Source organism: Saccoglossus kowalevskii, chromosome 2, assembly GCF_978046115.1.
Source record: "Saccoglossus kowalevskii chromosome 2, keSacKowa6.1, whole genome shotgun sequence".
Lineage (NCBI taxonomy): Eukaryota > Metazoa > Hemichordata > Enteropneusta > Harrimaniidae > Saccoglossus > Saccoglossus kowalevskii.
This window is the reverse complement of record NC_140642.1, coordinates 20,757,126-20,829,214: the sequence shown is the minus strand read 5'-3', so window position 1 is coordinate 20,829,214 and position 72,089 is coordinate 20,757,126. Positions and strand designations below refer to the sequence as shown.

At 37.0% G+C, this 72,089-nt stretch overlaps 4 protein-coding genes across 4 annotated transcripts in view; 3 read left to right on the top strand and 1 right to left on the bottom strand.

The window, feature by feature from the left end:
* The window catches only part of LOC100368032 (retinol dehydrogenase 13-like), a 7,063-nt gene extending 6,650 nt beyond the window's left edge, over nucleotides 1–413 (top strand). The window contains exon 7 of the mRNA XM_002735839.4: nucleotides 176–413. Coding sequence (XP_002735885.1) covers nucleotides 176–275 — 100 coding nt within the window. The 3' untranslated portion in view covers nucleotides 276–413. The remainder of the gene's footprint in view (nucleotides 1–175) is intronic.
* A 20,832-nt stretch (nucleotides 414–21,245) lies between these two features.
* Nucleotides 21,246–25,532, bottom strand: LOC100371911 (uncharacterized). The gene has a single exon (XM_085505249.1). The coding sequence runs from the start codon at nucleotides 25,530–25,532 to the stop codon at nucleotides 21,246–21,248; it is 4,287 nt and encodes a 1,428-aa protein (XP_085361375.1).
* A 5,096-nt stretch (nucleotides 25,533–30,628) lies between these two features.
* Nucleotides 30,629–36,416, top strand: LOC100370050 (retinol dehydrogenase 12-like). The gene is made up of 7 exons (XM_078007506.2): nucleotides 30,629–30,728; nucleotides 33,173–33,291; nucleotides 33,651–33,806; nucleotides 34,159–34,263; nucleotides 34,652–34,864; nucleotides 35,414–35,609; nucleotides 36,274–36,416. The coding sequence occupies exons 1-7, from the start codon at nucleotides 30,667–30,669 to the stop codon at nucleotides 36,371–36,373; spliced, it is 951 nt and encodes a 316-aa protein (XP_077863632.1). The 5' UTR covers nucleotides 30,629–30,666; the 3' UTR covers nucleotides 36,374–36,416.
* Nucleotides 36,417–38,876: 2,460 nt separating this feature from the next.
* LOC102806346 (mitochondrial import inner membrane translocase subunit TIM50-like) lies at nucleotides 38,877–71,791 on the top strand. Its single transcript, XM_085505243.1, has 11 exons — nucleotides 38,877–38,904; nucleotides 39,877–39,947; nucleotides 40,391–40,541; nucleotides 41,505–41,536; nucleotides 48,238–48,318; nucleotides 64,157–64,276; nucleotides 67,487–67,594; nucleotides 68,674–68,772; nucleotides 69,685–69,841; nucleotides 71,020–71,123; nucleotides 71,264–71,791. The coding sequence occupies exons 1-11, from the start codon at nucleotides 38,877–38,879 to the stop codon at nucleotides 71,348–71,350; spliced, it is 1,038 nt and encodes a 345-aa protein (XP_085361369.1). The 3' UTR covers nucleotides 71,351–71,791.
* Nucleotides 71,792–72,089: the final 298 nt, after the last annotated feature.

Sequence of the window (72,089 nt, the reverse complement as noted above, 5' to 3'; positions counted from 1 at the left end):
GCAATACAAAGAAGAAAATCGTGTACAGTATACGTTTTTCATTAAAATGTACACTGAAGCACATTCAACTAGCATCTGATTTTTTTTTTTTACCATTCGTTTCTGTTACTTACAATATCAGTGATAGTATCTTCCTACTTATGATATGGATTTACATGTTTTATTGAATTCACAGTGACTGTGTTCCCAAGCAGCCAACCCCTGCAGCACAGGATGATGAAGCTGCGAGGAAACTATGGGAAGTTAGTGTAAAGATGGTTGGTTTAGAAGAATAGGTTTTTGCAAGATCTGTAACAATCATACTCGATTTATGGATGTCGGCTTGTAAACGATGTACATTTAATATAGAGAATTATTCCATACAGTAGAGAGGGAAATATTTACTGGGTTACATTTTAACGGATTTAATGTTGCAGGGATATTCACTGGGTTTTAAATCACTGGTTTGTGAAGGAAACAATACATTCTGTTGTTAAATTTGCATATTCACTGCGTTTTAATTTGGAGCACTTGGCTGTTAACTAATAAGCGAAAATTAAACCCAGTGAAAAATTAAGTCATATACAGTATATCAATACATGCATTGCGCATCCTACTGTAAATGCATTAATTATTCACTGGGCTTTAATTTCACTATTTTCGCTGATAAGTAAAATCCGCTAATTTAAATTAAATCTAGGTAAACATGTAAAATAACAATAAAACTCATTGTTTCCTTGACAAATTCTTGAAACTAAAACGCACGACAAAAATAGTTTTACAGTATTTTAGCATGTGTGATTTTGAGGATAAATGCAATTCTATGAAAAAAACTATTCAAGTAATGATTTGGTAGATATTATAGTATAATTATTCAACAGCAATACTCATGTTCTAGCTTTAATCACTTGCCCATGTTAAAAGGTTTTTAATGTATATTCGATTTCAAAAATATAATATGTAATAAATTTTATATAAATTTAAATTGTGTAAGATAATTTATAAATCACATTTACAAAAATGTAGATACTTTAATAACTATGCTAATTAACACGATTCGTGTTTAACTCCAACCTGTTGATTTTTCAATAGGAATGACATTTGATGATGATGCTCACGATTGAAGCACAATGTGATTAGATGTTGTCTGTGGACAAGCTTGGTCTCCTTGTTGACAGATTGCAACATTTCCTCCAGGTTAAGTAAATACACATTGTTAGTATTTCCTCTATCACTGGCACGTGTGATCTTTTTTAAAACGTCTTTGTTGAGCATGAATTATTCAGCTTCATATTTACGCCCCCTCGAATCATCATATTACATAAGACACGTATACATTTGAAAGTAAATCATAATGTTTCATAAATTTCTCGACAAAACATCAAAATGATGGTGATAACTTCTATGATTTCTTTAATAAATTTGATATGATTTCTTCTGATTTTGAAACATTTTGAGTTTAATATTTTATGAGTTATACCGGATTCGGCTGATACCCCGCCCATCCTTAACCCCGCCCATGGGCGATGTTTCAAATAGTGGGCGATGTTTTGGTCCACACATTGCCTGACTGAACCAACAAACATTTTTACAGACCCCAATTTTCCCGTCCGACATCTTGTATGAGGGGAGGCAAGGGGGGTAGCTGGTACGGTTTTACGGGAAATAAAAAGGGCTTTTCACAATTTACGAAGAAAAAAAAGACGTTTTTACAGTGTTAACAAATGGAACATTGAATGGTCTGAAGAGCTCTCCGACTCAAATTGTCCGCCATTGCTGCGCCGTGTGAAGAGACGCATGCGCATATTACCCTCGTAATGCTCTTCATTCGGTTAGAGGGCCTTTTACGTCTTGACATTAAATTTTGTAGTGAATTGTGTCATCTAGTCGTTTTTACAGTTTCTAAAATGTAATTTCCCTGGATTATTCTTTACGATTTTTTTATTTGGACGTGAATTTTTGTACGTACGAGAAAAATGACACATTTTTACAGTGTACGAAAAAAAATATTTGATTACGTTGTACGTCTAGCCTGTGATTACAGAATTACGGAATTTATTTTTTCTATTTACGTTGTACGAACAAAACAATATTGCAATTCGTTGAACGAGAATAACCCTTGCCCCCCCCCCCGCTTGTATCGAGCGCGCTATTTCAAATATGACGCTAAAATAATTCACTGTGAAGCCGAAAAGCATTAAAAACTTCAATAAAACCAATGCTGTATACGAATTGTTGTTGCGTATCATTACACTCGAATAAAGTCTACGCTTGAAAAGAATGTTATTTACGAAGTTTAAAATATCCAATCCTTCCTGGTTCGAGCCTCTTGGTTGTTATCAGTAATGTTTAATCTTTGTCTGTATCGCATTCCAGACAAAATGTCGGTAAACAAGAAATGAGCGAACTAAAATGTCTCCTGCACAGAGTTAAGCGGTCATGTACGTTCTATAAAGCTAACCTTCTACACATAATCTTGTACTGACGTGTTTTTCTCCAAAAAAGACGTTCTCTTTCAGTTAACCCCCAGTTAGCTCTTCGCGTTCATGGTATTTGTGAGAGTTGAAAGATTTTTTGAACACATGACAAGTAACTATATTGATTTACGTACGTTACGTCATGTACGTTCTATAACGCTAACCTTGTACACATAATCTTGTACTGACGTGTTTTTTCTCCAAAAAAGACGTTCTCTTTCAGTTAACCCCCAGTTAGCTCTTCGCGTTCATGGTATTTGTGAGAGTTGAAAGATTTTGTGAACACATGACAAGTAACTATATTGATTTACGTACGTTACGTCATGTACGTTCTATAAAGCTAACCTTCTACACATAATCTTGTACTGACGTGTTTTTTCTCCAAAAAGACGTTCTCTTTCAGTTAACCCCCAGTTAGCTCTTCGCGTTCATGGTATTTGTGAGAGTTGAAAGATTTTTTGAACACATGACAAGTAACTATATTGATTTACGTACGTTACGTCATGTACGTTCTATAAAGCTAACCTTCTACACATAATCTTGTACTGACGTGTTTTTTCTCCAAAAAAGACGTTCTCTTTCAGTTAACCCCCAGTTAGCTCTTCGCGTTCATGGTATTTGTGAGAGTTGAAAGATTTTTTGAACACATGACAAGTAACTATATTGATTTGCGTCAAGCTGGGTGGCCCGAATTTTAATATCAGTGCGTGAACTCAAACGCGTGGTTATTAGAGTTCAGTCGAAATGTACGTGAATATTGCGATCGAAGTGCGCTGTCCAGAGTTTATTATATTAAAGTAAAATTTAACTTGACGCATGGTATGGTTTATATTACATGTTCACTTCATTTCGAATAAAAAAATCACCATTGGAACATTGGTGAATCACAAGTATTTAAACTATTTTCTCGACTTTCCGTAGATACCCTACTATCATTTTTAATGATTTAAATGCGCCAATGTTTATGTTTGCGTAATTATTACGAATGCAACGCATTATCAAGTCGGTAATATTGAAATATTCACAGACCCAATACCCCTGGTCAGTGCCCTAACAATAGTAAAAAATTAAGTTGAGTTTGCGTAATTATCATGAAAGCAACATTTAATACAAAGTTGAAATATTCAGAGCTGGTACAATATTGTAAACAAATTTGCGTAATTAGAAAAGCAGTGCACTAAGTAAACGACGTTGATATATTCAAAGCCAGTACAGCGTTGCATACAAGTAGCGTAATTACAGTACCGTCGGATATAATAAAAATTTTACTAGATCGACGCGCGGACCGCAAAAGAAAAAGGTTGCTAAGGTAACGCGCCAGTTCAGCGCGTGACTTGGGGTCAAACTTCGGTCAACACACACTTGATGCCAGTGTCATGAATTTGTTTTTGCGTATCTGTTGACCGACTTAATTAGCTGATTATTAGCTGAATTGCTGTGTTATGTCCGTCATCGTTTAGGTCTATTTGAAGTTTTGGACGGAACTTGGCTCAGTGATTTGGAACTAATTACCAGATAACCGCCGCCTTTTAGACTACTCATTTTGACAGTTTATATCCGTAGTTATTAATGTAGTGAACGATTAATCAAAAGATATGACGTATTCAGTACTTAGTTTGATTGGCTTTATGATTGAAGGTTACGCCCTAGAGTCTTTTTACTGCTTTGTAATTGGTTAGAGTTGTGAAAATGAATAAAGAGAGTTTGAGTTGGTCTTGACGAACACAGCACGATAGACGCAGTAGAGAGAGAGTGCAGTCCTGGAGAGTCGAGAGTCCAGTCCAGGGGCGAGCCTTGAGGCAGTCCAGTCTTGGGCGAGTCTTGGTTCAGCCTTGTGAAAGTCTTGGGGACATTTCCCCAGGGCGCTGTGTCTTATAGAGTGCTCCAAAAGATCGACTAAGACGAGAGTTGAAACGTATTTCGTTGTGTGTGCCTTATTTGACTGTAAAGTTAAAGTGACTTTCCCGATCCCGTACCTCAAGGGGACGAGATAGAGAGACGAGACGAGTTTCCCCCCTGACACGTGTAGAGAACCCGGAAGAGAAGATTTTTCCCCGTGATACGTTTTGGATGAACCCGGGCAGGTGTTTAACACACATTTACATCCGTTGAAGTAAAGTGAATTGGCGAAGATGTGTCTTTATTGTGAACCGAACTAACTGGCTCGATGGCAGAGACGAAACCGCGCTTGACGACTAACGCCTTTACCAGTATGACACCGATGTACAACGCTGAAGAGATGAAGATTTCAGAACCCCTTATGAAGGACGAATATCGTATAGGACTATATAATTAAGAATTGAGCGACATTAAAGACAAAAAGATGATAAAGAACGACCCGGACTAACGCGACAAGAGAAGAGACGCTTATAGACTTTGATTAGAACTTTAGCTATCTGTGTATTGCTTAGAGAACTGCTCGCTAGACACTGTAACTGACACTGTGTAACTCAAGGACGTTGAACTCTTTTCACAATCACAACACTATTGCTCAGTAATGTAATGTATTGCTGTTTTTTTCTATTGTTTTTACCGTTTTTTTTTGTGATGTTGAATTGTATGTGTGTAAGCGCCCAGATCTTTGTTTTGAAATGATATTTAGTGACGTGCGAGGTCCTTTATTTAAGCGCGTTTCAGTGGACAAGTATTTGCAACACAGTGTTTTGAGTTTTGTGAAGTTTAATGGTGTTTTAATGAGTTTATGAGTACGGAATATGATGGGAGGAATGATGCCCCCACGTGTTTTTTTTAAGAGTTTTGAGATTTGTCGAGTACAGAGATACCGACGTTTTAAGAGTTGTTGTTTTTGTTTATGTGTTGTTTCCGGAATACTTCTGACGCTTTTTGAGTTTAGAGCACCTTTGTAACGTTTTTTTATGTCTTTTTGAGATGAGAGTTTGGTGCGCTTATATACGTATTGTTTGATAACGCAAGCTTTTGTTCATGATTGACAGGATTATATGTAACTCAGTAGTGTATATCGTTTTACTTTTCCCCGTCTTTAGTGCCAGAGAAGTAATGTGTTATGAAAGCGGCTTTGTCTTTGCATTCTGTTTCCACGCCGTATGACTTGTGTTTAGATTAACGACTTTTGAGTTCAGTTGAAGTTTATAAGCGTATATGACAGGAGTTTGATTAATAGCTTTTTATTCATTGTTTATTAGTTACCGCTTTGCAATGCTTTAACCGAGAGACGCATCCCTGGTAATCACGTGATCATACTGTCGACTGCAGCGATTGGCTGATCGCTTGGTTATACCGCCACGCCTTAGTTTTTTTTTGACCTTTTGATATATAGATTGTAACCTTAGTAACGGAGAAAGTGAAGCGATGGGTTACCTCAGCGAACCTGTTTGAGAAAAGTGAGTCGATTGGTAGCCTTTCACTTGTTTTTTGATTTATAACCGTTGATATTTGTGACTTTATAACCATTGTATTTAGACTTATAATCAGTTTATTAATTAGTGTGTTTTACTCTTTTTGATTTATACCTTTTCTTAGTATTGTATTTAACCCATATGACGATGAGTGGCTGACGGTATCTTTGATTTGTGAACGTGCAATGCCGAGAGGCATATCTCAGTTTGGGTGAAGGGATGTGTCATGAATTTGTTTTTGCGTATCTGTTGACCGACTTAATTAGCTGATTATTAGCTGAATTGCTGTGTTATGTCCGTCATCGGACGGAACTTGGCTCAGTGATTTGGAACTAATTACCAGATAACCGCCGCTTTTAGACTACTCATTTTGACAGTTTATATCCGTAGTTATTAATGTAGTGAACGATTAATCAAAAGATATGACGTATTCAGTACTTAGTTTGATTGGCTTTATGATTGAAGGTTACGCCCTAGAGTCTTTTTACTGCTTTGTAATTGGTTAGAGTTGTGAAAATGAATAAAGAGAGTTTGAGTTGGTCTTGACGAACACAGCACGATAGACGCAGTAAAGAGAGAGTGCAGTCCTGGAGAGTCGAGAGTCCAGTCCAGGGGCGAGCCTTGAGGCAGTCCAGTCTTGGGCGAGTCTTGGTTCAGCCTTGTGAAAGTCTTGGGGACTTTTCCCTAGGGCGCTGTGTCTTATAGAGTGCTCCAAAAGATCGACTAAGACGAGAGTTGAAACGTATTTCGTTGTGTGTGTCTTATTTGACTGTAAAGTTAAAGTGATTTTCCCGATCCCGTACCTCAAGGGGACGAGATAGAGAGACGAGACGAGATTCCCCCCTGACAAGTGTGGAGAACCCAGAGAGAGTAAAGATTTACCCCTGATACCAGCATCACCGCGCAGCAAGTTTCGCAAAGAAGTACTTCAAGTTCAATTGCGTCCCAAAATTATGTCGCTAATCACTCAGTTGTCGCAGCGTGTGTTGTGTGATGTCCATGATGCACCCCGTTTCGACTTTGACTTGCTTTTCCTTCTTAGTGCATGTTCTTGTTCACGTAAAATGCGACCTCTCACCAATGTATTAAAACACTTTGAATTTATACTTTGCATGATTATATTTGGTCAACGCGAAACATTATTTTTTCTAGACCATTTCTATCAACGCAGGGTTATTTTTTTTAGAAAAGATGGGCCTCGTAATATCTGCCAAAAGACCTTTTGGTCCACATTTTTCTAAAAAAAATCGAATCCTCCATAAGATCGCCCAGGGCGGGGTATCAGCCGAATCTGGTATATTAAGTAAATATACATCGTTAGTATTTCCTCTATCACTGGCATGTTTGATCTTTTTGACTCCCATGTGCGAAACACAAAAAAGGAGTCTTTGCAGTTAGTGTGTCTGTCTGTGTGACTGTTCCACTGATATCTCAAGAACCATACATTGATTTTTGATGAAACCTGGTGCATAGATGCTCTGGGCAAATGCTCAGATTTGATTAGGTTTTGGTAAAAATTCATGCATATTAATTACCTAATTTGCATGATAATTTGCTGATTTTTAGCTGTTCCATGATTGTTCCACTGATATCTAAAGAAGTTTTGGGTAAAAATCTGTGCAATATTAATTACCTAATTTGCATAATTAATTAATTTTTAGCTTTTGATATTTTAAGTAGTAATCATCACATTTCAATAAAACCTGGTACATAGATGTCATAGGACACTGCACAGACCTGATAGTTTTTAGTTTAATATCAGTACATATTAATTACCTAATTTGCATAATTAATTAATTTACAGCTTATTATATTTCAAGTAGTAATCATCACATTTCAATGAAACTCTGTACATAGTCACTTAATGACTGCAGAGATCTGATTAGTTTCGGGGTAAATATTTGTGCATATTAATCACCTTATTAGTATAATTAATTAATTTTCAGCTTTTGATATTTCAAGTAGTAATCATCAATGAGATTTGCTACATAGATCATCTAGGACTATGCAGAGACCTGATTAGTTTAAGGGTAAATAATTGTGGATATTAATTACCTAGTTCGCATAATTAGTTAATTTTTTCAATGAATGTTCCACTGATATATAAATAATCACTAATTGTATTTTAATGAAACTAATGCGTATTCATCATCACATTTCAATGAACCTAGAACTATGCAGAAACCCAATTAGTTTTTAATTAATTAATTATAACACTGATATCTCAATTACTGATCATCATATTTGAATAACATTTGGTACATAAATACTCTAGAACAATAGACAGGCCCGATTAATTTTGGGTTGAAAATTGTTCATATTAATTCTCTAATTAGCATAATAATTCGTTGTGCCGTCACCGGAAGCGCTGTCCCAGCACAAACCTGTGTCATCAATCTCCTTCCCAGAGGCCTTTGCGCTTTACGCAATAGTGCCTCTGCCACAGGCAGCCTTCAATTTTGTGGTCAATCACCTCACTACGCACGGCCAGTAGCTGTAGCTGTTACATCTGAAAACGTACTACAAAAAGTGGAAAAAAACGTATGTGACATCCGAACTATTTATTAATGTCAGACTTCAGTAAAAACGTAAATACGAACCATTTTATCGCGGACTATGTTTTGCGAGGTAATGTTATAGTGGTGAAATGGCGCACATGATACACTGAAATTTAGAGGAAAGAAACGTTCTGTTAACGAATATAGTTGGGAAAGAAACATTAAAGACTAATTTCACTGAAAGGGGTTTCCTAACATTTCCGTTCATCTTGTATTCTGGTGAATATTTCAATACTATTTCTGGCTTGAACGGGTTCGATTTTCCGCGTCTAACTGCCATGGAACACAAAGGTTCTTGTAAATTTATAAAGTTATTTATTTATTGTACAATCTAATGCTTTCTCATCTGGGAAAGGATTGTACGTTTCTAACGCAAGTTATGTATATTTTAATCTAATTAACTGAACATTTTATTCAAAGTCGGGGCGTGAAACGTCTTATTAAAGTGACGAAAATAACCAAGTGACTTACGCATAACTTTGTTAACCGACAGGGTCTTGTAGTTCGAACATATTCGAATATGCAAATGAGTTCTATGCAAAGCTGCTTTGTGCAGTAATGATAAGTAACGCGTATCGAACTGTGCGGAGTTCGCTGTGTCATATGACGCCTTACTAGCCGATTTTGGCTAAAATTCCGCTCCGCCGCCTTTTTACAACAGTGTTTATACGCGGAACTTGATATTGCTTTTTACAATATGGGTTGCCTTTGAATCACATATTTTAGTGAAACATTGTTTATAGAGTGAAGTATTAACAGAAACTAACACATAACAAGTAACCTGTAGAATGCTGTGTGGGTAATATTTTTATTTTGATTTTTGTTGCATTTGCAGCAAATAGTTACCAAACAATGAGAAATCTATAGGATTCGATATACCTCTCAGCTGGCTTCACATGCATAGTTCAAGACGGCCTAACCGGTGCTTATACCAGGATTTAGTTGCAGCACTGTGGTCTGTGGTTACAGCTTCATTTTCCGAGTAATCACAAGAAATTGACATTACAATAGAAAATAAAAGACTGGCACTCCCATACAATTAATAGCAAGTGAAATTCCTGGAATTGAAACATAGATTTTGAAGTCACTGGTGTAGGCATTGAATAACTTCAAGTTGGCATAAAGACGAGGTAGTTTATTTAATCAGTGCTGAACTAGAGGTTGAAATTATAATTAAGTTCGTTGTCATATAATTTGCTTATTTAAATTTCTCCTGAATTCAAATAGAATACACTGGTGAAAGGATGTTTTTGAGGTGTGGTTACATTGTGTATGGAGTGGTAGGGTTGGGTGTCATATATTTTTTTCATTTTCAACTGTCATGAAATCACACAGAATTTCACTTAATTTATTTTCGATGAAAAGTTTTCAAGCATACGGTGTGAATCAAATTTTCACTGTGCTGTGTCAAGTCTCAATAGAGTATGAGGGAAATTACATTTTCACTGGAATTTATTTTAGCGGAAAAATGTTCACAGTGAAAGGAAGTATTCCACATTATTACATATATACTGCAGTTTATTTTGATTCGTCCCTGAAATCAAAATCGGTACTTCCACACCCCATATGCAAATGAGGTCTGAGAGCGAATAAAGCAGTCCGTTCAAGAGTAGCGTTTTTCGAAACATAGCAGAAATAAACAATGTTTAGAAGTACGATACTTTACGTTTGGGTACATGAATATATTTGCCGAGTGAAATGAAATTTGAACTTCTAAGCAGTAACTTATTTTGACTAAAACTAATTTGCATATCACCCATGCAATGATGTTTTTGGTATTTTCACGGTCAATATGCAAATGAACATGGTATTGGCGATTCGCTCCACTTGGATTGCCCTTAAAATCACTTTAATTTTGTGTATCTGTGTGTGTGTGTGATTTCTAGTGTTTTCACGCATTAATTCTTCTGTGTTTTGTTTGCCTTGGCTGATTTCGCTCAAACTTAGCAGGTAGGTCACACCTTCACCCTAGTTATCAGGAAATGTATTTCCTACAAATTTTGGATACAACACCTCAGACATAGCTCATTTTGCTCAGCTTGAGTGTGGGCACAAAGTTACTATTGGTAAAATCTGAAAACAAATTCTGACCACCGTTTCCATGGAAACGGCCAACAACTGAATTTTTTAATACCTTCACGCCAAATGTATCACACCCTACATTTCTATGATTAAAAAGCATGGACGTAGCTCATTCTAATCCGCTTGAGTGTGGGCAACAATTTACTGAGATTTTTTTTGGCTTGGCTAATTTTGTTTATAATTGACAGGCAGGTCGTACCGTCACTAATTGGCAAAACAATCCTGGTCCACAGCTACCATGGCAACAGCCAAAAACTGTTTTTTGAATACTTTCGACCCCAAATTTATTACCTCCCACTAGTCTTGTATTCATGCCTTTTATTTTGGCTATGTTGCATACCGGTAAGAGATCACCGACGCCGACATTGTTACACTGTATCAACGTAATCCCGACGCAACTTTGAACTTTGAATGAACTGTAAATGCTGCCTGCAATCTAGAAAATACTATCGGTTGGAAATAATAAATTTAAGGGATTGTTCAGTTACTCTGGCCTGGGGGGGGGGTCGGCAGATTCCATTTTGTCAGCTGTAAATCTCAGTAGACCCACCCCAATCAACAACAAAAAGTGGGCGACCCCCTAACATTATATTTTAAAACATGCTGGACCCCCCCGAAAAACAAAGAAACATTAACAGTTTTGGCTCTGACATGATTACAAAATGTATGATGTGCATTGAAAATATCGTGGTTTGCCGTAATTTTTAGTGTTTGCATTTAATAGACCAGTCACCTTAGGAGGGGAGGGGAAGCATAAAGCCAAAAAACGACTACAGAAAAGGCTGCAGGAAGTAGGGAAATCTATGCTGCTAAAGATAGTAAATAAAAACAAAGCTGTGGAGTACTCACTTGATAAACGCCCTTATAAGATAGTAAAAGAGGATTTGAATCTAGGCGGTTTGAAAACTAATTTGGATTTAATATATCTTTCATCTCTTATAGACCAGGAAAGCTTTACACCTGAAGCACAGTCTGTGCTTATGAAAACAAAGGACACTTTGATTTTTGTATAAATTTGTGTTGGATTTTGGTATTTTACAGAGCAAAATATGCATATTTAAAAGTTAAAAAAACAAAAAAATATTTATTTATATACATGAATCCATTTAACTTTTTTGATTTGCTGAACAAAAACTGTCACTGCTCTTTGTACTAATTGCTGTGTTTTTCCGTCTCCAGCTACAATTGGATAAATCCAGTAAATATCTTATACAATGGTGACTTCAGACTTTAAATAAAATAATCTGATATCACATGGACTTGGGATGTGTTCAAAACTTAACTGTACAATTGCATGGGGCTCTGCCGTATTGCATAATCTGTTAGTTATTTGTCAACTTCAACCCCAAAATATTTAGCCTATAACATTTTTTGCATCAACAAATTTATAGGCAATATGGGTAATAGTTATTATTAAGAACACATTTGTACGATTAACTTTTTAATCTATTGTTCTGAAATAAAATTTAAAAAAATATATGCATAAGCGCGTGTGTGAATTGTGGAAAACAGGGTGACCCCCCCATTCGCAAAATCAAAAACAGGGTAACCCCCCTACTGATCCACCCCCAGGCCGAAGTAACTGACCAATCCCTAACAACAGCATACGTCCTAGCAATGAAATAAAATGACTTCTAAGGACTGAATGTTTTTTTGCGAACTTTGTATACGGTGCCCGGTTTTAGTTATAAACCGACGTTAGCTTCACGTTCATGTCCTACCATGGCAACAGCCGAAAACATATTGCTAGTTTTTTTTTAGTGGAGTGGATCGCCAACCGGTTTGTTTTCATTGGCAAAATCGTTCAGCAACATGTTTGGCATATTAGGTGTACATCACATGGACTACTACGATTGAGAGAACTTTATGTATGTTGAATGAGTTTTATAAACCCCGAAGGGCTCTTGGAAGATCCACCCGCAGTAAAATTAGCGATTGCCATGGAGGCGCAACCATCAAAATCCCAGGAGGTTTCTGCTGGCAACGTTACCCAGTTCCAAATAAAGATCACCAACGCCAAATAAGCAACATTTTAACCGGTAATCAAGATTAATTCAATCCACGGCTAACAAGCAACATCACAAGTGAAGTTGTAGCGTGAAGGTCAGCGACTACTGCTGACAACGTAAGTCATGCTTGCGTGCCTTCACCATTGTATTCAAACGAATCACGTGGTGTGCCGTTCTCTTTCAAACCCGGGATTCGATCAATAGGGGAGTTTCAGTAAAAAAACACATTGCAAATCATGCAAATTCAACATTTTCAAACCAGTATACTAAAACAGAAATGCTCAGCGATGCAAAAGAAGGATAGATGTTACTTTTCATTATACACATCTCTGTTGATACAATCCCTCACATATTCTATTCCCAGTTATACCTGCGTAAATAGATTAGCCTCTTTTGATGTTGACATTCAGACTAAAATCACGTGACAGGCTGTTAAAATTGGCTGTTGCATACACTTTCGCCGGTCTGGAAAATGTGTTTAGTTAGCTCTCATTCAAGTAACAATGCAGATTTCCCAGTGGGAGTGAAACTATTCGACTCTGCCATTAAAAAATACGAGTGTTTTGAGCAAAAAAACGAATAACTCTGGAGTGCACACAACACACTGAATTTCGGAACAAATCTTGCATTATTTACAGCAGCAGAATACCACAGAAATATCAGAGAAACATGGAAACACTATATATATGTATTTCGGCCTGAACCCTCTCTATTGCAATTCCAGGAAAACAAAACAAAATCTTAATACCACGCTGAAGCGTTTGGTAATAACGATAATCAAATTTGTGTTTGAAGTTCGAAAGTAGTTGCGTTATTTCCGGTTTCAACTAGTTCGAAAATAGAACGTCCTTGAGCGCAATAAAATCACGCGTAGAACTCCATCCGAACCAGACTCTAGCAGCGTAAACTTATTGCAATTTGCGCAATTTGGGCCCAGTTTGTTCTTACAAGTTTTCTAAGTTTCATTTATCATTATTTAGTAAACAGGTCTCTGAAACGATTTAATATATCCGTAAAATACGTGGCAATCGACGATTGACTTCGAAACGTTCGAAATTTCGAACAAACTCCCGGCACACCTAGCGCGATATGCGTCAGATCGGTGTAGCCTCGGACGCGGACATCCGTGCATTTTCACCGCCTGGCAACCTGCGGCGGTGAAAACAAAGGCCCAAAACTCGCAGAAAACGGTACTTTGGGATGACTGTTGAGACTCCTCTGAACAGTGTAACAAGATTAGCCCTACGTGTTTAACATATATAAATTTGGTTGTTCGGGATTACTTCAAAGTTGAGTTTGTGTTGTTTTCTCGAATTTTCACCGGCTCGACCGGCGTTCCACAGCAGCGCGCACAGAGCCCATAGAAATGCATGTACAGTGGTGTGCGTCGTAGCAACGTGGAACGTCCTGTGACGTAGCTCCGCCCCCGAGGAGAAGACGCCGACCTGCAGCGTCAATGATAATATTTTATAATTTTTTTTGTTCTGTTCTGTTCAATAGTTACCTGATTCACATAATTAGTTTTCAGCTGCTCCATCAATATCTCGTGTACAAGTAATTTTGAATTAATTTATAATGTGTCTTCAATACTCTCAGCACACGGGAGTTCTATCAGGGGTAAAATCTTCTCTTCGGGGTTCTCCACACGTGTCAGGGGGGAAACTCGTCTCGTCTCTCTATCTCGTCCCCTTGAGGTACGGGATCGGGAATGTCACTTTAACTTTACAGTCAAATAAGGCACACACAACGAAATACGTTTCAACTCTCGTCTTAGTCGATCTTTTGGAGCACTCTATAAGACACAGTGCCCTGGGGAAAAGTCCCCAAGACTCTCGCAAGGCTGAACCAAGACTCGCCCAAGACTGGACTGCCTCAAGGCTCGCCTCCGGACTCTCTCGGACTGCGTCTGTCGTGGAGTATTCGCCAAGACCAACTCAAACTCTCTTTATTCATTTTCAAAACTCTAACCAATTACAAAGCAGTAAAAAGACTCTAAGGCGTAAACTTCAATCATAAAGCCAATCACACTAAGTACTGAATACGTCATATCTTTTGATTAATCGTTCACTACATTAATAACTACGGATATAAACTGTCAAAATGAGTAGTCTAAAAAACGGTGGTTATCTGGTAATTAGTTCCAAATCACTGAGCCAAGTTCCGTCCAAAATTTCAAATAGGCCTACACGATGACAGACATAACACAGCAATTCGCTAATAATCAGTTAATTAAGTCGGTTAACAGATACGCGAAAACAAATTCATGACACATCCCTTCACCCAAACTGAGATATGCCTCTCGGCATAACACGTTCAAAAATCAAAGATACCGTTTGCCACTCATCGTCATACGGGTTAAATACAATACTAATAATAAAAGGATAAATCAAAAAGAGTAAAACACACTAATTAAGTACAATGATTATAAAGTCTAAATACAATGGTTATAAAGTCTCAAATATCAACGGTTATAAATCAAAAACAAGGGAAAGGCTACCAATCGACTCGCTTTTCTCAAACAGTTCGCTGAGGGAAACCCTTCGCTGCACTGTCTCCGTTACTAAGGTTACAAACTCTATATCAAAAGGTCAAAAAAACTAAGGCGTGGCGGTGTAACCAAGCGATCAGCCAATTGCTGCAGTCGACAGCATGATCACGTGATTACCAGGGATGCGTCTCTCGGTTAAAGCATTGCAAAGCGGTAACTAATAAACAATGAATAAAAAAAGCTATTAATCAAACTCCTGTCATATACGCTTATAAACTTCAACTGAACTCAAAAGTCGTTAATCTAAACAAAGTCATACGGCGTGGAAACAGAATGCAAAGACAAATTCGCTTTCATAATACATTACTTCTCTGGCAATAAAGACGGGAAAAAGACTAAAACGATATACACTACTGAGTTACATATAAACCTGTCAATCATGAACAAAAGCTTGCGATATCAAACAATACGTATATAAGCGCACCAAACTCTCATCTCAAAAAGACATTAAAAAACGTTACAAAGGTGCTATCAACTCAAAAAAGCGTCAGAAGTATTCCGGAAAACAACACGTAAACAAAAACAACTCTTAAAACGTCGATATCTCTGTACTCGACAAATCTCAAAACTCTTAAAAAAACACGTGGGGGCATCATTCCTCCCATCATAATCCGTACTCATAAACTCATTAAAACTCCATGAAACTTCACAAAACTCAAAACACTGTGTTGCAAATACTTGTCCACTGAGGCGCGCTTAAATCGTTATAAAGGACCTCGCACGTCACCAAATATCAGTTCAAAACAAAAATCTGGGCGCTTACATAACATAAAATTCAATACCACAAAAAAACGGTAAGAAAAAAGATAGAAAAAGCAGCAATACATTACATTACTGAGCAATAGTGTTGGGATTGTGAAAAGAGTTCAATGTCCGTGAGTTACACAGTGTCAGTTACAGTGTCCAACGAGCGGTTCTCTAAGCAAATAGCTAAAGTCAAAGTCTATAAGCGTCTCTTCTCTTGTCATCGCGTTAGTCTGGGTCGTTCTTTATCTTCTTCCTGTCTTTAATGTCGCTCAATTCTTAATTATACAGTCCTATCCGGTACTCATCCTTCATAAGGGGTTCAGAGGTCTTCATCTCTTCAGCGTCGTTCATCGGTGCCATACTGTTAACGGTGTTAGTCGTCAAGCACGGTTTCGTCTCTGCCATCGAGCCAGTTAGTTCGGTTCACAAGAAAGACATCTCTTCGTCATTTCACTTTCTCTTCACAGGATGTCAATGTGTGTTAAACACCTGCCCAGGGTTCTCACACCACGTATCAGGGGTAAAATCTTCTCTTCGGGGTTCTCCACACGTGTCAGGGGGGAAACTCGTCTCGTCTCTCTATCTCGTCCCCTTGAGGTACGGGATCGGGAATGTCACTTTAACTTTACAGTCAAATAAGGCACACACAACGAAATACGTTTCAACTCTCGTCTTAGTCGATCTTTTGGAGCACTCTATAAGACACAGCGCCCTGGGGAAAAGTCCCCAAGACTCTCGCAAGGCTGAACCAAGACTCGCCCAAGACTGGACTGCCTCAAGGCTCGCCCCCGGACTCTCTCGGACTGCGTCTGTCGTGGAGTATTCGCCAAGACCAACTCAAACTCTCTTTATTCATTTTCAAAACTCTAACCAATTACAAAGCAGTAAAAAGACTCTAAGGCGTAAACTTCAATCATAAAGCCAATCACACTAAGTACTGAATACGTCATATCTTTTGATTAATCGTTCACTACATTAATAACTACGGATATAAACTGTCAAAATGAGTAGTCTAAAAAGCGGCGGTTATCTGGTAATTAGTTCCAAATCACTGAGCCAAGTTCCGTCCAAAATTTCAAATAGGCCTACACGATGACAGACATAACACAGCAATTCGCTAATAATCAGTTAATTAAGTCGGTTAACAGATACGCGAAAACAAATTCATGACAGTTCTTTCTCAGCTTTCTTTGATTTAAAACATCATTGTCGAGCATGAGTTATTCGGCTTCATATTTACGCCTCCTCGAATCATCACATTACATAAGACACGTATACATTTGAAAGTAAATCATAATGTTTCGTAAATTTCTCGACAAAACATCAAAATTATGGTGATAATTCCTATGATTTCTTTAATAAATTTGATATGATTTCTTTTGATTTTGAAATATTTTGAGTTCATATATTGAGTTTTTAGCGAGTTATAAATTATTAGTGTCAACACTTGAGAGCGCCCTCATCTGTTCGGCTTTGATTAGAGCTATGACATCGCATATCAATTGCCATTTTAAACAAAATTAACGTAGCTTTTAACATCGGCTTCATAAATAGATAAAATATGGCATATGATAAGTAATGATTATCAAACAAATTGATCTAATGTGCGAAATTCGGCTTGGGCATTCTCATCTAGTTACTGAATCCGTGTACATTATGTGCTGTTCGAGCTGTTCTTTTTTTAACAGTAAGGTTGGCGAGCTGCTTACCGTAATCGCAAGTTCGAATACTGCGTTGGATGTTGTAATATGTGTGCGTTCGCTTGTATATGTATACATCTATATCTCTGAGGTCTGTAAATGTATGTTTATCGCATTTCTTTCTTTTTAATAAATATCGCACGTATCCAATTTAAGGATAGGAAGTATTACTGGAAAATACAAGTACAGATGTACAGATATCATAGGTTATAATAATAAACAACAACACGATGATACAACAATTACAATCTTATGATATTGCAACGCATTTGAAAATATTATTATAAATATAATAGTAATGGTCGAATAATTATATAAATCATCACATAGTTTGGTCTAAAGTTGGTTGTTTTGTGTATTTTCAGCTTTTAAAACTCCTTGAAAATTACTTTGTGATATCATTGGTATTTATTGAGTAATTCGTAATTCCACTGCTCTCTTTTTTTGAATTTGTTATTTTTATATTCTGTTTATTTATTAATACTGCGGGTAGTTGTATAACTTTATTCGTATTTAGGCCTCTGACCCATGTACGCAAATAATAATAAATCACTACATTTCTGTCATAGGTTTGAAAATAAAATATAAAAGACTTAAATTACAATTTCTCTTTAATTTTAAATACATGAAAACAAAATAAAGCAACACTTTCAATATCAGTCGGGGTGTCTAATGCCATTATCTTGTGAAAATCCTGCAAGGTGTTTGCTTCATGGTCCTGGAGAGACTGGGGGAGAAATGTTTGTCTGAATGTGTTGAGTTTTGGGCATTTTAGAAGAAAATGGAACTCGTCTTCTATTTCAGACAAACATAGATCGCAAATTCTATACTTTCTGTGTGGTTCTTGCTAATATTAAATATCTTTTACAATATTCTGTGTGGATACTTTCTAGGTGATCATATGTCTTGAAACCCCATATTTCGCTGCCATGTGTAATTAACGGAAAGATAACATAACATCAAATAATTTGAAATAAATATCTACCGGCAGAGCTTCGACATGTTTGAAACATTTTTGAAGGCAGATTTCTTGACATTTAGCGCCAATTGTTTTGTTGTGACTTGCCAAGAGCACTTGCAGGACATAATTAAACCCAAATATTCATATGAGCCCACGGTCTGAATAAGTTGGTTTCCAAAATACCACATTTCATTTTTGCTTAAATGCCCACCATTTCGGTGAACCACTATTTTTGTCTTCGCCATTTTCCACTTTATGGTAAATTCATGCAGAACATTGATGATACGTTTTAAATTTATAACAGTATTTGCCATAAAAACAATATCGTTAGCGTACAAAAGATTAAACAGTTCAAACATGTCATTTGGCAACAACTGTATACCCCTGAGCCCCGAATCACATAAGTTTGATTCTATTTCATTTATAAAAAGCGAAAAATGAAATCGGACTAATTAAACACCCTTGTCGGACACCTCTCTCAAGTTGAAAGTGATCCGATGAAGACCCTCCAATCCCAGCACAAGATTTAACATCGCTATATATACTTTGCAAAATATTGTACATTTTCCCATTTAAACCGTCTAAACTCAGCCTATACATAAGACAATTTCTTTCTCAACGGAGTCAAAGGCTTTTGGAAAGTCGACATATAAGCAATACAACCTCCCACCTCTTCGTGATAGGTACCTTTGAATAATTCCTGCCAAAGCTTTTAGACGTTGATTTAGAATACCAGTGAATATTTTGCTAAATACACTTAGGAGGCTGATTGCTCTGTAATTGTTTGGGTCACGAGTGTTTTTCTTTTTGTAAATTGTAACTATAATACCTCTGGACCACCCCTGTGGAAAATGCCCAGTGTTAAATATACTATTGAAGATGCATTAGAGTATGCATTAGAGGGATGGTTAAGTCACATGAATATTTCAAAAATTCTGGAATTATTATATCAGGGCCAGCGGATTTGTTTTTCTTAAGATTATAAACAGCATTTAAGATTTCACTTTGTGAAATTGGAGCATTCAGTAATAAATTTGGATTATCATCTTGATGTGGTTGCAAATCATCGTTGGTATCGCTACACTTTGTTTTGTACAGATTTTTAAAGTAGTTTGCCCATTCACCAATCTCCAACTGATTTGGAGTAAAGGCATGACATTTTTGTCATGAAATACTGCGGGTATTGGCATTCGGTGGCATTATCATTATTTCTATAGTTTGTGAAGTAAATTTGCAACCAGAATTTAACATTTGTTAGTCTCCAAATTGTGCTTAATGTAATCCCCTGCCAATCATTCTATGGTATATGTTTAAAAAATATTTCACATGAAACAGGCCGTTTTGTAGGGTACAGTTTTCTAAAAAGGTGACTTTTAAATGAAAAAGTTACTATTTTAATTTGTTCAGATTTGTTTATGCGAACGCATAACTGACTGGTAAGGGCAGGCTTGTTTCTTTGCATTTAGGCCCCCCAAATACAACGAAATGGATCCCGACCCTGAGGAAATATTTGATTGCTTCTACCGTGTATTGTTCAGTAAGTATAACCTGAGTATGTACCATGATCTATCGATAAATTAAGGTTGTCACAATGTGTACTTATAATATTGTTACGAACGGGAATACGAGATAGTCTCCCGCGAACCTGGCCGCCAATATCTCGCACTCCAGAACGCAACACTAAAGGTCAAACAAAGGTACACAGTCAGGATATGTCCAATAATACTAATTTAATAATACAATAAGCATAAACCAATAACAGGAGTGATATAAATCACAAACCGGTCAACAATATACATCACAATAAATATGACATTAATGATAATAGCCCAGCTCGGAATTGTCTACCCTACCTAAGTGCAGAACTCGTATTGCGTAGTTTCAGCGATAGTACAGTTAATCACAGCAACGTCGACGGCGATATCAGGTCTACAGCTCCAAACTAAGAGGTCTCGGGGAATGCAAATTACACGACACTGACCGTAATGTTACGCGACTTCCATACCGTCCGTGTAGAGAGAAGACCAAGATCAGCAAACCATACTTTCTGGCGAAACACAGGTCTTTGAATAAAGTTGGTTTTACAGCGTAGAACCACAGCAGGCTGTTTTGCATCTATCAGTCTCACATGCCGAATTGGTCAGGCATTATCGTGAGACATACGTTGGCTGCCACGTTGACACTGCACCAGAGCTGAGCTGAGCTGCACTGCACTGGTCGGGAGCTGGGTGACAACTTGATTAACTCGTGTTCACGTTCGTCTTGCACAAGCACGAACAAAAGAATATTAATTAGCAATGACAATACATGCTGTCTATTCTAATTCCGCAGCTGGGCAAGCCTCACTAGCTAACTGGGCATTATCAAAATACATTCATTTTACAGCAAAAATAGAATATCATAACATCTCCCCCATACAAAAAAGAACGCTTTTCTAAAGAAATGCGTTCTTCAAACTACAAATCCAAACTATTAATGCAATTTGACATAACAAATCTCAAACTCGTGATAAAGCATCAGCTAATACATTATCTTTTCCAGCTATATGTACTATTTTCAAAGAGTATGGTTGTAGCATCAAACTCCAGCGAAATAAACGATGACTCTTGGTTTTAAATTTTTCCAAAAACACAAGTGGATTATGATCCGTATAAATGGTGGTAGGACCATTGCCATTCGTCACATATATTTCAAAATGTTGGAGAGACAATACCAAGCTCAAAGTTTCCTTCTCAATTGTAGAATACTGTTTTTGGTGTACATTTAATTTTCTTGAAAAATAACAAACTGGTTTCTCAACCCCAAAGTCATCTTCCTGGAGCAACACTCCCCCAACGCCAATCAATCGCTAAACTAAAAGACTTGCTGAAATTTGGAGCAGCCAAAATGGGCTCTCTTATTAACACAGCTTTAATCTTTGCGAATGCCTGTTCACATTCATCTTCCCAAATAAACTTCACCTTCATACTTAGCAAATTGGTAAGTGGAGCCACAACCTCACTATAGTTTGCCACAAACTTTCGATAGAAACCAGACATGCCCAAAAATCTAAGGATTTCTCGTTTTGATTTTGGAGCCGGAAAGTTGACAATGGCTTTAACCTTGGCCAGTCGTGGCAACACTTTACCTTGACCTATGACATGACCTAAATAAGTCACCTTAGCTTTAGCAAACTCACTTTTGGTCAAGTTTACAACCAAATTGGCCCATGTGAGCTTTTCGAACAATTTTCTGAGATGGAGCAAATGACTTTCCCAATTTTCACTATAGATGACCACATCATCAATATACACAACACAATTTGGTACACCTTGTATTACTCTATCCATTAGGCGCTGGAAGGTTGCTGGAGCGTTTTTCATGCCAAATGGAAGCACTTTACAATGAAACAAACCATCAGGCGTGACAAAGGCTGATATTTCTTTGGCCTTATTAGTCAGAGGAACCTGCCAATAACCTTTAAGTAAATCTACCTTACTGATGTACTTTGCTTTCCCAACTTTGTCAATGCAATCTTCAATTCTGGGAAGAGGATAAGAGTCAGTAACAGTTAAAGCATTTACCTTACGGAAATCAATACAAAATCTCAAAGACCCATCAGGTTTGGGGATGAGAACAATGGGAGAACTCCAGCTACTCTGACTGGGTTCGATTATATCATGCTTTAACATGTACTGAACCTCCTTCCTCACCCTGGCCAACTTATCAAGGTTGAGTCTGTATGGAGCCTGCTTAATGGGGATAGCCTCACCGACATCCACATCATGCCAAGCCAAAGTGGTACGACCCAATTCATCAGAACACAAATGTTGAAATTCAAAAATCAACTCGCAAAAACTTTCCCTTTGAGGCTCGGGTAAATAGCTCAACAAAGACGACAAGTTGGACAAGGTCTCAGAATTGGATAATACAGCAGTTTGTGGATCCAATTGTGACATATCAAACTCTCCAGGATCAGGATCATCTTCGCACTCAAAAGTCTGATTACCAGAACCAACTACACCTATCATCTTATGGGGTTCTCCCTTACAATCAAAATACTTCTTTATCATGTTAATATGACAAACTCGTTGACGTTTTCGGCGATCAGGGGTACTAATTAAATAATTGACCTCACTAAGTTTCTTTTTAATCTCATAGGGCCCACTAAACTTAGCAGCTAATGGCTCACCCACTAACGGTAATAATACTAAGATTTTTTCACCTGGACTAAACTGGCGTGCTTTTGCATTTCTATCAAACTTCTTCTTCATAACATTCTGCGACACCTTAAGATGTTCAGCAGCCATCTCGCCTGCTTTAAAAAGGCGTTCTTGAAACTTGCATATATAATCTAACATATTGGTCTCTGGCTCAGCAACTAGAAACTGTTCTCTTAGAAGCTTCAGGGGACCCCTGACATTATGACCATACACAAGTTCAAATGGACTAAACCCTGTAGAGTCACTGGGAGTGTCCCTAGTAGCAAACAATACAAGGGGTATTCCGTTATCCCAATCCTCCGGACACTCTGTACAGTATGATCTGAGCATGTTCTTCAAAGTTTGATGGTACCTTTCTAATGCTCCCTGAGACTGAGGATGATAAGCAGAGGATTTAAGCTGACTCACCCCCAGCTGATGCATAACCTCCTGAAATAGCCCAGACATAAAGTTTGACCCTTGGTCAGACTGAATTTCTTTAGGAAGCCCATACCTTGTAAAAAAATGCACCAATTCCTCCACCACTACCTTAGCAGTTATAGTTTTCAAAGGCACTACCTCAGGATACCTAGTGGCCATATCCATGATTGTTAACATAAAACGAAAACCTGTCTTGGTTCTAGGCAATGGGCCAACACAATCAACCAACACCTTACTGAATGGCTCACCAAATGCTGGGATAGGCACCAAAGGGGCAGGCTTAATAGCAGGCTGAGGTTTTCCTACAACCTGACAAGTATGACACGTTTTGCAGTAGTCAACCACGTCTCTATGTAATTTGGGCCAGTAAAAATGTGCCATTATTCTGGCTTCAGTCTTTCTTATACCCAAGTGCCCAGCCACAGGGATAGAATGACCTATTCTAAGTATCTCATGCCGATAAGAGTGAGGCACCACTATTTGGTGAACTACCGTCCAGTCCTTATCAGCTGGGGAACTGGGAGGTCGCCACTTCCTCATTAAAACACCATCCTTCATATAACAACACTTCGGAAGATTTTCAGCCTCATTCTCACTCAATGCACTCGCCATTAGCTCTTTCAAGGTGCAATCTGCTTCTTGCTGCTCTACTAGTGAAGAGTGACTGAAGTCAGTCTTAATCTCACTACCATCCTTCAAATCACCAAAGAAAGTCTCCGCTAACCACACACCAGAGTCTTCCTTCACTACCTCTGACACCAGCTCATCCTGTCTCTCCTTACTAGTTTGTGACCTAGTAACAACACACGCAGGGAATATACCAGGATATAATTCAAGCAACTCTTCAGTCTTGTCATTAACCACAGGCTTACAAGAAACCACGGGGAGTACACTCACCTTACCCCCAGCCAGGTCATTACCCAGTAGAAAAGTAACGCCCTCTATCGGCAAGGACTTGACCACACCAACAGTCACATCTCCAGTGACCAAATCAGACCTCAACTCGACATTATACAAGGGAACAGACTCATAACCACCTCCAATACCCAGAACCAGCACACTGGCATCTGTATTTACATTATCTAAAGATAATACACCAGCCAACATTAAAGACTGAGCTGCCCCAGTGTCTCTGAGTATAACTACAGGCTTACTATCACTAACCTTACCAAGGGATACCTCACCCTTTGACACGAAGTTTTTATACTCTTCAGGTACATCAAGAATTCCACATCTTTTTCCAGGCATGGCTGAACTCCCTACTACTTTCCTAACAGGGTCTCTAACCCTGGCAAATGCTACTGGCTTTCTCCACTGCCTCTCATTCTTCAACTTGAAACACTCTGCCCTCACATGCCCTGGCTTCTTACAATAGTAACAAAGAGGTTTTTCCCATACTCTCTTGTTCTCAGCTGATTTAGGTGTTACAGACTGACTTTTAGTACTCTCACTACTAGCCTCACCGTCCAATGCACCATTAGCACCACGGGAACGCCTATTATTCCATCTGGGGGAATAGGACTTTACACTCTTCTTATGGGTTAATTCATAATCATCGGCCACAGCAGCTGCATTTCTAATATTTTTCACTTTATGCTCATCAAGGTGGGTTTTAATATTTAGGGAAATGCTATCTTTGAATTCCTCCAACAACACTACCTCCCGTAAACTACAAAAATCTTTCTCTGCCTGGAGGGACCTATACCATTTATCAAAAACTAGCTCTTTCTCCCTAGCAAACTCAACAAATGTTTGCCCACCGGTACGCTGCAAATGCCTAAATCTCTGTCTATAAGCTTCGGGCACTAATTCATAGGCTGACTGAACTGCAGCTTTCACAAACTCATAATCTGAATACTGCTCCTCATCAAGAGTGGAACATACTTCGCTAGCTTTTCCAGTAAACACGCTATGCAACAACAAGGTCCAGTAACGTTCAGGCCATGCAAGTCGTTTGGCAATTTTCTCAAATGACAAAAAATAGGTATCCACGTCCTGCTCTTGAAATCTCGGTACTAATTTAATTTCCCGAGCCATATCAAATTCCTGAACTTTACCACCACCATACCTAAACCCAAACTCTGACCCACTAGGACCACTTCTATTAAGTTCCTGCTCTAATCTCATCTTTTCCAACTCAAAATTTCTTTCCTTTTCCCTTTCTTGTCTCTCCTTTTCCCTTTCCCTTTCTTGTCTTTCCAATCTCTCTTTTTCCCATGCTATCTTAGCTAGAACTACCTGGCTGTCAAGAGACATCTCTTCCTCTTCTTCCTCCTCCTCCTCAACTAACCGCAAATGTTCACTTAATACTCGCACCATCTTAGATTTCAACATACCTGACAGTGTTTCACCAATACCTAGGTATTCCCCAAGGGCCTTCAACTCATCCTTGCGTAATGCCTCTACATCTTTAACACATACACTGGCAGATTTCAGAAAACTTTCAGCACTAAACTCTACACTAGAAGTCATGATGTGAGAGGTGTTAGATACACTATTTTACAATACAAATATTACGCAAATAAGACTCGAATGCACCTTAGCCCTAAACTAAAAGGTATCAAAACAATATCCAAAATTTACGCAATATAATGGAGTGACCAATTATGTACCCACAATATTCATCAAATATATTCAATAGTAAGCAAATTATCAGTATGCTTTGTTTGACCTGTTACAGAAATATGACAGTACGGATCAATACATACCCATGGTACATAACCAAACAAAATTCAGTACAATTTAAATTCATTAGTACGGCCACCAAACGCAATTCAAGCATTTATATATTAGAATGTACCATAACAATTTGTGTCGTATCCTGGCATGCTCGCCAATTTGTTACGAACGGGAATACGAGATAGTCTCCCGCGAACCTGGCCGCCAATATCTCGCACTCCAGAACGCAACACTAAAGGTCAAACAAAGGCACACAGTCAGGATATGTCCAATAATACTAATTTAATAATACAATAAGCATAAACCAATAACAGGAGTGATATAAATCACAAACCGGTCAACAATATACATCACAATAAATATAACATTAATGATAATAGCCCAGCTCGGAATTGTCTACCCTACCTAAGTGCAGAACTCGTATTGCGTAGTTTCAGCGATAGTACAGTTAATCACAGCAACGTCGACGGCGATATCAGGTCTACAGCTCCAAACTAAGAGGTCTCGGGAAATGCAAATTACACGACACTGACCGTAATGTTACGCGACTTCCATACCGTCCGTGTAGAGAGAAGACCAAGATCAGCAAACCATGCTTTCTGGCGAAACACAGGTCTTTGAATAAAGTTGGTTTTACAGCGTAGAACCACAGCAGGCTGTTTTGCATCTATCAGTCTCACATGCCGAATTGGTCAGGCATTATCGTGAGACATACGTTGGCTGCCACGTTGACACTGCACCGGAGCTGAGCTGAGCTGAGCTGCACTGCACTGGTCGAGAGCTGGGTGACAACTTGATTAACTCGTGTTCACGTTCGTCTTGCACAAGCACGAACAAAAGAATATTAATTAGCAATGACAATACATGCTGTCTATTCTAATTCCGCAGCTGGGCAAGCCTCACTAGCTAACTGGGCATTATCAAAATACATTCATTTTACAGCAAAAATAGAATATCATAACAATATGAAATGAGCCTTAGTATGACTGAAATGTGTCATTTGAGTGCCAGGGATGTTTGGTTCTGTTAACGGAAGTAATTCTTCACAAGTAAGCTTGGCTTGCACATTGTAAGAGCAAATGTTTTTGGTGATGGTGGGTTTACATATTGGTTGTAGGATCGGCCGTAAGCTTGTACATGACCAGAACCAAGAACATGGCTTACATGTGTTATTGTGTTGTTGTTTTTTCGAAAATGAAGAATCTTGAAAAAAAAAATCTTGAAAAAAAATTCAAATGCGAAATAATGGTTGCGTTTTGAACCAGTTACGTAATTCACGTAACTATTTTCTATTTCTGGAATACCCAAATTAAGCCACTCAAAAACTACCATATTTACTATCGTGCGATTCGCTGTTGAGTTGACTGTCATGAATTTGTTTTCGCGTATCTGTTAACCGACTTAATTAGTTGATTATTAGCTGAATTGCTGTGTTATGTCTGTCATCGTTCAGGCCTATTTGAAGTTTTGGACGGAACTTGGCTCAGTGATTTGGAACTAATTACGAGATATTCGTCGCCATTTTGACAGTTTATATTCATAGTTATTAATGTAGTGAACGATTAATCAAAAGATATGACGTATTCAGTACTTAGTGTGATTGGCTTTATGATTGAAGGTTACGCCCTAGAGTCTTTTTACTGCTTTGTAATTGGTTAGAGTTTTGAAAATGAATAAAGAGAGTTTGAGTTGGTCTTGGCGAATACTCCACGACAGACGCAGTCCTGGGCAGTCCGAGAGAGTCCAGGGGCGAGCCTTGAGGCAGTCCAGTTTTGGGCGAGTCTTGGTTCAGCCTTGTGAGAGTCTTGGGGACTTTTCCCCAGGGCGCTGTGTCTTATAGAGTGCTCGATTGACCGACTAAGACGAGAGCTGAAAAGTATTTCGTTGTGTGCGTCTTATTTGACTGTAAAGTTAAAGTGACATTCCCGATCCCGTACCTCAAGGGGACGATACGAGTTTCCCCCCTGACAAGTGTGGAGAACCCGAGAGTAGAAGATTTTACCCCTGATACGTGGTGTGAGAACCCTGGGCATTGCGTCTTACGCACATTGACATCCTGTGAAGAAAAGTGAATGGCGAAGGTGTGTCTTTCTTGCGAACCAAACTAGCAGCTCCATGGCAGAGACGACTCAGAAACCGCGCTTGACGACTAATACCGTTAACAGTATGGCACCGATGTACAACGTTGAAGAGATGAAGATTTCAGAACCATTTACGAAGGATGAGTATCGTATAGGACTGTATAATTAAGAATTGAGCGACATTAAAGACAAGAAGATGATGACAAAGAACGACCCGGAATAATGCGACAAGAGAAGAGACGCTTATAGACTTTGATTAGAACTTTAGCTATCTGTGTATTGCTTAGAGAACCGCTGGTTGGACACTGTAACTGACACTGTATAACTCAGGACGTTGAACTCTTTTCCACAACCCTAACCCTATTGTTCAGTAATGTAATGTATTGCTTGCTTTTCCTATCGTTTTTTCTTACCGTTTCTTTTAGTGATGTTGAATTGTATGTATGTAAGCGCCCAGATCTTTGTTTTGAACTGATATTTAGTGACGTGTGAGGTCCTTTATAACGATTTAAGCGCATTTCAGTGGACAAGTATTTGCAACACAGTGTTATGAGTTTTGTGATGTTTTATGGAGTTTTAATGAGTTCATGAGTACGGATTATGATGGGAGGAATGATTCCCCCACGTGTTTTTAAGAGTTTTGAGATTTGTCGAGTACAGAGATACCGACGTTTTAAGAGTTGTTTTTGTTTATGTGTTGTTTCCGGAATACTTCTGACGCTTTTTTGAGTTGATAGCACCTTTGTAACGTTCTTTAATGTCTTTTTGAGATGATAGTTTGGAGCGCTTATATACGTATTGTTTGATATCGCAAGCTTTTGTTCATGATTGACAGGATTATATGTAATTCAGTAGTGTATATCGTTTTGCTTTTTCCGTTTTTTTGCAAGAGGAGTAATGTGTTATGATAGCTTTGTCTTTGCATTCTGTTTCCCCGCCGTATGAATTTTGTTTAGATTAACGACTTTTGAGTTCAGTTGAAGTTTATAAGCGTATATGACAGGAGTTTGATTAATAACTTTTTATTTATTGTTTATTAGTTACCGCTTTGCAATGCTTTAATCGAGAGACGCATCCCTGGTAATCACGTGATCATGCTGTCGACTGCAGCGATTGGCTGATCGCTTGGTTACACCGCCACGCCTTAGTTTTTTCTGACCTTTTGATATAGAGTTTGTAACCTTAGTAACGGAGAAAGTGAAGCGACGGGTTATCTCAGCGAACTGTTTGAGAAAAGTGAGTCGATTGGTAGCCTTTCCCTTTTTTTGATTCATAACCGTTGATATTTGTGACTTTATAACCATTGTATTTAGACTTTATAATCATTGTACTTAATTAGTGTGTTTTACTCTTGTTGATTTATACCTTTTTCCTTAGTATTGTATTTAACCCTATGACGATGAGTGGCTGACGGTATCTTTGATTTGTGAACGTGCAATGCCGAGAGGCATATCTCAGTTTTCGTGAAGGGATGTGTCATGAATTTGTTTTCGCGTATCTGTTAACCGACTTAATTAGTTGATTATTAGCTGAATTGCTGTGTTATGTCTGTCATCGTTCAGGCCTATTTGAAGTTTTGGACGGAACTTGGCTCAGTGATTTGGAACTAATTACGAGATATTCGTCGCCATTTTGACAGTTTATATTCATAGTTATTAATGTAGTGAACGATTAATCAAAAGATATGACGTATTCAGTACTTAGTGTGATTGGCTTTATGATTGAAGGTTACGCCCTAGAGTCTTTTTACTGCTTTGTAATTGGTTAGAGTTTTGAAAATGAATAAAGAGAGTTTGAGTTGGTCTTGGCGAATACTCCACGACAGACGCAGTCCTGGGCAGTCCGAGAGAGTCAAGGGGCGAGCCTTGAGGCAGTCCAGTCTTGGGCGAGTCTTGGTTCAGCCTTGTGAGAGTCTTGGGGACTTTTCCCCAGGGCGCTGTATCTTATAGAGTGCTCGATTGACCGACTAAGACGAGAGCTGAAAAGTATTTCGTTGTGTGCGTCTTATTTGACTGTAAAGTTAAAGTGACATTCCCGATCCCGTACCTCAAGGGGACGAGATAGAGAGACGAGACGAGTTTCCCCCCTGACAAGTGTGGAGAACCCGAGAGTAGAAGATTTTACCCCTGATATGACACTGGAAAATCAGCGACAAAAGAAAATCGACAAGCGATGTGTGTTTACAAGTGCTGTTTTCAACTTTCGCCACAACGACCTCACTCTCTTCATACGCTATCGGTTTGTTGTTACATTCAAATTCTAGCAGCTCTCGTCTGTGGTACCTACTGACAGAGCCACATACAAGACACAGGAAGTGCCATTATGAGATAAACCTCACGCCTAGATTGACACTTCATTTGAATACGCTCCACGCATTGGTTGCTCACGAATATCAATAGCAACGCAAACTTCGTGAGAAACGTTTGCTTATTTTGCGATCACTTCCCAGTTCACTCTAATTGTACTCCGCATTTTACAAAAAACAACAACATTTCCCATACCTGGGGTATATAACTTGGCGATTTTACATAGAGCCTTACTAAAGTATTTTCCTTAGTTGTCATTTTAAATAATTTTTTAGTGGTTTTGCGAGTACTCATCAATTGTTGCCAATCGTCTTGTATATGCATAATGTCCGGAACTCCTATTTTAACCATTTAAAAAAATCATTATTCACATGCATACCTTATTGGCCATGTACTATCTGACCCAACATACCGACCCAACCTCATTCAAAATACACTCGTCCGGGGATGACCTTATATAATTCGGATACTATTAGAACTGGTTTAGTTAGTATCTCATGCGGCAGTGTGGTCGTCCCATGCTTGTGTTCTGACGATAACATGGCAGCAGTCGTACCCATCACCGTTGGTATCGGCGCCTTCGGTATATTATACTATATAAGGTACATGTAATTTTAAATTAACATTTTGTGAAAGTTATTACTTTGACAGTATCAAATTTTTTTTCAATGGTAGATATACTGGTTAGTGTAAAAAATATTGATTATGCTATATCCATTATGTATTTATTACATCAATTTACGATTGGTAAGTAGTCAATTTTTTCACGATGTTGTTGTTTTCAGCTGAAAAAAAAACTATTAATAGTGCTGTGTTACTGACTATTGCAAAAAGTAACGTTTTCCACATGCCTGCCACATTGTAGTTCAAATGTTCCATGACCGACCTGATTATCAACAACTTTTTGAAATGATATGGTTAATAATGTTATTATTCACTAATTCTAGAATTCCGACATGTATATATTCATGGATACATAATGTCGATCAAATCCATAATATCTTCAACGATCGGCAACAGAGTGTACTATCGTCCGTAGACAGTACTAGACAGTACTGAAACAATCGGCGCCCATTGTCTGGGGTAGGCATATATGTTGACCCAGATCAAATAAAAATCGGCATAATATTTAAGCAGAGTGGTAAATATTTATCTATATAAACAGAGTATGTATAAATGGAACATATTGTACTATAAATTACATCCTATACATTACGCACAGTTTTTAACCTGCCTCCAATTTAAGCCATTTGTTTCTAAACATTAAGCAAAGAAGGGTTATATAGCTTGACAATCTAAATTATCCAATGGCGTGACGTACTCTTCGATGCATTTGGCGATTCTAGTTGAATCCACGTGTACCATGGGCCCTGTACCGGACTACGCTTTTATATTGACCTATAAGTTTATGAGAAGATAGTCACGGGCACGCTCGGTACACATCAGGTGGCAGGCACTAGTTGTAGAGCTAGATAAGATATATATTAACTCTGGAAAAGATATAAATAGCACACGCATGGCTAATATATAATCGACTAAGCTATATAACATCAATCAGACACGAATATTGATATAACAAAAATAAACTTAACACAGCATTTTGAATATTTGTTTTAACCCTCCGTATGAACAGAGTCTTCAATATCAGTTAAAATGTAGTAGCTATAATTCCAGTCTAAGCATAACTTTTTTTAAATTTTTTAATACAATATAATTAATCTTAGACCTCCACAGACATGAAAAACACTTCAGGTTGTCAGGTGTTTATTCAATACCAACAAATATAACGACCATATCATCTAGTTTATTCTTTATCTAAAATTCCATCAAAAATGTGATTATAAATCACAGTGTGTGTGAAGTTCATGGATGTTTGTTTGCCTGTCTGTCTGAGAATTAAAGGTCATGTTCATATCATTTATTGTGTTTACAACCATTAAGTCAATGCGTTTCCAAACTTTGATAAATTTCATCATTTCAGTCCTCCCAGTGTTTTCGTTGTTTCTGACACATATTTAACTAATTTAGTTGATTTATGAAAATTTACAAGGAAAGTCAAAGGCCATGTTTTATAGACGTATTCATCGAACCATAGTTTTGATCTTCATATGTATATTTACATCAAATATTTAGTAAAATATAATCTGAATATTTTTATAATATTTAGTAAAATATAAAGTGAAAAAAACAATGGACAATTTACACATTTACGAATCATGCAATGAGTTTTTCATTTTAATGCAAGGATCAAACTAGATAAGTAACCTTGTGGATGCATACACAATACCGAACTACAGCATTTTGATTCTCTTGCCACGTTATTCAACTAAATTTTCATCTTCGCCCTTATTAATGCATTCGTTATGATACTTTCAAACCTTTATAAACCTTTCAAGTTTTTTTATCTTGAAATCATGAAAAGTGTCTACCTTCCAGTTTCAGTCACTTTTATTAAGTCTATTTGTTATATTTATAAATTCGTTGTTCAACCCCAAACTGCTTGGTTAGGTATTGATCGATGAGATTTACTTCGAAGTTGAAAGCATTCAGGGGAACTAAAGTAGACCAAATGACTTGTTGTTGTCCTAATAACGGTACCTTTTTAATTAAAATTGCCTGATTTTCATCAACCAACCTCTGGCACAGAACCATAACATATCCTTAATATATCTCTGTCATCACTGCAAATGTAACCGCCGCCAGAGTTGATCGACAATGAACACATTTTGACCTTTGATTTACGCAATCGTACGCGTGACATTTGAAGTGTCACTGTGTGAGATCGCGTGACTTTTAGATTTAAAGATATCATAAATAGCTGTTTTTAGAATTCTAAATAAATTACGGCATTCAATCAAGTAAATGTTTAACCAGATCTAGTCATTGCTCGTCAAAAACATACGACACACGCACAAAACAACATTTGCCTCAAGCATTTAAGTCGAACGTAAAATCAAACATTCGCAGTGTCTAACAACATATAATTACTGCGAACAACAACAATAAATTTTCCCAGGGAGAGATTAACTCACCTAATTTCATACAGGAAATGGTTCAAGGGTGGTGTGTGTAGGAGCAAGACAAGGATGGATGGCAAAACAGTGCTGATAACTGGTGGCAATTCTGGTATTGGAAAAGAAACCGCAAGGGATATTGCTAAACGCGGTGAGTTTTACTGACTTCAAAATGAGATTTACGAAATGATTACCATACTTTCTCTGCACTTTTATTTAGTTGCTCATGCAGCCTAACAATTCATCAATGTAACAGTTGGATGCTGCTCGTGAATGTATCAGGACAAAAACAATTTACTCATATTCTGATTAATGCTAATTATGAGTGAAGTTAGAACATTCCAATGCTTTATACATCAACCCATGAGAAAATATATCTGTCACCCAGAGTGACGCTAACTATTATCACCAATTCTCGATTAATTACATTAGCATTGAATCTTTATTGTCTTCTCGGAAGTGTTGCCAGGGTAACCATGTCACATCATCATGTCTCTGAAACAACTGTAGGTGCGCGACTAATTTTGGCAAGTAGAGATGTTGAAAAGACTAAAAGGATTGCTACGGAAATAACACGCGAAAGTGGCAATGAAAATATTGTTGTGAAGAGGTTGGATCTAGGTTCTCTGCAGTCAGTGAGGAACTTTGCAGCAGAAATCATCAGAGGCGAGTATATCTTAGGTGTACATGTTTATATAAGATTGTTACAAAGTTTATCTCAGATGGCATCAATGTAATTTGTCAGATGTTTCATACAGAAACCTCTTGATTACGACTCAGATGATATATGGTGCAACACGTTGAACAAAATGTGCCCACTCTTTTCACAACACCTGAAATTACTTCATTGCATGCTGCATGTATACCATGGAGTTCATTTATACACAACTTACTACCTATGTAGTCTATTGTAGTCAGTTGTTTTTACCTCGATTAGCGATTATCGTGGCCATACTTTTCACACATATATAACAATATACATGTATAGTGATTTGATTTGTAATGTTGTACATTTCAGAGGAATCCCATTTGGACGTATTGATCAACAATGCTGGTGTGATGTGCTGCCCGTACTCAAAGACGGAAGAAGGATTTGAAATGCACTTTGGAGTTAATCACCTAGGTAACAAATAATCAAACTAAACACACACACTGTGAAATATGTCAGTTCTCAGAATGATCATTACATCATTATTTATGTATCTGGTTATTATTTCAACTATGTATTTCTTTTATGATCATCCACAGTCACTTTTTGTATGTTTTGGGAATAATTATAATACAAGTAAAGTAGAATTAACAACACACCCAAGTGATATCCAAATTTATTGCCACCAAAAAGAATGTTAGATTAATAATATTAACAAACACATAGTTTGACATCAATTACTGACTGGATAGTCATTCAAAACAAAGTAATTGAGCTGATTCAAAAATCTAGGTGCTAACTATCTCTAACGGTCCTATAAAATCACTAGGTGATGCATTGTATTCTTTTTCTGACCACACAGGACACTTTTTGTTAACCCACCTGTTGTTGGATCTGTTGAAGAAGTCCGCTCCAAGTCGGATTGTCGTATTGTCTTCACTTGTACACATATTAATGTTTGGGATACACTTTGACGATATCAACAGTGAAAAAAGTTACAACAGCTGGATTGCCTATTGCCACAGTAAACTAGCAAACTTAATGTTTACTCGAGAATTGGCTAAGAAGTTAAAAGGTATGTATTTAACCCAATTATTATATGCGGGTAAATATTGAGTTCAACCAACGAGTTGATACAGTTGTGATACGAATATTACAACCAAACCGGAACAGTATATATGATTTTCAAAATCGTATTTATTAAAAATGGCTTAAAATGTTAACGATGTCTATAAATCAATCCGTTTTCTTTAGAAGTATACTTATAATTGTAGTATAACTATTTTAATGCCAAATAATCCGGCCCTTGGAGGCCAAGGTAGTAGTAACTAAAGTACTTATCACAAATAATAATCATAAGCCCATCAATTTTTGCTGATATTTAACAAATATATTCTGTGTGGTGCAACATAACACAACACAAGTTAGTAACCATGAGTAGGATCCGAATACGCCAATGGATGTCGTTCACTTACTCACCCTAATACATAACAAAAAAACAAGAGGACACTAGTATGGACACTAGGGGGCAGTATGGACCTCACAAAACTACTCATATGTATAATATATTAATATTATCAAATACACATCATAGTTAGCTCATCCTTGTTTCGTATATGTACAGGTACAGGGGTAACTGTTAACGCAGTCCATCCTGGGATTGTTGTAACAGAGCTGACGAGATATCTGAATGTCCTGGTGAAGTATTTTGTTATTCTTTCACTGCTCCCCATATTGAAAAACGAACGCGACGGAGCACAGACTTCAATTCATTGCGCTGTTGCCGACGAATTAGAAAATGTGTCCGGATTGTACTTCAGGTAGGCATTACATAAATGTTTCGTATTTGTTAATGTTAATCAATGTTATTTGTTGTTGTCGGTTAGCTTCACTAATTACTGTTTTGTAAGGTTAGACAAAAAATAATCTTGAGCTTACAAAAAGAGATGCATATTATTATTATTATTATTATTATTATTATTATTATTATTATTATTATTATTATTATTATTATTATCAACCTTTCTCGATGTTAGTTGACTAATTCTTATACAATCTCCATCTAAGTAAAATATCGATACGCATGTATATATGTCCCAGTTGATAGTTGAAATCAACAAAATTATTTAAACTACAATAGTTTAATTATCGCAAAATATACACTTGTTTGATAAATGTGTAATCTCACCGCAAATATTTTAAATATTTTGTTTTCTGCGTTTTACAGTCGATTTCAGCATTGCTACTTTTGGAGACACTCTCAATACACACTATTTGTATTGAACTGTATCTCTGACATATATGGGGGAACATCGTGCAATCTTAAGAAAACGGATAATACATGTACATCGCAATTTGTCGTTTTGTTATCAGGCTCACACACTGCGCCATTGCATGAGCTGCATGGTCATACAATTTACGATCATTTATTTAAAGTCTATACATGTGTAGTCTTAAATCCATATTTCGTATGTATGTTTTCAGTGACTGTGCACCCAAGAAACCAACACGTGTAGCACGAGATGATGAAGCCGCAAAGAGACTTTGGGAACTTAGTGAAAGGATGGTTGGGTTGAAAGAATAATACCTGTACAATTAATCAACAGCACCTAATAGATTGATGAAAGAAGAAAACACACAATTTTTTGTTACTTTTTTTTCACTGGCCGTTAAAGAAGCAATGTGAAACACCATTATATAATTCCCTTTACACTTAATGTACCACACTTTAAAAAAATACTTTATGTATCTCAATCAGTTGTTTTCATTTTCTATGCAATAACAGTTTTGCATTTTAGTATAGTTTTTTTAAAAGAGGGATGATTTCAATTTTCAATATGTCAACAATATCTCTCTCAAATCATCAAATCACGTTTTCTTTCTAGAGCATACATTTTTATAACATTCAATTGCTTTTACTTGATGCACGATGATTGTTTACGACGTCATTACTAATTACTGATCTCATTGTATATTTTTGTATGAATGATTTGATTTTGGTTGCAGATCCAGATTAGACAGGATTGTATATGAAATATGTCTGCTTTTCTATAAAACTATAATAAAAAACACTAGTTGACATTCAAAGTCGTAGTTCGATAATGTGTGTGAGTCATTAGTTGATACTCGATTGGGGCAGTGAATTAAAATATGTGGTCAGATGTTAATGGTCAGGTCAACCTGACATTGAATAATCTTAGTTTTACGCTTACAGCAACCAGACATTTGAATATGCTAAATTAACTGGTAATAAACACATGAATGAAAGATATTTTTTACTGAAATTAAACCATGCACATGCGCACTTCCCAATCAATCAATAAATCAATCAATCAAGTGAGGGGATGAGGCTGCAAGAATATTTTGTAGTGGTCAGTGGTCATAACAAGGACAACATTAATCACTGGATCACCGTCGTGTCCAAAACTTATTGATTTTTACCAACACATTAATTTTCCGTATACTAATTAATTAATCTAATGAATTAAGCAAGATGTATGTACATCCACCTCATAATTAATATTTGTGATTGAAACAAATGTAATTGCAAGTAACAGTCACATATCTACAATGTATGTGGCGAAGGAGGGTTGTTATTATTTATTATTAACGCAATTATATATTTCAAAAAACATTTATATTCAGTTATATGTTAAAAATAATATGTGACAACTTATACACATTATGATTATTTACAATAATTATAGTTCACAACAAATATTTATAAATGACGGATAAATTATTTGTATACCATATAGATTTACTAATTTATTTAGTTAAATTGGCAATGTTGATTTGTTAATATGTTATAACATCATTGTTTGTCGAGCATATGTGAAATTCAGTACCGGTCTCACCACCGATACTGCGAATGTGGCATATAATCAATGCAACGCAGTGTATTTCAGAATATTTGCAACTACTCCAAAGGTAGGCTTATTCATTATATGACAAAAACGACAACTACAATTCTACTTTTACACACTGCACAATAAGTTAAATCAACTTGACAAGAGTTTAGTCAAAGTCACGGGGCAAGAGTTCAATTTTGTTCCAATTTATATGCACTCTTGTCACCTGACTAGTCCCATGGTAACTCCTGTATTAGAATTTCCAGAAACAGGAATGAACACAAATTGATGACGTCGCAAATACAAAACATCTCCAATAAGATAGGGAAAATCACATAATAATTGAATGATAATAACAGTAGCAAAGCATATCACATAAAACGAATCTTCCACTCCGTGGAATCACATAAGTCGATCAAGACTCGAGTTTGTTCTTTGATACAACTCGCTTCAGTAAATCAATGTATAGTGAGTAATAAACAACTGTGAAGAAAAAAAAAATTATCCAGCGCACATTATTGGTGCGACCTATGTAACAAAAAATAAAAATTAAATTAAAAATAAACCGTCTCGGAATTGATAAAGTACCAGAAAATTAGTTAGATTTTAGTAGATAAGAATTGTTTGTAGAGTTTTAAATCAAAAAGTCAGGGGATAGATGTAGTATTTCAAACACCAAATTTGAAAAAAATCCCGGCTTGAGATGTGGAAATACATGCCTTGGCATTAGGGTGGCGATTGAATCAAGTATGTGGTTCGAAAGCCACAAATCCCAGATTGGAAGAAATTTCCCAAATATGTACATACCTGTGTCTGTACTGCCCTCGATCGTTTATTCGGGCCGTCAACTCTATAACTGGGTGAGAGTCAATCAGTTCGATATATGACATTTGTTTTTTCCCTCTCTGACATGTTTTGTTATCGACAGATTGTCCATAATTGTTAGTACACACGTATTTAGCTCTCCGAGCACATGATCACATGTATGCACACATGTAGAGAGGCCTTGCTAAATCTTGCTAAGCATTCAAATAAGATAATTTTGCACCTGTTATCTATATTTTAAAATCGTTTTTTGAGTATGTTCCACTATTCACAATTCTACAAAATTTCAACAGTCTATAGCCAAGACTTTTTGGATAATAAAAAGCAAAAAAAAAAATTCACTCCAAAGTGCCCACGGACCTGCATCTCTACCTTAAGTTAGCCATTAGTAGTAATACTCCCAAAGATGAAATGTACGTTGCTGCCCAGTGCCGGAAAGGTAATATTTTGTTTTTAAAAAGGAATTTCTCTTTCAAAGAGAAAGCTAAATATGTCAATTTGATATAATCACGAGTACATTCAATTCTAATTTATGGAATCAATTAACTATGATAATGCAAACTATTTGTTTAATAAAAATGTCGTTGTCTCAAAGTGTACATTGCGCAGAATTAGGCTTTTTTATTATTGCATATTTTAACTTATAAAGGATAATATTCGTGTAACTATGATTGATATTAATGCGCTAACATGATCGACATGTATATTTAGCAATGTATCATTTATTTATTTCTAAAATCAAAAGTTATTGCCGATTAATGGTCTCGCAATATAACATTAATTAATAAAATAATTTACGCATATAAACTTTTTATATTAGAATCCCGGCCATGTTTCTTTTTTTCTTTAAATACACGAGTATCTGAGTCGTATTTTTTTCGAATTGGAATACCTTGGCTTGTGTATGTGAACATAAGTCTCCAAATGCCAATTATGCGGCAAGATTACCAACAGTTGCAAAAGCCGGTGGTGAAAATATTGAGTTACCGCGAGTCGTAATATTTGTATTTCCTAAGGTAGGTAGGTAGGTAGGTAGGTAGGTAGGTAGCGGCCTGAAACAGCTTTAGCCCGCCCCCCATGTCGAAGAGGAACGGTCAAAACTTCTTGTTATGCAATCTGTGATGCAGATATAACTACGTATAACTTTTGGATCTACAGCGCTGATCTACAAATTAAATTGTTTGGGAATGAGTAAATCTTTGGGGAAATACGGATGATTTTTTGGGCTTTCTGGGTTTTCTTCATTGACCGATAGTTGAATACACACATTGAGGAATTATGGAAATACTTATTTATACACGCGAAGAAATAATATAAAAAAAAAAATATCAGGCAAACGTATCGCTGGACATCGGCTCTGAACTTATAACTGCATTTGTCTATTATGATAGTCTGTGAAATAATATTTTAGTTGTAGCGCCCTCTTGCGGCCTACCGGGAGTTGGGGAAACCCATCAGACAAAACCATGGCTGGAGCAGGGGGTAAGTAATTGAATTGATGAGTTGATTGTAAAACGGTGATTCACAGTTCAAAGCCATTCAATTCTAGACATTATTTATATTTATACTAAATCAAAAATATGGAAATGCAATTTTCTTTGCTAAACTATATGGCATTTGAATACTAAACAGACAAGTCATCATTGTTCATCCACCCCCACCCACAAAATGTATAGTGCTATTTCAAAATGGCGACGTTCAGGAAAATACTTTTCTCGCCATGTGCAAGACACTATCATCATGTTTCACAACCAGTTCCGCGCATTGTTAGACAATTTAATACCAGATGCATTACCTTAAATGACTTTCTCACCAATAATCGATATATCAGAACCGCGTGTAGGTTATACACATCGGGACCGGGGAAGGACGGTCCTGCGGCTACACCCGGTTCTACTCAACCCCTTGGTTCGATCTTGAAGCAGGCCGAAGAAGAATGGAAACAAGAGCAAAAGGCAAAGGAAGAGGCTAAAAAGAAGAAAGGGAAAAGTGGATTCGCAAGAGCGCAGAAGTGGGCGTTTATTGTTACGTTTGGATCATTAGGACTTGGTGGTGTATTTGCTGTCTTTGATTTTGGTAAGTCGTTTGATTACTTAATATCAAAAATAATATACCTGTTTAAATTATTTACGTTTTGTAACAATGTCTCACTTATTATAGTTATTTATTTAAATTATTATAAGTTATAATTATTATATTTGTAAATTTTATAAGTTATTCATAAATTTAAGCTGCTGAGGGCGAAAAACCAATTGAAAACAAATTGATGAAACAAAATACATTCAAGAAATTTATATCACTATATGATCAAAATATTATGCAAGGATTGGCATGTCATGAAATACCATTCAGCTTAATGTTTTAGTAGGTTTGTGAGTTTGGACCAAGGTTAATTTGTGTAGTTAATATTTAGGTAAATTTTACCAATATATGAATACCCATTGGGTCACATGACTGAAATGCACTACGTCGTCTCATCGTGGTATGTGATAGTGGTGAAGAGATTTAAAAAGTACATTGGTCTTGTAAATAATCATCTCATACATATAGCCTAGGACATTTGTTGAATTTAAAAAAAGATTACTTCTATGAACCATACTTATCTATTGGTGAAATAAAACATACAATTAGGATGGCCAAACTTAGGACCAGCAACCATGATTTGCATATTGAAAGAGGCAGATATACACATCCCAAAAAACAATCATTGAACAGAAACAGTGTGATAGTAAATCTTGTTGAAGATGACATACATTTTCTGATTATACCCCAATACCTACTTTCCCAAATTAACTTTCCAACACAAATTATTAAAAATATTGACAAATTTATATACCTAATGCAGACTAATGACATTTGTACATCAATCAATGTTGTACACTATATTCATACTGCTTTCAACATGCTGCTTTTTTTTCATTTCATATTTATGTAAATTGTTATTGCTACATACTGATAGAAACTTGTATTTTTACAGATGCAATAAACAATATTATTATTAATATAGTCTAATATGCATATATTTACATATCTTCCCAGGTGCACCCAAAACAGATGAGCAGGGAAACAGGGTAAGGATGTTGATTATTGAAAACTTTGATAACAGCGGTGTCGCATACGACTTGTTTACCACTTCCGTGTGACTGAGAATGTTCTAGATTTTGTTTAGAAACTGGTTGAATAGGTAATAGAACACTGTAGGAGGCAATAGAAGGTAATGGAACATTCTAGAAATTGGTAGTAAGTTCCAGACTCATTATGTATGCTGATGTAATGGTCTATTTATAGACAGTGTGGGTATATATAGGGGAGTTGTTCAGCACTGAGTTCAGATCGGAGATCTCGTTGAATTGTATTGGAGTTTAAGTATCTAGTTATTGGAGTAGTGGAGTTTTACCGCGTTATTGTACTTGATGTTTGCAGAGTATAATAATACCAGTACCAGTTGAAACCTCATCTGTTGGCTCCGTGTTCGCATGTTATCATCGCCGCCAGGGAAGTCTTTCTGTTACTGTTGCCATTTTGGTATTTGAACCATCACACCTGTACTATACCAATTACGGTTATATTACGTTGCGTGTGACAAGCGGTTATTATACATGGCAAACCAGGAAAATACTGACAATCCCATCTTAGATGGTCGACTGGCGGCCATTGTTGATGCCCCATAGTCGTTGTGCTATGTTGTGTTCAGTCTAGTATCTTTCTTAGATTTTCCCATACAGATTTCGTAGAATACAAATGAGCCATAGAAGGTGTTTGTCATGTTGTGTTTTTGAACTCTATTTTATTTAATAAAACAAATTGTAATTAAAAAACAACTTTTATCCCCTATTGTAATTGTATTATCAATCCACTCTGCAAATCCGTGATCTAAATCTGTGCTGGAAAAAGCTGTAATAATACAATATTTGTAAAACCAAGGATTATAATGGGGATATATATAATGTATATATATAGCCAAGAAAAGAAATCCTAATAAAATGCTGGGTTAAATTTGTATTTCAAAATGGACTACCTTTTAACAGGTTATTTTATGACAATCATTTTATATAAGGTTCATTAATATAAGACAGAATAATTACTAATTGGAAGGTATTCTCATAAAAGGATTATTTTAGTTACCAGTATCTTCTAGTCATCCATTACATCAAACAAACAAATTCATCTATGTTGAGTTTTTGGAAAGAATTACCCGGTATTTTTTTCCTCGGTGTAAGTGATGTGATATGAAGATGTTGCATGGAATAAAGTTGCCCGAGATTATTGTAAAATTGCATACATACATTTTTAGAAATACAAATAGTGATCAAGTCTGTAAAAGAACTTGATAGTGTTCATCCCAGGCTGTTTTGCTAGCATTTTTGTTTAGCGTGTATTGTGAAAGTTTTGTGATTTAGAATACTGTAAAACCATTTAATTTCATTATTTTGGTGTTTTGAGCTTCACGAAGGAAACTATGAGTTTTTTTGTTATTCCGATTTACTAGTAATTTAGCAAATTTCACTTATTAACAAAAGTAGCAAAGTTAAAAACCAGCGAATAATTAATGTATGGTGATAATGAGTTGGAGATGTCGAATCGGATGTTTTGTTCATCCAAAAAACTGGAGACATTCGTCTTGAGTTCTACTGTCCAACGACGAGATGGTCGTATGCAAATGAGCTATCATATCGGTTGACTGTTTGTATCGCGGTGCTTGTCCTGACGGTTGGTGTAGCAAATGTGTTGCTATTTGGTATTGATTCCAGTCATAAATGGTTAGAAGAAACTGGGCGATTATGCTTCCTAGAAGACAAATCTAGTTGCATTCGAAATTTTAAATCAGAAAGCCGAAATTCTTTTATGTTCGTTGAACCAAGAACAATGGGCTATGCAAATGGGACGTTGACAAGCTGCTTCAAGGTATGCCAATTAGGCAGTGTTATTATACGTTCATTTACTCTGACTGATTATGTAACACGCGAGTTTACAAACCCATTTATTGCACACTTGTTACAATTAGCTGGTGATATTGAACTCAACCCCGGTCCCCGTGATAATGATGTCATTGAAGCCATGAAGTCAGAACTACTAAACGAAATGAAAAAGATGAGGGAAGACATACATCATGAGTTACAAGACCTGAAATCTGAACAAACAAATTTACGTGAGACGTGTTCAGTGATAAGCCACGAGTTTGTTCAACTTAAAAAATCGTTTGACAAAGTTGAAGTGGACGTTCATGAACTGAAGGAAAGTAAGCATGCAGTAAATTTAGACTTGGCCTCTATATCTATGAAGCTGGATGAATTATTTGATCGCATAGAAACCGTAGAAAATGATGCAGATAAATCGGAATCGTTCTTGCGGAGAGAAAATGTTCGGCTGTACGGAATTGAGGAGATACCGGATGAATCGTTTGACCAATGCAAGGAGCAAGTATTGCGTATTTTGAATATGCATGTGAACAAAAAGCAGTGGGTACCTCGTGATATAGTTAGAGCATATCGAGCACCAGGTAGTAGAACAAATAGTGCGCGTCCTGTTATCGTAAAGTTTCACCACTGGGACGATAAAATGATTGCGTTGGCGGCCAGATCGGAACTTAAGGAGGTTGGTATCGGCATTGGCAACGACCTTACAAAGCGACAACGTAAAACCGTTACGGATTATAAGAAGCAAGGTAAAATTGCTTATTACAAGAGTGGAAAATTGGTTGTAATAGATAAGAAGATAGAAATGAATAGTACAAAGAAAACAACAGAGTTACAAGGTCCAGAAACACGGCTACAGAAACGCACAAAAGAAAACGCCAGGACTAACATAACAAACTAGGGGTGTGGCCTTGGCCCAAACATAGTAAGTTTTCAAACTTGGAATGTTCAAGGTTTGAATAACAAAATTAGTTCTTTAAATTTTGATGTAGTATCTTTTATTGAAACATGGGCAGAAAATGATGATCAGTTTGACCAACATTTCCCAGGATTTACAGTTTACAGTACATCCCGTAAACGTAACACTACACGTGGTAGATACGCTGGGGGTGTCTGCACTATAGTGCGTAACCATCTATCCAGGTATGTCAAACGCTTAAATTCTGCTTTACATGATTGTATATTTCTTTTGTTTGATAGAAATATTTTTGGGTTAGATAAAGATATTCTCTTTTGTAGCATTTATATTGCCCCACAGTATTCAGTCATCTATAATAGTCTTTCTTCGTCAAATGGCATAGAACTTTTAGAAAATGAACTTGTAGACATTCTAACTAAATTGAACGATGTTTACATTATAATTACTGGTGACCTGAATTCTCAAACAGGCGAATTACCTGATTATATAATAGATGATGATATGAAATATATGCTTGATTTCGATTTCCTTTATGACAAAGATGATTTTGCGTTAACACAGGTTTCAAAAGACAAAACAGTAAATAGTTTCGGGAGGTCGCTACTTTCCCCGTGTTGTACGTTTAACTTGCATATTATAAATGGCCGCTTAGGCGAGGATGCCAAACACGGGGAATTCACTTGCATCGCCAATTCGGGTGCCAACGTGGTTGATTATGCTATTATGTCCTCTATTTTGTTTACAATATTGTCCACTTTTGCAGTTGGTATTCGTACGGAATCCGATCACCTTCCCTTGTTTTTTTCATTAAATGCCAGTGTACCAAATGTGACTACCACTCAGAATGAAACAAATGAATTAGTTTTAAAACGTTACGTTTGGTCACTGAGTAAAGAACACGTTTTTTCTCACAAACTCAAATCTAGTTTAGTTGACAAAGGTCTTGACAGCTTTATTTTCGACCCTAATTATGACATTTTTAATTTTGTTGATAATCTGAGTAATATCTTTACGAGGACAGCTGATTTGTGTGGAATGGGTTGACGGGCACCCGAAAACGTATCACAGTATCCTAGTCAGCCATCTTGGTTTGACAACGAGTGTAAAGCTTTGAAGTATGGGAAGTATAAATTGTTGAGAAATTTCCGAGTTGATAATAGCATTGATTCGCTAAATTTGTATAAAGCCGCGAAAAGAAATTTCAAACTTGTGTGTAGAGAGAAAAAACGTGCCTTTTTCTGTGAAAAAAGGATTGAATTGGAATTGGGATTGAAAGATTCAAAAAAGTTCTGGAGCATTTTGCGACGTTTATCGTCCATACCTGTTAGTATTAACTCTATCCAACCTGATGAGTGGTTTGATTATTTTAGTAAATTATTTACTCCCTGTTATTCACCAGGACAGGATGATTTCCCTCCTTCTGACGAGTTTTTAAATTTAATTAACAGTGTTGATATTTCTTTTGGAGTAGAGTCGGAAGCAAACTGCGAGTTTTTAAATAGTCCGATATTGGGTGAAGAAATTATACCTGGTAGTAGCGGTTCGCAAGTTAAAATATGGCAAATCACCCGGACCGGATGGATTACTAGGGGAATTTTTTAAATCGAATATAGATTGTGCTATTTAACAGATTATTTGATTTAAGTATTTTTCCTCAGCAGTGGTCAAGGGCTATCATTGTACCACTTCACAAAAACGGTTCACTAAACAGACCCGATAATTACGGGGGAATATCTATACTAAGTATATTTAGCAAAATATTCACGTCTATTTTAAACCGACGTCTCAGGTTCTGGTCGGAGGCCTTCGGAAAAATTGACGAATCACAGGCTGGTTTTCGTGTTGGTTATTCAACTGTTGATAGTATCTTCATTTTACAGTGCGTTATTCAAAAATATCTGTCTAAAAAACGTGGAAAATTCTACTGTGCATTTGTCGATTTTTCCAAGGCCTTCGACACGGTTGAACACCAACGATTGTGGTATATTCTGCTGAGGGGTGGTGTTACAGGTAAAATGTTCAAAATGCTTTATGCTTATGTACAAAGATGTCAAGTCGTGCGTGCGCACATCTATTACTAGTTGTACTGAGTATTTTAACTGCCCAACCGGTGTGCATCAGGGTTGTATGCTTAGTCCCTTTTTGTTTTCCTTTTTTATAAATAAATTGGCACACGAGATACATTCTGGGGTTCAGAGGGGCATACAACTTTCACCGGATTTGGTTGAAATTATGTGCTTGCTTTTTGCAGATGATGTCGCTTTATTCTCCGACACTGTCATTGGCTTACAGCGACACTTTAACACATTGAGTTCTTATTGTAATAAGTGGAAACTAATTGTAAATTTATCTAAAACTAAAGTGATTGTATTCAAAGCTGGGGGTAAACTTTCAAACAATGAGGAATGGACTTACGATGGGGAACAAATCGAAGTGGTGCCATATTATAAATATTTAGGTGTTATTTTTTCAAACCGACTTTCTTGGTCTGAAGCAACAAAAATATTATCACAACAGGCAAAGAAGGCATTTTTCAATATTACCAGGGTTACAAAAATTACTGGTATGTTACCTTTGATGTATTTTTTAAAATGTTTGACACTATGGTGTTACCAATATTAACTTATGGTTCCGAGGTATGGGGCTTTGAAAATCATTTATGTTTGGAACGTGTACAATCTCTAGCCTGTCGTTATTTTTTGGGTATCTCCTGCAATGCTCCAAATGTTGCAGTATTGGGTGAGTGTGGCAGATTTCCTATTTATTTTCACACGGCATTAAAATGCATTAGGTATAGGACAAAATTATTAAAAATGCCAGAAACCCGTTACCCAAAGAAATGCTACCTTACATGTATGTTATATAATATTGAAAAATCCAATCTTAGATCCAGGTTAACCTGGGTTAGTCATGTTAAAAATATATTATTTTTATGTAATTTAGATGATGTTTGGGAATCACAAACTGTCAATAACGTAAATGTGTTTTTGCGCATTTTTACGAAGAAAATGAAACAAGTTTTATATACTGATTGGTTCAGCCAGGTATGTACTTTAGAGATACTGACATTTTATAGGGAATTTAAATTTTCATTGGAACCTGAAAAGTATTTATTTTGTGTGAAAGTGCATTCTCATGTTCAAATGTTAGCTCGACTCCGCTGTTCATGCCACTATCTTCGTATTGAGACAGATAGAAAAAATAATGTAGATAGGAGTGAACGCATTTGCTTGCTTTGTAACAGTAACAACATTGAAAATGAATACCATTTTTTACTTATTTGTTCCTTTTTTGTTAATTTAAGAATAAAGTATATTCCTGCTAACTTTTTTAATCCCCCAACAGTCAGTAAATATTACAAATTTATGGGTACAAAAAATACAGATCTTCTTCAAAGACTGGGAGCCTTTACTTGTCACGCAATGAAATTGCGAAAAGAGCTACAAGTATTGTCAATTGTTTAAAAATTGTAATTTTATTTTCAAATATAAATATTGTATGTAGATATTATGGGCCGATGGCCTTCTATTATAAATAAAGACCATATATATATATATATATATATATATATAATCGTCGTCATGTGTGCAATCAATCTTCTCTGGGCATTCACTGTGTTATGTGATATCAATTGGTTTGAAATGTGATGAATGCCGACGTGGTAACTTGTTACCTTAAAGGGCGATAGTCGTCGTGCCGCGTCCTGTATACAACGCGTGTAAAATACATTGTTTATTTACATGAAATTCGAACACGCGCTGCGCAACGACCACATCGCTTTAATATTTCTCTGGGCATAATAGGAATAATTAGGTGTTGACTGCCCTCACTACAGTTGTTGCTTCAAATTGTGTTTGATACAGGTCCCATACAATGTATATTAAATGTGACATTTGTATCATTGACCAAACTAACAGTTACTTTGCATTGATTACAGATACCTGATGAATTTGATAATAGTTTTATAGTATGGGCATATCTACAAAGAACATATAAAGCATTCACAGAGTATAGAACTGTAAGTGAAATCATGCTGCAATCCATCCTCACTCCACAATGCTTCTCTGTCAACATGTATGTTGTGAATGGTCTGTGCGAGTAGCACTAGCACAAAATGTTACTAGATCTAGTGCTGAAATGTTACTAGATCTAGTGCTGAAATGGTACTAGATCTACTGCTGAAATGGTACTAGATCTAGTGATGAAATGGTACTAGATCTAGTGATGAAATGGTACTAGGTCTAGTGCTGAAATGGTACTAGATCTAGTGCTGAAATGGTACTAGGTCTAGTGCTGAAATGGTACTAGATCTAGTGCTGAAATGGTACTAGGTCTAGTGCTGAAATGGTACTAGGTCTAGTGCTGAAATGGTACTAGGTCTAGTGCTGAAATGGTACTAGATCTAGTGCTGAAATGTTACTAGATCTAGTGCTGAAATGTTACTAGATCTAGTGCCGAAATGTTACTAGATCTAGTGCCGAAATGTTACTAGATCTAGTGCTGAAATGTTACTAGATCTAGTGCTGAAATGGTACTAGGTCTAGTGCTGAAATGGTACTAGATCTAGTGCCGAAATGGTACTAGATCTAGTGACGAAATGGTACTAGGTCTAGTGCTGAAATGGTACTAGATCTAGTGCTGAAATGGTACTAGATCTAGTGCTGAAATGGTACTAGATCTAGCGCTGAAATGTTACTAGATCTAGTGCTGAAATGTTACTAGATCTAGTACTGAAATGTTACTAGATCTAGTGCCGATATGGTACTAGATCTAGTGCCGAAATGGTACTAGGTCTAGTGCCGAAATGGTACTAGGTCTAGTGCTGAAATGGTACTAGATCTAGTGCTGAAATGTTACTAGATCTAGTGCTGAAATGTTACTAGATCTAGTGCCGAAATGTTACTAGATCTAGTGCTGAAATGGTACTAGGTCTAGTACTGAAATGGTACTAGATCTAGTACTGAAATGGTACTAGGTCTAGTGCCGAAATGGTACTAGATCTAGTGCTGAAATGGTACTAGGTCTAGTGCTGAAAAGGTACTAGGTCTAGTGCTGAAATGGTACTAGATCTAGTGCTGAAATGGTATTAGGTCTAGTGCTGAAATGTTACTAGGTCTAGTGCTGAAATGTTACTAGATCTAGTGCTGAAATGTTACTAGATCTAGTGCTGAAATGGTACTAGGTCTAGTGCTGAAATGGTACTAGGTCTAGTGCTGAAATGGTACTACCGGTAGATCTAGTACTGAAATGGTACTAGATCTAGTGCTGAAATATTACTAGGTCTAGTGCTGAAATGGTACTAGATCTAGTGCTGAAATGGTACTAGATCTAGTGCTGAAATGGTACTAGGTCTAGTGCTGAAATGGTACTAGGTCTAGTACTGAAATGGTACTAGATCTAGTACTGAAATGGTACTAGATCTAGTGCTGAAATGGTACTAGGTCTAGTGCTGAAATGGTACTAGGTCTAGTGCTGAAATGGTACTAGGTCTAGTACTGAAATGGTACTAGGTCTAGTGCTGAAATGGTACTAGGTCTAGTGCTGAAATGGTACTAGGTCTAGTACTGAAATGGTACTAGATCTAGTACTGAAATGGTACTAGATCTAGTGCTGAAATGGTATTAGATCTAGTGCCGAAATGTTACTAGATCTAGTGCCGAAATGTTACTAGATCTAGTGCTGAAATGTTACTAGATCTAGTGCCGAAATGTTACTAGATCTAGTGCCGAAATGTTACTAGATCTAGTGCCGAAATGGTACTAGATCTAGTGCCGAAATGGTACTAGGTCTAGTGCCGAAAAGGTACTAGATCTAGTGCTGAAATGGTACTAGGTCTAGTGCTGAAATGGTATTAGGTCTAGTGCTGAAATGGTACTAGGTCTAGTGCTGAAATGGTACTAGATCTAGTGCTGAAATGGTACTAGATCTAGTGCTGAAATGTTACTAGATCTAGTGCTGAAATGTTACTAGATCTAGTGCCGAAATGTTACTAGATCTAGTGCCGAAATGTTACTAGATCTAGTGCCGAAATGGTACTAGATCTAGTGCCGAAATGGTACTAGGTCTAGTGCCGAAAAGGTACTAGATCTAGTGCTGAAATGGTACTAGGTCTAGTGCTGAAATGGTATTAGGTCTAGTGCTGAAATGGTACTAGGTCTAGTGCTGAAATGTTACTAGATCTAGTGCTGAAATGTTACTAGATCTAGTGCTGAAATGGTACTAGGTCTAGTGCTGAAATGGTACTAGAGTAGTGCTGAAATGTTACTAGATCTAGTGCTGAAATGGTACTAGGTCTAGTGCTGAAATGGTACTACCGGTAGATCTAGTACTGAAATGGTACTAGATCTAGTGCTGAAATGTTACTAGATCTAGTGCTGAAATGGTACTAGATCTAGTGCTGAAATGGTACTAGGTCTAGTGCTGAAATGGTACTAGATCTAGTGCTGAAATGGTACTAGATCTAGTGCTGAAATGGTACTAGGTCTAGTGCTGAAATGGTACTAGATCTAGTGCTGAAATGGTACTAGGTCTAGTACTGAAATGGTACTAGGTCTAGTGCTGAAATGGTACTAGATCTAGTGCTGAAATGGTACTAGGTCTAGTACTCAAATGGTACTAGATCTAGTGCTGAAATGGTACTAGGTCTAGTACTCAAATGGTACTAGATCTAGTGCTGAAATGGTACTAGGTCTAGTGCTGAAATGGTACTAGATCTAGTGCTGAAATGGTACTAGATCTAGTGCTGAAATGGTACTAGGTCTAGTGCTGAAATGGTACTAGATCTAGTGCTGAAATGGTACTAGGTCTAGTACTCAAATGGTACTAGATCTAGTGCTGAAATGGTACTAGATCTAGTGCTGAAATGGTACTAGGTCTAGTACTGAAATGGTACTAGATCTAGTGCTGAAATGGTACTAGATCTAGTGCTGAAATGGTACTAGGTCTAGTGCTGAAATGGTACTAGATCTAGTGCTGAAATGGTACTAGGTCTAGTACTCAAATGGTACTAGATCTAGTGCTGAAATGGTACTAGGTCTAGTACTCAAATGGTACTAGATCTAGTGCTGAAATGGTACTAGGTCTAGTGCTGAAATGGTACTAGATCTAGTGCTGAAATGGTACTAGGTCTAGTACTGAAATGGTACTAGGTCTAGTGCTGAAATGGTACTAGATCTAGTGCTGAAATGGTACTAGGTCTAGTACTCAAATGGTACTAGATCTAGTGCTGAAATGGTACTAGGTCTAGTGCTGAAATGGTACTAGATCTAGTGCTGAAATGGTACTAGGTCTAGTGCTGAAATGGTACTAGATCTAGTGCTGAAATGGTACTAGATCTAGTGCTGAAATGGTACTAGGTCTAGTGCTGAAATGGTACTAGATCTAGTGCTGAAATGGTACTAGGTCTAGTACTCAAATGGTACTAGATCTAGTGCTGAAATGGTACTAGATCTAGTGCTGAAATGGTACTAGGTCTAGTGCTGAAATGGTACTAGATCTAGTGGTGGAATGTTACTTGATCTAGTACTGAAATGGTACTAGGTCTAGTGCTGAAATGGTACTAGGTCTAGTGCTGAAATGGTACTAGGTCTAGTGCTGAAATGGTACTAGGTCTAGTACTCAAATGGTACTAGATCTAGTGCTGAAATGGTACTAGATCTAGTGCTGAAATGGTACTAGATCTAGTGCTGAAATGGTACTAGATCTAGTGCTGAAATGGTACTAGGTCTAGTGCTGAAATGGTACTAGATCTAGTGGTGGAATGTTACTTGATCTAGTACTGAAATGGTACTAGGTCTAGTGCTGAAATGGTACTAGGTCTAGTGCTGAAATGGTACTAGATCTAGTGCTGAAATGGTACTAGATCTAGTGCTGAAATGGTACTAGGTCTAGTGCTGAAATGGTACTAGATCTAGTGGTGGAATGTTACTTGATCTAGTACTGAAATGGTACTAGGTCTAGTGCTGAAATGGTACTAGGTCTAGTGCTGAAATGGTACTAGGTCTAGTGCTGAAATGGTACTAGGTCTAGTGCTGAAATGGTACTAGGTCTAGTGCTGAAATGGTACTAGATCTAGTGCTGAAATTGTACTAGGTCTAGTGCTGAAATGGTACTAGATCTAGTGCTGAAATATTACTAGATCTAGTGCTGAAATATTACTAGGTCTAGTGCTGAAATGGTACTAGATCTAGTGCTGAAATGGTACTAGATCTAGTGCTGAAATGGTACTAGATCTAGTACTGAAATGGTACTAGATCTAGTGCTGAAATGGTACTAGATCTAGTGCTGAAATGGTACTAGGTCTAGTGCTGAAATGGTACTAGGTCTAGTGCTGAAATGGTACTAGGTCTAGTACTGAAATGGTACTAGGTCTAGTGCTGAAATGGTACTAGGTCTAGTACTGAAATGGTACTAGATCTAGTACTGAAATGGTACTAGATCTAGTGCTGAAATGGTACTAGGTCTAGTGCTGAAATGGTACTAGGTCTAGTGCTGAAATGGTACTAGGTCTAGTACTGAAATGGTACTAGATCTAGTGCTGAAATGGTACTAGATCTAGTGCTGAAATGGTACTAGGTTTAGTACTGAAATGGTACTAGGTCTAGTGCTGAAATGGTACTAGGTCTAGTACTGAAATGGTACTAGATCTAGTGCTGAAATGGTACTAGGTCTAGTGCTGAAATGGTACTAGGTCTAGTGCTGAAATGGTACTAGGTCTAGTGCTGAAATGGTACTAGGTCTAGTGCTGAAATGGTACTAGGTCTAGTACTGAAATGGTACTAGGTCTAGTGCTGAAATGGTACTAGGTCTAGTGCTGAAATGTTACTAGGTCTAGTGCTGAAATGGTACTAGATCTAGTGCTGAAATGGTACTAGGTCTAGTACTGAAATGGTACTAGATCTAGTGCTGAAATGGTACTAGGTCTAGTACTGAAATGGTACTAGGTCTAGTGCTGAAATGGTACTAGGTCTAGTACTGAAATGGTACTAGATCTAGTACTGAAATGGTACTAGATCTAGTGCTGAAATGGTACTAGGTCTAGTGCTGAAATGGTACTAGATCTAGTGCTGAAATGGTACTAGATCTAGTGCTGAAATGGTACTAGATCTAGTGCTGAAATGTTACTAGATCTAGTGCCGAAATGTTACTAGATCTAGTGCTGAAATGGTACTAGGTCTAGTGCCGAAATGGTACTAGATCTAGTGCTGAAATGGTACTAGGTCTAGTGCTGAAAAGGTACTAGATCTAGTGCTGAAATGGTACTAGATCTAGTGCTGAAATGGTATTAGGTCTAGTGCTGAAATGGTACTAGGTCTAGTGCTGAAATGTTACTAGATCTAGTGCTGAAATGTTACTAGATCTAGTGCTGAAATGTTACTAGATCTAGTGCTGAAATGTTACTAGAGTAGTGCTGAAATGTTACTAGATCTAGTGCTGAAATGGTACTAGGTCTAGTGCTGAAATGGTACTACCGGTAGATCTAGTACTGAAATGGTACTAGATCTAGTGCTGAAATGTTACTAGATCTAGTGCTGAAATGGTACTAGATCTAGTGCTGAAATGGTACTAGATCTAGTGCTGAAATGGTACTAGATCTAGTGCTGAAATGGTACTAGGTCTAGTGCTGAAATGGTACTAGATCTAGTGGTGAAATGTTACTTGATCTAGTACTGAAATGGTACTAGGTCTAGTGCTGAAATGGTACTAGGTCTAGTGCTGAAATGGTACTAGGTCTAGTGCTGAAATGGTACTAGGTCTAGTGCTGAAATGGTACTAGGTCTAGTGCTGAAATGGTACTAGGTCTAGTGCTGAAATGGTACTAGGTCTAGTGCTGAAATTGTACTAGGTCTAGTGCTGAAATGGTACTAGATCTAGTGCTGAAATATTACTAGGTCTAGTGCTGAAATGGTACTAGATCTAGTGCTGAAATGGTACTAGATCTAGTGCTGAAATGGTACTAGGTCTAGTGCTGAAATGGTACTAGGTCTAGTGCTGAAATGGTACTAGGTCTAGTGCTGAAATGGTACTAGGTCTAGTGCTGAAATGGTACTAGATCTAGTGGTGAAATGTTACTTGATCTAGTACTGAAATGGTACTAGGTCTAGTGCTGAAATGGTACTAGGTCTAGTACTGAAATGGTACTAGATCTAGTACTGAAATGGTACTAGATCTAGTGCTGAAATGGTACTAGGTCTAGTACTGAAATATTACTAGGTCTAGTGCTGAAATATTACTAGGTCTAGTGCTGAAATGGTACTAGATCTAGTGCTGAAATGGTACTAGATCTAGTGCTGAAATGGTACTAGGTCTAGTGCTGAAATGGTACTAGGTCTAGTACTGAAATGGTACTAGATCTAGTACTGAAATGGTACTAGGTCTAGTGCTGAAATGGTACTAGGTCTAGTGCTGAAATGGTACTAGGTCTAGTGCTGAAATGGTACTAGGTCTAGTACTGAAATGGTACTAGGTCTAGTGCTGAAATGGTACTAGGTCTAGTGCTGAAATGGTACTAGGTCTAGTACTGAAATGGTACTAGGTCTAGTACTGAAATGGTACTAGATCTAGTGCTGAAATGGTACTAGGTCTAGTGCTGAAATGGTACTAGGTCTAGTGCTGAAATGGTACTAGGTCTAGTACTGAAATGGTACTAGATCTAGTGCTGAAATGGTACTAGATCTAGTGCTGAAATGGTACTAGGTCTAGTACTGAAATGGTACTAGGTCTAGTACTGAAATGGTACTAGATCTAGTGCTGAAATGGTACTAGGTCTAGTGCTGAAATGGTACTAGGTCTAGTGCTGAAATGGTACTAGGTCTAGTGCTGAAATGGTACTAGGTCTAGTGCTGAAATGGTACTAGGTCTAGTGCTGAAATGGTACTAGGTCTAGTGCTGAAATGGTACTAGGTCTAGTGCTGAAATGGTACTAGGTCTAGTGCTGAAATGTTACTAGGTCTAGTGCTGAAATGGTACTAGATCTAGTGCTGAAATGGTACTAGGTCTAGTACTGAAATGGTACTAGAGTAGTGCTGAAATGTTACTAGGTCTAGTGCTGAAATGGTACTAGGTCTAGTGCTGAAATGGTACTACCGGTAGATCTAGTACTGAAATGGTACTAGATCTAGTGCTGAAATGTTACTAGGTCTAGTGCTGAAATGGTACTAGGTCTAGTACTGAAATGGTACTAGGTCTAGTGCTGAAATGGTACTAGGTCTAGTGCTGAAATGTTACTAGGTCTAGTGCTGAAATGGTACTAGATCTAGTGCTGAAATGGTACTAGGTCTAGTGCTGAAATGGTACTAGGTCTAGTACTGAAATGGTACTAGATCTAGTGCTGAAATGGTACTAGGTCTAGTACTGAAATGGTACTAGGTCTAGTGCTGAAATGGTACTAGGTCTAGTACTGAAATGGTACTAGGTCTAGTGCTGAAATGGTACTAGATCTAGTGCCGAAATGGTACTAGGTCTAGTGCTGAAATGGTACTAGGTCTAGTGCTGAAATGGTACTAGATCTAGTGCTGAAATGTTACTAGATCTAGTGCCGAAATGTTACTAGATCTAGTGCTGAAATGGTACTAGGTCTAGTGCCGAAATGGTACTAGATCTAGTGCTGAAATGGTACTAGGTCTAGTGCTGAAAAGGTACTAGGTCTAGTGCTGAAATGGTACTAGGTCTAGTGCTGAAATGGTATTAGGTCTAGTGCTGAAATGGTACTAGGTCTAGTGCTGAAATGTTACTAGAGTAGTGCTGAAATGTTACTAGATCTAGTGCTGAAATGGTACTAGGTCTAGTGCTGAAATGTTACTAGAGTAGTGCTGAAATGTTACTAGATCTAGTGCTGAAATGGTACTAGGTCTAGTGCTGAAATGGTACTACCGGTAGGTCTAGTACTGAAATGGTACTAGATCTAGTGCTGAAATGGTACTAGATCTAGTGCTGAAATGTTATTAGATCTAGTGCTGAAATGGTACTAGATCTAGTGCTGAAATGGTACTAGATCTAGTGCTGAAATGGTAGTAGGTCTAGTGCTGAAATGGTACTAGATCTAGTGGTGAAATGTTACTTGATCTAGTACTGAAATGGTACTAGGTCTAGTGCTGAAATGGTACTAGGTCTAGTGCTGAAATGGTACTAGGTCTAGTGCTGAAATGGTACTAGGTCTAGTGCTGAAATGGTACTAGGTCTAGTACTGAAATGGTACTAGATCTAGTGCTGAAATGGTACTAGATCTAGTGCTGAAATGGTACTAGATCTAGTACTGAAATGGTACTAGGTCTAGTGCTGAAATGGTACTAGGTCTAGTGCTGAAATGGTACTAGGTCTAGTGCTGAAATGGTACTAGGTCTAGTGCTGAAATGGTACTAGGTCTAGTGCTGAAATGTTACTAGGTCTAGTGCTGAAATGGTACTAGATCTAGTGCTGAAATGGTACTAGGTCTAGTACTGAAATGGTACTAGATCTAGTGCTGAAATGGTACTAGGTCTAGTACTGAAATGGTACTAGGTCTAGTACTGAAATGTTACTAGGTCTAGTACTGAAATGGTACTAGATCTAGTGCTGAAATGGTACTAGGTCTAGTGCTGAAATGTTACTAGGTCTAGTGCTGAAATGGTACTAGGTCTAGTGCTGAAATGGTACTAGATCTAGTACTGAAATGGTACTAGATCTAGTGCTGAAATGGTACTAGGTCTAGTGCTGAAATATTACTAGGTCTAGTGCTGAAATATTACTAGGTCTAGTGCTGAAATATTACTAGGTCTAGTGCTGAAATGGTACTAGATCTAGTGCTGAAATGGTACTAGGTCTAGTGCTGAAATGGTACTAGGTCTAGTACTGAAATGGTACTAGATCTAGTACTGAAATGGTACTAGATCTAGTGCTGAAATGGTACTAGATCTAGTGCTGAAATGGTACTAGGTCTAGTGCTGAAATGGTACTAGGTCTAGTGCTGAAATGGTACTAGGTCTAGTGCTGAAATGGTACTAGGTCTAGTACTGAAATGGTACTAGGTCTAGTGCTGAAATGGTACTAGATCCAGTGCTGAAATGGTACTAGGTCTAGTGCTGAAATGGTACTAGGTCTAGTGGTGAAATGGTACTTGATCTAGTACTGAAATGTTACTAGGTCTAGTGCTGAAATGGTACTAGGTCTAGTGCTGAAATGGTACTAGGTCTAGTGCTGAAATGGTACTAGGTCTAGTGCTGAAATGGTACTAGGTCTAGTGCTGAAATGGTACTAGGTCTAGTGCTGAAATGGTACTAGGTCTAGTACTGAAATGGTACTAGATCTAGTACTGAAATGGTACTAGATCTAGTGCTGAAATGGTACAAGGTCTAGTGCTGAAATGGTACTAGGTCTAGTGCTGAAATGGTACTAGGTCTAGTACTGAAATGGTACTAGATCTAGTGCTGAAATGGTACTAGGTCTAGTGCTGAAATGGTACTAGGTCTAGTGCTGAAATGGTACTAGGTCTAGTGCTGAAATGGTACTAGGTCTAGTACTGAAATGGTACTAGATCTAGTGCTGAAATGGTACTAGGTCTAGTGCTGAAATGGTACTAGGTCTAGTGCTGAAATGGTACTAGGTCTAGTGCTGAAATGGTACTAGGTCTAGTACTGAAATGGTACTAGGTCTAGTGCTGAAATGTTACTAGGTCTAGTGCTGAAATGGTACTAGATCTAGTGCTGAAATGGTACTAGGTCTAGTGCTGAAATGGTACTAGGTCTAGTACTGAAATGGTACTAGGTCTAGTACTGAAATGGTACTAGGTCTAGTACTGAAATGGTACTAGGTCTAGTGCTGAAATGGTACTAGGTCTAGTGCTGAAATGGTACTAGGTCTAGTACTGAAATGGTACTAGATCTAGTACTGAAATGGTACTAGATCTAGTGCCGAAATGGTACTAGGTCTAGTGCTGAAATGGTACTAGATCTAGTGCTGAAATGGTACTAGATCTAGTGTTGAAATGGTACTAGATCTAGTGCCGAAATGTTACTAGATCTAGTGCCGAAATGTTACTAGGTCTAGTGCCGAAATGGTACTAGGTCTAGTGCTGAAATGGTACTAGGTCTAGTGCTGAAAAGGTACTAGATCTAGTGCTGAAATGGTACTAGGTCTAGTGCTGAAATGGTATTAGGTCTAGTGCTGAAATGGTACTAGGTCTAGTGCTGAAATGTTACTAGATCTAGTGCTGAAATGTTACTAGATCTAGTGCTGAAATGTTACTAGAGTAGTGCTGAAATGTTACTAGATCTAGTGCTGAAATGGTACTAGGTCTAGTGCTGAAATGGTACTACCGGTAGATCTAGTACTGAAATGGTTCTAGATCTAGTGCTGAAATGTTACTAGATCTAGTGCTGAAATGGTACTAGGTCTAGTACTGAAATGGTACTAGATCTAGTGCTGAAATGGTACTAGGTCTAGTGCTGAAATGGTACTAGGTCTAGTGCTGAAATGGTACTAGGTCTAGTGCTGAAATGGTACTAGGTCTAGTACTGAAATGGTACTAGGTCTAGTGCTGAAATGTTACTAGGTCTAGTGCTGAAATGGTACTAGATCTAGTGCTGAAATGGTACTAGGTCTAGTGCTGAAATGGTACTAGGTCTAGTGCTGAAATGGTACTAGGTCTAGTACTGAAATGGTACTAGATCTAGTACTGAAATGGTACTAGATCTAGTGCCGAAATGGTACTAGGTCTAGTGCTGAAATGGTACTAGATCTAGTGCTGAAATGGTACTAGATCTAGTGCTGAAATGGTACTAGATCTAGTGCCGAAATGTTACTAGATCTAGTGCCGAAATGTTACTAGGTCTAGTGCCGAAATGGTACTAGGTCTAGTGCTGAAATGGTACTAGGTCTAGTGCTGAAAAGGTACTAGATCTAGTACTGAAATGGTACTAGGTCTAGTGCTGAAATGGTATTAGGTCTAGTGCTGAAATGGTACTAGGTCTAGTGCTGAAATGTTACTAGATCTAGTGCTGAAATGTTACTAGATCTAGTGCTGAAATGTTACTAGATCTAGTGCTGAAATGTTACTAGAGTAGTGCTGAAATGTTACTAGATCTAGTGCTGAAATGGTACTAGGTCTAGTGCTGAAATGGTACTACCGGTAGATCTAGTACTGAAATGGTACTAGATCTAGTGCTGAAATGTTACTAGATCTCGTGCTGAAATGGTACTAGATCTAGTGCTGAAATGGTACTAGATCTAGTGCTGAAATGGTACTAGATCTAGTGCTGAAATGGTACTAGATCTAGTGCTGAAATGGTACTAGGTCTAGTACTGAAATGGTACTAGGTCTAGTACTGAAATGTTACTAGGTCTAGTGCTGAAATGTTACTTGATCTAGTACTGAAATGGTACTAGATCTAGTGCTGAAATGGTACTAGGTCTAGTACTGAAATGTTACTAGGTCTAGTGCTGAAATGTTACTTGATCTAGTACTGAAATGGTACTAGATCTAGTGCTGAAATGGTACTAGGTCTAGTGCTGAAATGGTACTAGGTCTAGTGCTGAAATGGTACTAGGTCTAGTGCTGAAATGGTACTAGGTCTAGTGCTGAAATGGTACTAGATCTAGTGCTGAAATGGTACTAGATCTAGTGCTGAAATTGTACTAGGTCTAGTGCTGAAATGGTACTAGATCTAGTGCTGAAATATTACTAGGTCTAGTGCTGAAATGGTACTAGATCTAGTGCTGAAATGGTACTAGGTCTAGTGCTGAAATGGTACTAGATCTAGTGGTGAAATGGTACTAGATCTAGTACTGAAATGGTACTTGATCTAGTACTGAAATGGTACTAGGTCTAGTACTGAAATGGTACTAGGTCTAGTACTGAAATGGTACTAGATCTAGTACTGAAATGGTACTAGGTCTAGTGCTGAAATGGTACTAGGTCTAGTACTGAAATATTACTAGGTCTAGTGCTGAAATATTACTAGGTCTAGTGCTGAAATGGTACTAGATCTAGTGCTGAAATGGTACTAGATCTAGTGCTGAAATGGTACTAGGTCTAGTGCTGAAATGGTACTAGGTCTAGTACTGAAATGGTACTAGATCTAGAACTGAAATGGTACTAGATCTAGTGCTGAAATGGTACTAGGTCTAGTGCTGAAATGGTACTAGGTCTAGTGCTGAAATGGTACTAGGTCTAGTGCTGAAATGGTACTAGGTCTAGTACTGAAATGGTACTAGATCTAGTACTGAAATGGTACTAGATCTAGTACTGAAATGGTACTAGATCTAGTGCTGAAATGGTACTAGGTCTAGTGCTGAAATGGTACTAGGTCTAGTACTGAAATGGTACTAGATCTAGTGCTGAAATGGTACTAGATCTAGTACTGAAATGGTACTAGGTCTAGTACTGAAATGGTACTAGGTCTAGTACTGAAATGGTACTAGTTCTAGTACTGAAATGGTACTAGATCTAGTGCTGAAATGGTACTAGGTCTAGTGCTGAAATGGTACTAGGTCTAGTGCTGAAATGGTACTAGGTCTAGTGCTGAAATGGTACTAGGTCTAGTGCTGAAATGGTACTAGGTCTAGTACTGAAATGGTACTAGGTCTAGTGCTGAAATGGTACTAGGTCTAGTGCTGAAATGGTACTAGGTCTAGTGCTGAAATGTTACTAGATCTAGTGCTGAAATGGTACTAGATCTAGTGCTGAAATGGTACTAGGTCTAGTACTGAAATGGTACTAGATCTAGTGCTGAAATGGTACTAGGTCTAGTACTGAAATGGTACTAGGTCTAGTACTGAAATGTTACTAGGTCTAGTGCTGAAATGTTACTTGATCTAGTACTGAAATGGTACTAGATCTAGTGCTGAAATGGTACTAGGTCTAGTACTGAAATGTTACTAGGTCTAGTGCTGAAATGTTACTTGATCTAGTACTGAAATGGTACTAGATCTAGTACTGAAATGGTACTAGGTCTAGTACTGAAATGGTACTAGGTCTAGTACTGAAATGTTACTTGATCTAGTACTGAAATGGTACTAGATCTAGTGCTGAAATGTTACTAGGTCTAGTACTGAAATGGTACTAGGTCTAGTACTGAAATGTTACTAGGTCTAGTGCTGAAATGGTACTAGGTCTAGTACTGAAATGGTACTAGGTCTAGTACTGAAATGGTACTAGGTCTAGTGCTGAAATGGTACTAGATCTAGTACTGAAATGGTACTAGATCTAGTACTGAAATGGTACTAGGTCTAGTACTGAAATGGTACTAGGTCTAGTAGTGAAATGGTTCTAGATCTAGTACTGAAATGGTACTAGATCTAGTACTGAAATGGTACTAGATCTAGTGCTGAAATGGTACTAGGTCTAGTACTGAAATGGTACTAGGTCTAGTACTGAAATGGTACTAGGTCTAGTACTGAAATGGTACTAGGTCTAGTACTGAAATGGTACTAGGTCTAGTACTGAAATGGTACTAGGTCTAGTACTGAAATGGTACTAGGTCTAGTACTGAAATGGTACTAGATCTAGTGCTGAAATGGTACTAGATCTAGTGCTGAAATGGTACTAGATCTAGTACTGAAATGGTACTAGGTCTAGTACTGAAATGGTACTAGATCTAGTACTGAAATGGTACTAGGTCTAGTACTGAAATGGTACTAGATCTAGTACTGAAATGGTACTAGATCTAGTACTGAAATGGTACTTGATCTAGTACTGAAATGGTACTAGGTCTAGTACTGAAATGGTACTAGGTCTAGTACTGAAATGATACTAGATCTAGTGCTGAAATGGTACTAGATCTAGTGCTGAAATGGTACTAGATCTAGTGCTGAAATGGTACTAGATCTAGTGCTGAAATGGTGCTAGGTCTAGTACTGAAATGGTACTAGGTCTAGTACTGAAATGGTACTAGGTCTAGTACTGAAATGGTACTAGATCTAGTGCTGAAATGGTACTAGGTCTAGTGCTGAAATGGTACTAGGTCTAGTGCTGAAATGGTACTAGATCTAGTGCTGAAATGGTACTAGGTCTAGTACTGAAATGGTACTAGGTCTAGTGCTGAAATGATACTAGGTCTAGTACTGAAATGGTACAAGGTCTAGTACTGAAATGGTACTAGATCTAGTGCTGAAATGGTACTAGATCTAGTGCTGAAATGGTACTAAGTCTAGTGATGAAATGCTACTAGGTTAGTGATGAAATGGCACATCCTCATTTGAATTACGCAGTTCCACAAGCTAGATGTAAACATAATAGGTGATGGCCGAAAACATGAACTCGGCAGGCGAAGATGTTAGCGTACATGTGTACATGTGTCTGTGCCCAGTGTAGTTTCAGCATAAAAACAGCATAGTAAAAATGTACGATTACAAAACACATAAATAACAAACAATTTATTAATGACATATATTTACAAAATAAATGTTCAACTGTATTTTTACTGAGTAAAGCTGTCGTGATCCTCATGTGACACTTTCATACCACAAACTTAAAGCGGGGGAGTCGTCACCTCCGCATGCGTCAGGTGGCCATAGCGTGTCATTTCTAGTACTGAAATGGTACTAGATCTAGTACTGAAATGGTACTAGGTCTAGTACTGAAATGGTACTAGGTCTAGTACTGAAATGGTACTAGATCTAGTACTGAAATGGTACTTGATCTAGTACTGAAATGGTACTAGGTCTAGTACTGAAATGGTACTAGGTCTAGTACTGAAATGATACTAGATCTAGTGCTGAAATGGTACTAGATCTAGTGCTGAAATGGTACTAGATCTAGTGCTGAAATGGTACTAGATCTAGTGCTGAAATGGTGCTAGGTCTAGTACTGAAATGGTACTAGGTCTAGTACTGAAATGGTACTAGGTCTAGTACTGAAATGGTACTAGATCTAGTGCTGAAATGGTACTAGGTCTAGTGCTGAAATGGTACTAGGTCTAGTGCTGAAATGGTACTAGATCTAGTGCTGAAATGGTACTAGGTCTAGTACTGAAATGGTACTAGGTCTAGTGCTGAAATGATACTAGGTCTAGTACTGAAATGGTACAAGGTCTAGTACTGAAATGGTACTAGATCTAGTGCTGAAATGGTACTAGATCTAGTGCTGAAATGGTACTAAGTCTAGTGATGAAATGCTACTAGGTTAGTGATGAAATGGCACATCCTCATTTGAATTACGCAGTTCCACAAGCTAGATGTAAACATAATAGGTGATGGCCGAAAACATGAACTCGGCAGGCGAAGATGTTAGCGTACATGTGTACATGTGTCTGTGCCCAGTGTAGTTTCAGCATAAAAACAGCATAGTAAAAATGTACGATTACAAAACACATAAATAACAAACAATTTATTAATGACATATATTTACAAAATAAATGTTCAACTGTATTTTTACTGAGTAAAGCTGTCGTGATCCTCATGTGACACTTTCATACCACAAACTTAAAGCGGGGGAGTCGTCACCTCCGCATGCGTCAGGTGGCCATAGCGTGTCATTGTTTTAATACAAACAAACGTCTACCCATGAGCCTTTGTGTTTTTTAGCATGTGTTGTTATCGTCGCTTGGGACTCAATTCCCGTGCGCGCAGGTGACGACCCTCCCGCTTTAATTCCTAGTTGTGCATTATGTGACGTCACAGAAATGACACGATCTAAGTTAAGACTTTGTTCATTATGAAAGGCCACAGATTTGTTGCTGATAAACCTGTATTAAAGTATTTCATTTTTCTGCAAATTGATAAATACCAAATTTTACAATATATGTACATAATCACATGCACTCCCCTGTTGATACCGTTCTCACCTAATACTTGGCATTTATAAATTTTATTAACAACATCCATTCCAAAATGAATGTATTTCTGACAAGACAGTTTGATGAATATTTGTATTTTTGTTGTAGTTAATCGTTGAACCCACAGCTGAGAAGCTATTGCCTGATCCACTAGAACCTCCATATTATCAACCGCCGTACACGTTGGTCTTAGAAATGAAAAATATTTTGGTGCATCCAGAATGGACGGTAAGTTGTGATGGAGGATGGTGTCATGTGAATACGAAATACGAATACGTAATTGAGGAGCGTTAAGAATTTTATCGGGAAAAAGATAGAAATTATATTTTTTTATTTTTGAATATTTGCATCATAATTAATTAATAATTAATTATTCCTGGTATCAAAATCCAATAATTATGCCAGTTTACAATGTTATTGGATTCTGTTTGAACTTATTAGCAGGTTAACGTAAACATACAAAAACTTTAATCACGCTAACTTTCATTCAAAAATATGGTTTTGAATCCAAAATAAAATACGGATAATTCAAATTTTTCGACTGACTTTATTAAGTAGCCTCATATGAATGAGAAAATTTTGGCAGTTGTTCGTTGTTCGAGAGTCAAGAAATCCTGTCAAGGCAGCCGTAGAATTCTGGTCATCACATCCCATGGTTGCTATTACCATAACTGCAATACGTTCAGAAGATATTTGTTAAGGTTACTGCACAAATAAACATGCAAGATTGTATGAAAGCATAAGAAAGCAATTACCGCCTTTCTCAGGGTCAGATTGATTACAAAATTTTATTTTCAGAATTCCCATCAGTGAAGTGTGCACATGTAGTTCGATTATGCAAATTTGAACAATGTATCTGACAGCGATTGGAAAAATGTGAAAGTCATAGTTTATCTGACTTTGACCTTTAATTCCCAACATTGTATGTTTCCGCATTGTTCTTGATGTTATACGGTTATATCTTGCCATAATTTTGTGGTATTGCACAGGGTATCTGCATCCTACCATATTAGGAATTGCAAATTCCAAATATGGAATGATTAGGTAATATTTTTGACTCCCATGTGCGAAGCACATAATGGGAGTCTTTGCAGTTAGTGTGTCTGTGTGTGTGTATGTGATTGTGTATGTGTGTCCGACTGTTCCACTGCTATCTCAAGAACCATACATCGGTTTTCGATGAAACTTTGTGCATAGATGCTCGGGGCCAATGCGCAGATTTGATTAGGTTTTGGTAAAAATCCATGCCCGTTAATTACCTAATTTGCATGATAATTAACTGATTTTTAGCTGTTCTATGATTGTTCCACTGATATCTAAAGAACCACTCATTGGATTTTGATGAAACTTGGTACATAGATGCTCTGAACATATGCGCAGATTTGATTAGTTTTTGGTAAAAATCCGTGCCTATTAATTACCTAATTTGCATGATAATTAGCTGATTTTTAGCTGTTCCATGATTGTTCCACTGATATCTAAACAACCACTCATTGGATTTTGATGAAACTTTGTACATACATTCTCTGAACTAATGCTAGGTTTTGATTAGTTTTTGGTAATAATCCGTGGATACTAATTACCTAATTTGCATAATGATTAGTCAATTTTCGGTTTTTCCACTGATATCTCAAGTACTAATCATCACATTTCAATGAAACTTGGTACATAGATGTCATATGACACTGCACAGACCTGATAGTTTTTATGGTAATATCAGTACATGTAATTACCTAATTTGCATAATTAATTAATTTTCAGCTTTTGATATAAGTAGTGAGCATTACATTTCAATGAAACTTGGTACTTACATACTCAAGGACTATGCAGAGAGTGATTGTTTCCGATAAATATTTGTGCATATTAATCACCTAATTTGCATAATTAGTTAATTTTCATCTTTTCCACGGGTATCTCAAGTACTAATCATCGCATTTCAATGAAACTTGGTACATAGATCCTTTAGGACTATGCAGAGACCTGATTAGTTTCAGGGTAAATATTTGTGCATATTAATTACCTAATTTGCATAATTAATTTTCAGCTTTTCTACTGATATCTAAAGTACTAATCATCACATTTCAATGAATCTAAAATTATGCACAGACCTGATAGTTTTATGGTAATATCAGTACATATTAATTACCTAATTTGCATAATTAATTAACTTTCAGCATTTGATATAAGTACTAATCATCACATTTCAATGAAAATTGGTACATAGATGTCATATGACACTGTACAGACCTGATAGTTTTTATGGTAATATCAGTACATATTAATTACCTAATTTGCATAATTAATTAATTTTTAGCATTTGATATAAGTAGTGAGCATTACATTTCAATGAAACTTGGTACTTACATACTCAAGGACTATGCAGAGATTGATTGTTACCGATAAATATTTGTGCATATTAATCACCTAATTTGCATAATTAGTAAATTTTCAGCTTTTCCACGGGTATCTCAAGTACTAATCATTGCATTTCAATGAAACTTGGTACATAGATCCTTTATGACTGATTAGTTTTAGGACAAATAATTGTGCATATTAATTAACTAATTTGCATAATTAATTTTCAGCTTTTCTACTGATATCTAAAGTACTAATCATCACATTTCAATGAATCTAGAATTATGCAGACCCAATTAATTTCCGGTAAATATTTGTGCATATTAATCACCTAATTTGCATAATTAACCAACTTTCACACTGATATCTCAGGTACTAAACATCACATATCAATGAATGTACATGGATGCTGTAGGACAATAGACAGACCTGGATAATTGTGGGTTAAAATCTGTACATATTAATCACCTAATTTGCATAATTAACCAATTTTAAGCTTTCACACTGATATCTAAAGTACTAATTATTCCATTTCAATGAAACTTAGTACAAAGATGCTCTAGGACAATGTATAAACCTAATTAGTTTGGGTTAAAAATCTGTTCATATTAATTCCCTAATAAGCATAATAATTCATAATTTTTTGGTTCTAATCACATTTCAATTAAACTTGGAGACATAGAGTTTCTGTTACATTGCGCAGACCTCATTAGTTTTACCTTCAAATCTGTTCATATTAATTTTCTGATTTGCATAATTAGTTTTCAGCTAAGTAATTTCGAATTATATTTAATGTGTCTCCAATACTCTCAGCACATGGGAGTTCTTTCTAAGCTTTCTTTGATTTTATGGAAGGCAGATGTTTTTAAAAAATGAACATCATAGCGAGAAATTCTCAATAATTGTCATCATTTTGTTCGGATCTGGGTTCCTACACCAATCTGTTGATTCGGGAACGTATAATAATATAAAGGTTATTACGAGGTCACAGCAAAGTATGCTTTCTCGCTGTACTATGCATGCTTTTTGGCATTCTCACATAACATGAGAATTTTGAAAATGAATCTTCATTCACTCTCTTAGTATGGTACCGGATGGAGATTTAAAAAGAGACCCGGAGTGGATTATTTTCTTTCTCAAGTTGGACCACCTTTATTTGAAGTAGTACTGTATACTCAAGAACAAAGTATGGTAAGATTCGTTTTCATTATGTATTGGTTGAACTCGATGTGTGTTATGGGCAGAAAGATTCTTGTAGCTAACTTAACCTTTTCACAACCAATTCCCTCTTTTCATCACAATATACTACTGCACTTTCCTTCAAAAGGTTAGGACAAAAATAGCTAAATTCTTTTAATAAAAAATTGACTCAAATTTTGTCTGTTGGCTCCAAAATTAGGGTTCCAGAGATATTGAAGAATATAAGAACAAAATTACGGCAAAAATTTAGGCGAGAAAGTCTGGTGGTGTATAAAATGGGTTGCACATGTCTGTTATTAGTCCCTGTTTCAAACATCTCTAACATTTTCCCCAAAATTCTGCAGCAGATATCGTGAAACTTGGCAGGTTGATGAACAAGTCTGCCGAATATGCACGTAATTTGTTTTTCCAGATCTGAAAATCCTAAGTGGGTCTTTTTCACGATTTTCATCCAAAACTACCCCAACACCACTGAGAGAACAAATGAGCATGCTCAGAATGAATAATTAGATTAGATTGTAATGCTAAGGTTTTTAGTGATGTCATGACCTGGTCATGACCTTGATCTGAATCAGTGACAGATGGAATGTACCATTACCAATCTCAGTGGAAACTGTAGAGGGGTGTCAGGGCTACATTTTGATGGGAATTATAGTGGTAATACTGAAACAAACCCAGGTCCTAGTAATATACAAAGACCTGAATTAACAAAGAAGTCAAGTTATTATTAAAGGTACATCACTGTTTACTCAGATTTATGAATGCAGTTTCTTGTACATAGATTACATATTAATTCAATTGTTTGCAGATGTTCCATGTATTATTTTAACATGAGTACCGTATTTTATAATTAAATAACGAGGACTGTGACATTCATGTCTTGTTTTATCATACAAATTCTTTCCCATAACCATTGTCATTTATTATATTATTGACCCTTTGATGGAACGTTAATTTATAGGTTTTATAGAATTATAACATCACAGCTGAGAATATAAATTTTGATATTTTCATTCCCATATCTTTTTTGTGTAACTGACATACTTTTATTTATGTTATATTTTTCTTAGTCTGGATATTCACTCGTCGACAAATTAGATCCCAACGGCTACATAACGTACCGATTATTCCGAGATGCTACAAAGTATATGAATGGATACCATGTTAAGGTATGTTGTGAAGAAATTGTTTCTGCTCAAAATGTTGTGATCAACATTCTCAAATAATGAGATATGGTATGTTTCTCAAGTAGGAATCAAATTTCAAATCCCTTGTATTTTTGATTACCTACATGCTGTGTACTGCCTACTGAAATGTTAAATCTGTGGTATGTTGTGTGTAAAATTGGTACCGGTATGTCTTTGGGAACTTTTTGTTTTAGTTTACTCTGATGGCTCACCCCTTAATGACAATATTGCAAGTTACCTCACCATCATAGATCCTTCGTGTCATCCTGTATGTAATCAAAGCAAATGTGTTTTAGGTGTTTTGTCCGAACAAAATACAAAAAAATTGTCTTTATTTTGCGAATTCTATGGAATTGAAGATGTATTCAATAGATCAAAATAATGTGCTGCCATGTACATGTCTGATTATATGGCCAGATTCAAAATAATAACATGTGAAAGAAAGGCTTTACTTACATTTCTCTGGGTGGCGTCTATTCCTATTTTGTTTTTTGCTTAAATTAGTACATATAAATTTTTAATTAAAGAGCTGGCATGGGAAAAGTGGATTTTTGGTACCACTCGCCGTACTTCCTCGTGTAATTTTTGTCATCTGCCCTCCTTTTGTTCACCCATCCTTCCCACCCCCAATAAACTTAACTACATATATCAGGATCCTGCAACTGACGCTTGTCAGTTGTAAATTTGAATTCATTGGCATGCTTGTAAAGAATTGATGAATGATTGAATGTTTCTATTTCTCGCTTATATTTTGTGTATACGATCATGTATACTATCTGCGGCACATGAAGTTAGTGTTATGCACCTACTGAATTTTCTGTTTGATAATCGGAAAAAAATATTTTTGCTGATTCCAGACATTGAGTATTATCTTCTCCTTCGATTCCATTTCAGGACTTATCTTGCCTTAATAGAGAACTCTCCAAAGTAATCATAGTAGACTGTGACCGAAATGCTTTCCAATTACACCCAAATAACGCAGTTGGATTAAAGCCGTGGGAAGGCAATGACGATGATAGGACCCTTTATGATTTGGCTGTGTTTCTTAGAAGTAAGTTATAGTAGTTATTCGTCAGGTGCAGCCTTTCCCCGGGTGCTACTGTGCTGTATGTGTCGATCAGTTGCTTGGTAAAACAAGTTTGTTTATTTGTGCTTATTTGAGAAATGTATATTGTTGGTAATGGTAACATATTTTTAGCTCCTCTTTTGATGAAGTCTGAAATCATAGACTATTATTTTTTGAGTTTTATGTGTACCAGTGTATGGAGCTATTGCTTGGACATGCTTTGATTGATCACATTGAAATTTACCACAAATACCATGTATGATTTGTTACATATCGATTTGTGTTACTATTTGAACAAATATGGCTGACTGGCAGCCATTTTGGTTCTCAAATTTGTCCATGCAGAACTGGTTTATTTTATTCAAACCCTGTATCAGAATCATGCATACTGGAATACAGTTTATGAAGTGGCTAGGTATAGTGGTTACAATGTCTTCAACACATCTTGTGGCCATGATCTTTCTCAAACTTGTATATTGCAATATTATCAACTAATGTATAATCTGATATGTACATTCATTTTGTGATCCAATTTAAGAATGCAATCCAAAAATGGGGACTTATGGATTGACTTCTGTGTGTGTGTGTGTCCATGTTGCTGTGCATGTGTGTGTCTGTGCGTGCATCCGGACCTATATCTTAGACATGCCATGACCAATTACATTCAAGCTACACACATACATGTACATCATAAATAAAACTATACTATGCACATCAATTTGTTCATGATCTGATTCAAGATGGTTGAATGGCGGCTATTTTTGTGCTGAAATATCATTGAAATCTAGCATTCCTGAACCGGATCTCGGCTGTTTACAGATGGATTTTGTACAAACTTAGTACATACATTGACTTTATGGGATCTTGATGTTTTTCAAATCAGATTCAAAATGGGCGATTGGTGGCCATTTTGTTTTAAGGAATGTGCCTTATCTTTGAATGATTATGTTCAATTTTTATATATTTGTACATTATATATACCGTACATCATGTCATAGATATAATGATGTATTCAAAATGGCCGACTGGTGGCCATTTTGTAGATGTATAGCTTTGGCCCACACATCTCTACTAAACTCAAAGTTCTGTGAATCCCTCACAACAGTTATTTCATTGAGTTTGTAACCATTATCATAACATTTATTGTGATCTTGTTTTCTCAGCGATTGCCATTTCTGGTGTAGAAGATGTTCGATCAGTATTAGAACATTATCGACTGGAAGAAGATCCATTGGAAGCATTTAAAAGAAACCAAGCAATGCTACAGGTACCGTAGATCATGCATTGTTACGCAGAATATGACAAAAAGAATCACAAAACAAACACACCTGAAATTCACGTGTACACTTTTTATACAATATTGCAGAACTTAGTTAATTTGTTTTTCTCTATAAATTGTTTTTAAAGGATGAATTGAATCGTAAAGAAGAGGAAGTTAAGAAACCAACATCTTTATTAGCTGGGAGTTTTGCCAAAGGTCTTCTGGGTAGATAGGGCATAAAGTAGCAATTTTTTGTTACAATTGTTGTATGATTAATATGTTTAACCCTTCCTGTCTCTCTCTCTATCCCTGGTAGACAGAGTGCTGACTGCTTTTTTGGGGGTGAAATTTTCTTTTCTGACATTTATTTACATCTTAAATGTAGTCGCACTCAGTATGTAGGACAAGAACGGCTGTGCCTAATTACTCTATGGCTATTAAAATGTCATACGAATCAAAATATGAGGTCCGTATAGTTGTTTTTTCTTTGAATGCCCAATTTAGGTTATTAAATAGGTTTCTCCTATTTGACAATAATTATATATGAGGAAGGAACTAGAAATCTAATTCGTCATTACCTCTGATTTTACAGAGCAACACGTATATTGAATTTTGATGTTGTAGTTTCATGTGAAAAATAAAAAAAATACAAAGTTCCTTTTGTATATAAAGCATATTTTGTTTCTGTATTGATTCATAAGTTGGAATTGTTGCACAATATATATACAAGGATTGTGGTCAGAAAGGCATTATACATTCTTTACAGCAGATGTCAAAGCATTGGTATACAGTGTGTAAGATTGCCACTAAACACATTACTAGACACATAGCAGCTGAGGGATACAGTTTACTTGTATCTGAAAAAAATGTATTTTGGGTGTTGTATGTGTCTATCATGATTTCAGGGACATGCCTGCACTGATTTTATTTCAACAGGTAGTTCATCAAATGTTTGGGTAATGAATGCGTTAC

Bases quoted from the DNA above. Each gene is read 5' to 3' on its own strand.
- LOC100371911 (XM_085505249.1), bottom strand. From the start codon at position 25,532: ATGACTTCTAGTGTAGAGTTTAGTGCTGAAAGTTTTCTGAAATCTGCC.
- LOC100370050 (XM_078007506.2), top strand. From the start codon at position 30,667: ATGGCAGCAGTCGTACCCATCACCGTTGGTATCGGCGCCTTCGGTATA. The intron at 30,729-33,172 runs GTACATGTAATT...AATTTCATACAG, and splicing joins GGTATATTATACTATATAAG to GAAATGGTTCAAGGGTGGTG. The intron at 34,865-35,413 runs GTATGTATTTAA...GTATATGTACAG, and splicing joins ATTGGCTAAGAAGTTAAAAG to GTACAGGGGTAACTGTTAAC.
- LOC102806346 (XM_085505243.1), top strand. From the start codon at position 38,877: ATGTACGTTGCTGCCCAGTGCCGGAAAG. The intron at 40,542-41,504 runs GTAAGTCGTTTG...ATATCTTCCCAG, and splicing joins ATTTGCTGTCTTTGATTTTG to GTGCACCCAAAACAGATGAG. The intron at 67,595-68,673 runs GTAAGATTCGTT...TATTTTTCTTAG, and splicing joins ATACTCAAGAACAAAGTATG to TCTGGATATTCACTCGTCGA.